Genomic DNA, 72,089 nt, shown 5'->3' with positions numbered 1-72,089 from the left:
AATGAAGGTTGTTCACTGATAATGTTCTGTACCAGATTTTTAAATTTAAGTATAAAAAAGAAATATGGACCCAAATTTTAATTATAGCCAAAGTCCGGAGCTCAGAATATAATGACAAAGAGAAAGAGTGATCCAGGCCCTACTCCTAAGAAAAGACAATTTTTCAAAAGGAAATTGCTGTAAGTCCATAAAAAGGCTGGACCCTTGACACTGAGGCTCATAGTATTGGCAAAGATTCCTCTGCTCAAGCTTAGCCTGAGGGCAGCAGAGCAGTGCAGGCCTGACAGTAAAGACAATTGCAATTAAGAGCAGAAGATAAATTACTTCCCCTATTTTTATGGGTACCACATGAACCTCAAGGATCTTCATGTGTTTCTAGAGACAGGAGACTGCTCCCTTCAACAATATAGGAGTTTGAATTTCCTAACTCCACAGGAAGAGTTGAGATCTCAGCAATAGATTTCACTCAGTAAAGGCAACTCTGATTGCTTGGTCCAAGAAGGAGCCATTTGTTTTGTTTCATTTTTAATTAAAATATATTTGACGTATAACATTATATAAACTTAAGATGTATAACATTAATTTCTTACACATATGTTTGTCATTATAGCAATAATTGGCACCTCTATCATGTTACTTGATTATCCCAAAAAATAAAGATAAAAAACAAAGAAGGGGCACCTGGGTGGCACAGCTGGTTAAGGGTTCAACTCTTGGTTTCAGCTCAGGTCATGATCTCAGAGTCATGAGATCAAGCCTTGCATCAGGTTCTGTGCATATCAGCTCCGAGTCTGCTTAAGATTCTCTCTCCCTCTCCCTCTGCCCCTCCAGTTCATGTTCTCTCTCTTATTCTCTCTCTCTCTCTCTCTCTCAAAAAAAAAAATCTTTTAAAAAATAAAATAAACAAGGAAGATGAGGCTCCTGCTCTCAAACTACCTTTGGCATTCTATCTCCAAAGTTGCTCTTCCCTGACTTAGAATACTAGACTGTTAGACTCTTATCTTCTTAAGGTTGTTTCTAGTATTATTTTCATTTTTAATGAGTATTTTCCTTTTATTAACTTTTCTTATATGTTATAGCTACTCACTAGATTAATCCATAAAACCCTAAATATAAGCATTTCAATAGATCAGAAAAAAAAAGAAATGTGGCATTTCTGACACACTTGATTCCATGGAATAAGATCTTATCTGCTTTTTTTGCCTACATATTCATTCATTTATTCATTTAAAACTACTTACTTGAGTACTTCTACGTATTAGGCCTGCTATTTGGTGCTGTAAAAAAAATCATCCAGGTCCCCCACTTTCATGGAACATAATGTTTATGGAAGGAAAAGAAGTATCGATTAAATGGTAAATATGTTGTTTCTTTGAAGGAAAAGAAGTTGAGATCAGGAGAGAGAATAAGAAAGATCTATTTTAGAACAAGAGATGGCTTCCATGGATATCTAAGTGAATAACAAGTGACATGAAGCAGGAAGGGGAAAGATGTGCAAGTAGAAGTAAGAACCATGAGGCAGGAAAGAGCTTGTCACATTACAGAACTTGGCAGAGGCTAGTGCGACTGGAAAATAGTGAATAATGAGCACAGTGACATGAGGTGTAGTTGGACAATAGGCAGAGCCTGAATTTTGCAGCGCTTTGCAGATCATGCTACGAATTTTGGTCTTTATTCTGAGTGAGAAGCTTTTGACGGATTTTAAGTAGAGAGAGGTGATGTGATTAGAGGCAGGATTCTAAGTGGTCATTTCCATTGTAGCGAGAGGACTGAAAATGAGGAGATAAGGAGGTAAGTATGTTGGCCTTCTTGCAGTGCAAATTGGAACACAGGTGGTGGTCTAATCAAGAAGTGATACTATAAAAAAAAAAAAGAAGTGATACTATAGGGTGGCAAACAGAACTTCAACAACAATTATAATTTATATATATATATATATATATATATATAAAATAAAAAAAGAAAAGAGAATTCCCTAATACTCAGATGCTTTTTAAAATACTTTTGCATTTTTTCTTTGAGTGCCATAAGATGCTTTTAAAATAAAATTTTTAACTAAAAAAAAAAAAAGGAAGAAGTGATAATGGTATGGACTACAGCGGTGGTCAGGGAGATAGAAACATATATTTTGGAGGTAAAAGGGTTGGTAAAGGTCTTAGTACCAGAGTTGGGCGAGGAGAGTGGGAAGAAGATTATACCCAGTTTTTCACATGGCTAATGACAAATAGTGCTATTCACTGGGAAAGTTGGATTTGGATAGAGATTGGAGTACTTGGGGGTGGAGAAAAGAAGATTTGGTTTGGACATGTTAAGTTTAAGAACCTTATGAAACTCAGTGTTCAAATATCAGGATGACGTTTAGACCTACTGTTTAGAACTCAAAATTTCTGACTAGAGGGGCACCTGAGCAGCTCAGTCACTGGAGCATAAGACTCTTGATCTCGGGGTTGTGGGTTTGAGCTCCACTTTGAGTGTAGAGATTCCTTAAAAATAAAATCTTTAAAAAAAGATTTCTGACTAGAGGGCATATTTACAGCAATGTGTGTTGATGAGATCATTTAGAGAATATAGAGAGGAGAAATGTGGAATGTCAACAGATGACACATCAGATCTGGAATCTGAATTCTCAGGGAAAGAGAATGCAATTTGAGGGTCTATTCTAATCCACTTTAATATAATTTTGATAAATTAAGCCAAAAAATTAAATAAAACAGTCATTTACTATTGACCTTGGCTCAAAGGCTTATTTAATCACAAACACTTCCTTTTCCATGGATGTCAGTATCATTAACACAATTCCAAAAGACTTTGTAGGAATCAGTTCATTGAAGAAGCAACTTGATAAACTGAACACAATGGGTAGTAAACGATAATTTACCTTGATAATTGATCCAAATTGATTTTTACTTTCTTGTGGCATTGTTAAATAAGGTGTTAAATTAAATTTTCCTTTGCAGATTAAGAGTTGTAGCTCTGTTTTCTGGCTCTGGAAGGTTATTAGCTACAGGAAAGATTTTCTCTTCAGATAAGGAGCAAACTAGAATTCCTTAGGCCAAAAAAGTTTTTTGAAGAAGTTAAAGTATTATGGTTGAGTATAAAAACATTATTATGTTCATTACTGTTCAAGTATTTGATGTCAATAAAAAACCTTTCCAAGTTTCTCAAGGGCACTTCCAGGCAGAGCTGTGTATTTTCAAGGAAATATTAGAAAATCTCCCAGCACATTTGTCATATTAAAATCCAATTATGCACAAAGACAAGACAAAGAAACTAAATTGGAGAACAACAGATGTTTAACATAGTACACATATTACAAATAGGCTTAAATATCACATAGTGGTTAAAGCTTTCACTATTTTTTTCTTAGAATGCAAAGAAAAGCATGCAGGAAAGTTTTAAAAAATCTTGAGTCTTAGAAATGGATGCTTATTTATGACCTATAAAATCAGCATCATCTTAACTAATAAATTTCCTATAACAGCATCTTCTCTCACATCATACATATTCTATCTAATTGTTACTTAACACAGGACTACTCTGCAGTGGGCATTTAGGTATTGTAAATAGTCTCAAGCTACATCTCTGTAAAAGTCCAAAACTGAAAAGAATCAATCAGAATATATGTGTTAGCAAAATTCTTTTTAAAGTAATAAATGTGGGTGGATTGCTCCAGTTGAATCTATTTATTGAACTGATTTTTTTTTTTTTTTTTAAGCAATGGAAGCTTTAACAACGTGACAAAATTAAGACAATTCAGTTTGTAAACTTTTAGGTTGTACACAGAATTAGGGAGAGAAATGGATTTTCATTTGACAAATGCCATTTAGCCTTGGACAGAGCAGAGTGTCAGTAAAAAGTGGTTGAATGTATGGGACCCTCTTTTGATCCTTTCGACTAACATGGTAAATGATCAAATATTCATCCAGAATGGACAATATAGTTAGAGATGAAAAGTATTTTGGTAGCACTTCATTTGTCCGTGGCTGGATATTTGAAATCCTTGGATGTATAACTTTTGGAAATAACTAATTATCAAGAATTACATGTGGGGGCCTGGGTGGCTCAGTAGTTGAGTGTCTGCCTTTGGCTCAAGTCATCATGATCCTGGGGTCCTGGGATCGAGTCCCACATCAGGTTCCTTGCACGGAGCCTGTTTCTCCTTCTGCCTGTGTTTCTGCCTCTCTCTGTGTGTCTCCCATGAATAAATAAATAGAATTTTCAAAATAAAAAAAGAATTTACATGTGGCTCTGTTAGTTGTTTACAGCTGCTTGAGTTCCTTTAGCTGATAGGAAGAATGTATAACAGGTGACTTTGCATTTCAGACTGTTCAATAAGTACCATTATAAATGCTAAAAGTTGGTTGGGGGGTGGGACTGGAAGTTCTAACCCTCTAATCACATATTTGGTTCTCCTGGCAACCAGTCCTCATCCTTAGGTGAGGTCCAAAGTCACCTCATTAACAAGACACCTTTATCATTCTCATCACTTAGGAAACTCCAATGGTTTTAGAAGCTCTATGCCAAAAACAGTATGAAGCCCAAATACATATTTCTTGTTATAAGCACAGGATCACATATGCTCAAACATACTTTGAACACAATCTGCATAGAGTATCAAAAAATAGATCCGTCTCTCCTCTGTTATGTAACATCCCAAACCAGTTAATCATGTGTTGTTGAATAAACAAAACAGACAGCAGTTTATTTGAAAACCAAAGAAACAAGGAGTGCATTCTGCATTAACTTTAATTTCCCACGCATTCCTCAGCTTCAAGGTTATTTATAGATCTTTCCCCAGAATAATTTATAAAATGAAAAAAAAAGAATAATTTATAAAATGAATAAAGTTAAAAGCTACGGGAAGTTGCTTTTAGTATTCTTTACTGTGAGTTTTTTTTCCCTCTTTTTTTCTCATCTATTCATGTTAAAAAAAAAAAAAGGATAGGACTAAAATAATGCAGATAGCATTTGAGTGGGAAGCTGTGATCCTCACTGGTTAAGGACCAGAGAAATAAATTTCATATGCACTTTATAACTTAAATAATGCATTTGCATGTATTACCACAATCAAGCTCAGAATGAATGCCAATATTTACTGATGACCAAGTAAAGAAAATATCTGCCTTCTTGAAAGAAAGAAAGAAAGAAAGAAAGAAAGAAAGAAAGAAAGAAAGCTCATTCCCCAATCCATCAAGATTTGTGCAAGTAGCTCAGATAGAAAAAAAATTTTTTTTTTTTGAAAAATCTTCTGATGAGAAAAGGATGACCAAAAAAATAATCTCTCCCATTCCCTTAAAAATATTGTTGTTGTTCTTGGTTCTCTAACTTGGACTACAATCTGGCTGTCAAGGCAGGAAGGAGAAAGATTACATGTAATTTCCAGAGTATTCTCTCCCACCCCCTCCCATGTTCATACGGCCTTGCTTGTTTTGACCAGACTAAATCAGAATTACCTTGTCAGAAAGAGTTTTGCAATTAAACTGTAAAGAAAAAAAACAGATATGGCATAAAAGCCACCACCATTCCAAATCAATAAGTGGTGCTAAAAGACCAAAGGCAAGTAATTTAACAACAACAAAATGATCTTTACAGAGCTCCTAACCCCCCAAAATTGCCCACCGGCTTCTAATGTGTCAATGAAACTTTGCAAGAGCCACTGCTTATGTGCTCTCCTCCTTAACCACTGGTCTCCTTGAGATTTTTTGTTTTGACCGGTACCTCTCTCTTCAGTCTCATCTTGAGGAATGCTTCATGTTCTCTTTTGGTGTCTGAAGCCATCCTGCTCCAGACCCTGAAAGGATTATCTAGTATCATCTTTCTTCTCTGCCCATCATACTCTGGCTTGGTTATTTGGCTATGAGGCCCAATCCCTTAAGGAGACCTTTCTCTCTCACCCCAGCCTAAACCTAATTCTTCCTGTGTGGCTTTCAGGACACATACACCTTTCCAAGTTAGCACAGGTTCTAATTATACATTAAGTAGTAGAATAGTTATGAATTTTTCCTTCACTAAACTATATGATGCATGAAGAGTAGCACCATGTCTACTTTCCCATCATTATATCTATAAAACCTAGCAAGTAATTGATAAGTAAATGGATGATTAGATAGATGGGTGGGTGGAGGGATGGATGAGTTCTCTCCCAGTAGATATGTTTTTGAACCCCAGCTATGTGAAGACATCATAATACTGCAGAACAAATTATCCAATGGAAATGTGAACCAGGGGCACCTGGGTGGCTCAGTGGTTGAGCATCTGCCTCAGGCTCAGGTCATGATTCTGGGATCCTGAGATCAAGTTCCACATCAGGCACCCTACAGGGAGCCTGCTTCTCCCTCTTTCTATGTCTCTACCTCTCTGTCTCTGTATCTCTCATGAATAAAAAAAAGAAAGAAAGAAAGAAAGAAAGAAAGAAAGAAAGAAAGAAAGAAAAATAAACCATATAAGTCATTTTAAAGTTTTTCATAGCCACATTTAAAAAAGGAACGAGTAAAATTTTAATGTTTGATTACAAATAACCAAAAGATTATAATTTTATCATGCAATCAATATAAAATATTTTAATGAGATTTTACTTTCTTTCCATACTAGGTCTTCAAAATCTTATATGTCTTTTACAGTTCCAGCACATCTCAATTTGGGCTAGAAGCATTTCAAGTTCTTAATAACCGTATTATGTTACAAAATCTAGAGAGCCAGTGAAGTAGATCGACAAGAAGTTCATGTGTGTGAAGAACTATCTTGAAGGGAAAGGCTGGAATTTATCTTAGACAAAAAAAAGTTGGAAAAACACTTTGTTCAAGATTATTGTTTTGGGTGAGAGAGAAGGAAAGATTTGAAAATAGATTGTCTATTCAGGCTGCTATAACAAAAATACCATAGACTGGTGGCTTATAAACAACCAAATTTATTTCTCACAGTTCTAGAGGCTGAGAAGTCTAAGATCGAGGTTCTGGCAGATTCAGTTGTCTAGTGAGAGACCACTTCCTGGCTTATAGATGTGCTTTCTCACTATAACCTCACATGGCAGAAGGGGCAAAGTAGAGCTGTGGGGTGTCATAAACTCCCTAATCTCATTCATGAAGGCTCCACCTCAGACCCAAGTACCTCCCAAAGGTCCTACCTCCTAACACCATCATATTAAGGTTTCTTTCAACATAAAAGTTTATAGGGAGGGACAGATATTTAGTCTATAGCAATATGAATACTTCTGCTTATTTTATTGTCTGGACCTGACCTTTCCGTCTTTTCCTAGAAGGTACTCAGAATGAGAAGCTTTCATACAAAATACAGTCATTTCCCAACAAAATCTCTGCGAGGTAGTGAGAACACATAGCATAGCAGTTGAGAGAGGACCACAGGAGTATAAGTTAAATAGAAATGGACCATGGTGGCTTAGGAAGGGGACCAAAAGGAAAACAGGCATCAGTGGCAGCTCAGACAAGGAACAGAAGGGGAAAAGGCAGATAGAGTAGCATCATTATGGTGGCCCAGACCATGTCCCTGAGTTGGTACAAAACTCTCCGTGAATATCCTACCTAAACTAGTTGAGAGAAATGTGAGGTGTGGATAGAAACCCAAATTTTTCTTGCCAGAGTCTGAATTAGATATAATATTTGTCAGTATTATTTTCCTACTAAGATAATATGCTGGGTGTAATTAGAAAATCTATTTCAAAACCAGTCAAATGGATTTCAATATTTGATTTAATAATTACTGTTTCACCAGATACACTGTGCCTGGATTCCCATCTTAGAAGAAAAATATTATATCTAATGAAATGGTTCAGTGAATGTTAGATGAGATAATGCCATGTTTCTTCAAATATATTATATACATGTAGGGTGACCAACCATCCTGATTCATCTGGGACTTTCCCAGTTTTAGCACTGAAAATCCCCCCAGTCCTGGGTAAATCGAGACGTTCAGTTAACCTCACGTATATCTGAGGAATGTATATCCTCATGTATATGGGAATCTTTTTGATTTTAATAATTATATACAGTCAGTAATTTTTTTTAGAATGTAGTTTTATACATGAAACATGCCAGTTATTATCTAAGTTGGAGTTCAATGGGTAGGCCTATGAGAATGCAATTTAGATAGCACAAATTACAGGTATAGTGTTTGAGCCCACCTGTGAATATTTCAAACCTTCAAAAACAACATTGAGAAAACTCTCCAGAAGTCTTAATAATAGATGTGATTTGTATCATCAGAGAAGATTTTTATATACTCAACTTCCATGCACATTGCTGAGAGTTGTTTCCGTTTTGCCTTTAAAAAATTAGACAGAATGTTAGTCCCTTGGGAAAAATTTTGATGGTAGATGAATGAGGTTTGGGCAGTATTGAGAAAAGGTGTATATAAGGCATTTTTCAAAAAACCTAGCATACAGTGATGCCCCCAAAATGTTTTGTTTTGTATTTTTCTTCCTTTCTATTTGCTGTAAGAGAATTCAGTACAAAAGACATTGGAATTAGACAAGTCAAGGTTTAAATTCTAGCACTGTCAGTGACTGACTGGTAGACTTTAAACAGTTATGTACTATTTTCAGGTCTCTATATAATAATGGATAATGGAATGCACTTCAAAATATCATAAGCACTTTCAACATTGTCAAGATGTTGCTAAATGTCAATTCTCCCCAAGCTGGTCACTGACTCTATAGACTCAATGCAGTCCCAATCAAAATTCCAGGAAAAGATCCCAGCTTGTAAGTAATTATAAGCAGATATGATGCTTTGCATTCAGAGATGATGATGTCCTGTAGTCAAAATAAAGATCTCAAGTACAGTGACTTCAGATGTTTATTACTCACTCATATAAAATAAATCCAGGTTTGTACTTTTCAGGGAAATATGAAAGCTTCACAGTGTTAGGGACCCAGGCTCCTTTTAGGAGAAAATATACTAGGAGAAAATATTTGCAAAAGATACATCTGATAAAAGGCTACTATCCAAAATACACAAAGAATTTTTGAAACTCAACAATAAGGAAACAGTTCAGTTTTAAAACAGGCTAAAAACATTGACACCTGGGGATCACTGGGTGGCTCAGTGGTTTGATGACTGCCTTCGGCCCAGGGCGTGATCCCCAGGGCGTGATCCTGAAGTCCCAGGAACAAGTCCCATATCGGGCTTTCTGGATAGAGCCTGCTTATTTTTTCTTTTTGTGGCTTGGATCTTAAAACTCATTTTATAGGCCAAGAGAGCTGCTAGAGTTCCAGACATCACATTTGCATTCCAAGAAGCTATAATAATCAACACATTGTGGTACTGGCAAAAGAATAGGCAAATAGACCAATGAAAAAAGAAGAGAGTGTCCAGAAATAAACCCACATGAGTATAGTCAACTGGTCCTTGACAGAGGAGCAAAAGCAGTACAAACGAGCAAAGATAGTTTCTTCCACAAATGGTGCTGGAACAATTGGACATCCACATGGAAAAAGAAAGGAAGCTAGACACAGACCTTTCGCCCTTCACAAAAATTAATTTGAAATGGATTACAGACCTAAGTATAAAATGTAAAACTATCAAACTCCTAGACAATAATGTAGGAGTGTTTGGTGACTTTTTAGATACAACAACAAAGGCATGATCCATTAAAAGATAACTGATAAGCTAGATTCATTAAAATTAAAAAACTTAGTTCTGAGAAAGACATTATCAGGAGAATGGGAAGACAAGCCACAGACTAGGAGAAAATATTTGTAAAAGACACATCTGATAAAAGGCTACTATCCAAAATATACAAAGAATTTTTGAAACTCAACAATAAGGAAACAGTTCAGTTTTAAAACAGGCTAAAAATGTTGACACCTGGGGATAATGGGTGGCTCAGTGGTTTGATGACTGCCTTCCGCCCAGGGCGTGATCCCCAGGGCGTGATCCTGAAGTCCCAGGATCAAGTCCCATATCGGGCTCTCTGGATAGAGCCTGCTTCTCCTTTGTCTGTGTCTGTGCCTCTCTCTCTCTCTCTCTCTCTCTCTCTCTCTCTCTCTGTCATGAATAAGTAAATAAGATCTTTAAAAAAAAACAAAAACAAAAACAAAAGCAAACAAACAAAAAAACGTTGACACCTCACCAAAGAAGATAAACAGATCGCAAATAAGCATTTGAAATGATGCTGCAAGTATGTATCATTAGGGAATGCAAATTAAAACAACAATAAGATACCACTACACAACTACTAGAATGGCCAAAATCCAGAACATGGAGGATGCTAAAAGCTGGTAAGAATGTGGAGCAGCAGAAACTCATACATTACTGGAGGGAATACAAAATGATACGACCACTTTGGAAAACAGTTTGGCAGTTTATTACAAAACGAAACATAATCTTACCATATGATCCAGCAATCATGCTCCTTAACATTTACCCAAAAGAACTGAAAATGTATATCCACACAAAAAAATCTGTGAAGGATGTTTATAGCAGCTTTATTCACATTTGCCAAAACTTGGAAGCAACCAAGATGTCCTTCAGTAAGCAAATGGATAATTTGTGGTACATCCAGGCAATGAAATATTATTCAGTGCTAAAGAGAAATGATCTATGTTCCAAGCCAGGAAATTGGAGAAGCTTTAAATGTATATTGCCAATCTGCAAAGACTATATACTGTATGGTTCTAACTATAGGACATTCTGAGGAAGGCAAAACTATGGAGATAGTAGAAAGATCGGTGGTATCTAAGGGTGGGGAGGAGAAGACATAATAAATAAGCAGAACACAGAAGAGTTTTAGGGTAGTGGAAATACTCTGTATGATACTATAATGAACATTATACATTTATCCACACTCATAGAATATACAACACCAACCATAAACCCTAATGTAAACTATGAACTTTGGATAACTTTGATGTGTCAGTGTAAGTTCACCTGTAACAAATGTACAACTCTGATGAGTTGGTGATGGATGAGGCTATGCATGTTCAGGGACAGGGAGTAAAGGAGAAATCTCCATACTTTCAATTTTGCTATGAACCTAAAACAACTTTAAAAATAGTATTTTCTTAAAAAATAATTGAGTATTCAATGAAACACTTGCTATAAAGTAAAATGTCTGTACAGAATAAGCACTTGGTAAATATCAGTCCCTTCCCACCTCTCTGTGGGAAGAATCCATGTGTTCTTAAGTTTTCTTCATATTCTCTAATCCAGGAAAAATGTTACATTTATTTTAATTTTCTTCTCTCTCCAAGCATTAATTGAGATATAGTGGCAAATATAACTGCTAGAACAAATCTAAAACAACTCAAACATGTGATGTAAAGCCAATACAATTATGACAGGTATAAGCTTGAAAAAAACCTAATATATTCTAGTTGCTAGGATAAAAACATATAGATTTAGATATTGTGGAGCTGTAATAGGATTTCCCAATAATTCTAACTATACTTTTTTGCTTTCCATACCTTTTAAAAGTCTTTTTATGCATAATAGTATAATTTCATAATTTCCTTCCTGAGAAAAGAATGAAAGGATAGAGGGAAGAAAAGAAAAAAAAAAGGACAAGGAGGAGGAAGAAGATGAAAAGAGAATATTTACTGAATACCTTCTGCATAATAGGCATGGTGTTAAGACTGGATATGAAGCATTTGAGCTGCAGTGATCTTGTAAAATCCAAATATACATAAAATCAAGGATATTAATGTGTATCGGTTCATGGAAGTTAAAAAAAAAAAAAGACAGGGATGGCCCCAAACTTTGACACTAAGCAAACTCTTCTCGTTGATAAATATTTTAAAAAGTATTTTTATCCTTATTCCCAGAGGTCTGTTATTTTTAACTTTCCAGTACTAGCAGTCTTTTAAAAATATTTCTCTTCATTGGAATTATACACTTCTGAAAGTAATGTTGAAACTATTGCCCATGATGCAGTTAAACAGAAAAGAGGAAATCTCATGCATTTGAAATCCCAAAATAAACCCTTTGGTCCACATCTGCCTACTTCTATCATTAAAAGTCAAAATAAAAATCTCATGGTTCTATTTCAGTAGGCTATGCTTTTCCCAAGAAAAATTTTTGAACTCCTTGGCCAGACTCCAGAACTCAGAAAAATCAAGCCCTAGTAACCTAAGATTTCTGTGACATGCAATGAATTAACTCCTCTTCTAGGCATTTATAATGGAACTATCTAGGTACTACCTCTAGGAGAACTGAAAATAGTTACTCTAATAATTTTTCTGTAGTGTTTAACCCTCTCAAAGAACACCAGTTGAGAAAGGCCGTTAGTTCTTTCCCTAATAAAATGTGTTCAAAACCATGTTGCCAGTAAATAGAGTAAGAGAGAAATGTAGTAAAAGTAGATGCCAATTAATACAGAGAGCTCATATAAACCAAGGAGCTAGAAATCTAAAATATTAACTATAAAATTGGACAGGTATGAGCTGGGCACTTGGGCACTGAACCATAGGAGAAAAAATACAAATGAAAAGATTGCTCATAGGCTATTTCAGTGGCTCTTAGAAAACAAAATGCAAGAATATATGGTTATACTGCTAGATATTTTTCCTTTCTTAAAGCAATCTTCAATAATAGTGAAACTAAATAATATATGAAAAGGCAATAATGAACAAAGAACAATATGGCAATCAAATACCAGTTTCAGTATATGGATGACCGAAAAGAGGGGAAAAATAAACTTTACAAATCCCTATATATCTAAGCTCTGATTCCCACCCACTGTCCATTTTATTGGAAAAAAATTGTCAGCCTCCTAAGCACAAAGTTCATAAAAGGGGTAGCCTAACTCTATATTGAGTATAATAATCTATTCATACTTCCCCTACCCAGAATCATCCCTCAGAAGCCTCATCCTGGTAATCTGCTATACTTGACTCAGCATACGAAGATCAATGTCCAACTCCTAACTACCTCCATCCATTACTGGAGAAAAAGACATTAGCAATTTACTGAAAAAAAAAATTGAGAAGAGAACATGCTAGTCGAAAATAGTTCTATGAACAAAGGGATGACATTTATAAAAGTGCATGAAAGTATTAGTTTCATGAAATTAAATTCAGAGATAGTTTGGCAGGGTGAGGACAAACAGCCAGATACTTGTTGAATTGATAAAGAGGTGATGTGACTATCTTGCCTTTAACCCAATTATGCATATATGGTAGGCAAACTGATAGTTTTCTCCCCAAATCTGTTCTTACCTCCTGCAGCCAAAAATACTCTATCCAGTTAGGCTATCATTCAGACTAATAGAAGAGATCAAGTTTCCCAAGCAAACAAAAGTTAAAAGAATTCATGATCACTAAACCAGCCCTAGAAGAAATGTCCAAGGGGGTTCTGAGTGGAAAGGAAAAACCATAAGCAGGAGGAAGAAAAGTAGGAAGCACAAAAGCAGTAAAATAAATGCATCTATAAAAATCAGTCAAGGGGCACCTGGGTGGCTCAGTGGTTGAGGTCTGCCTTTGGCTCGGATCATGATACTGGGGTCCTGGGATCGAGTCCTGCATCAGGCTCCCTGTGGGGAGTCTGCTTCTACCTCTACCTATGTCTCTGCCTCTATCTCTGTGTCTCTCATGAATGAATAAATATTTTTTTGAAAAATCAGTCAAGGGGGAAAATCAATCAAAAGATTTACAAAGTAAAAGAATGTAAAGTATGATACTATATACTTAAAATGTGGTGGGGAGAGGAGTAAAAATTTAGCACTTTTGGAATGGGTTCAAATTTAAGTGGCCATCAACTACTGTAGATTGCTATATGCATAAGATGTTATATATAAACCTAATGGTAACCACATGTCAAAAACCAGTAATAGATATGCAAAAAATAAATAGAAAGGAATCCTAGTACATCACTAAAGAAAGCTAGTAAACCATAAGAGAAGAGAGAAAGAGAAGGAAGGGAGAAGAGCTACAAAAACCACCTAACAAGTAACAAAATAGCAATAAGTACATTCTTATCAAGAATTACTTTGAATATAAAATGACTAAATTCTCCTATCAAAAGACATAGGATAAGAGAATGGATTGAAAAAGCAAGACCCATCTTTATGCTGCCTAATAGAGACTCATTTCAGACCTAAAGACACATGCAGGTTGAAAGTGAAGGGATGGAAAAGTATTTATCAGAAAATGGAATGAAAAGAAAGCCAGGGTAGCAATATTTATACCAGAAAAAATAGACTTTAAAGCAAACACTGTAGCAAGAGATAAAGAAGGATGCTATATAATCATAAAGGGAACAATCCAACAAAAAGATATAACAATGGTTGATACTTGTACATCCAACATAGGAGCACCCAAATACATGAAGCAGCTGATATTAATACAGACATATGTATATATTTGCCAACACTAATTTTATAGTAACTATAGATTGAGCTCATTATTGAAATTCATTCGTATAAATGAACTGTCAAAACTAATCCTAATGCCAAGGTAACCAACCAATTCAGATACACTTTTTTTCCTCTAGAAAACACCTCACTTATTTTCTGATACAGTTAATGATTTGCTATGATTTCTTACAACATCTACCTACCTACTAGTTCTAATATCTGAGTAGTTTTGTTTCTGTGTTGTCTAATTATTTTCCTCATTGTGAGACATAGCTTCTCGTTTCTTTGCAAGTTTGTTAATTTTTTATTGGATTCTAGATATTGTGAATATTATATTTGGTGTTGAGTTTTATTTTGTTTGGATAATGGTTTAGTTTTTCTTTTTGTTTTCTGCAACACAATTAAGTTACTTGGAAACAGTTTGATTGTTTCAAGACCTGCTTACAAACTTCGTTAAGCATTCCTGGTCTTTAGTCTAGGGATAATTTGGCCTCCCTACCTTTGTATGAGGCAATACTCTTCCGAGGACTCTATTCAATGTCCTGTGGCTAGAAGGCTTTGTTTGTGGACCCTCTACCAGTCCTATGTCCTGAAAACTCAATCTAGACAATAAGATAGGGCAATTCTATTGTTCATTTGTGTCCTCTTCTGAAGGAATCACTATCCCTGTCCTGTATTACCTTTTGTCCATTAAATGAAAACTATTGTTTCTTATCATCTTTGTTTTTGTGGTTGTGTTGTTTTTTTGTTTTGTTTTTACTGGTGGTGATGTTTAAGGAGTGGTGAGGAGATTTGCTTCCTGTTAATCTAGCATGACCAAACATGGAAATATCACTTCTTGACTCTTAAATATATCTTAATACAGAAAATCTCAATACAGACTAAAACACTCTGCTTCTAACTTCACATGACATTCCTAGCAGAATTTATATAGGGCAGGGAAAGGCATGAAAGAAAGAAATACTAACTATTTATAGGAAATTAGCTACGGAAAAATGAAAGAATTTTAAAGAATACTGTAGGACTGAGGTAGAGTACCAAGGAAGGAATAAACATGAAAAGAGGCCCCTTTCCTAAAGCTGGGATTCAGACGTCTTTTGAGAAAGTATAGTTTCAGCCTACTGGGTAGTGATAAAATTGGGAGGGTAGTCAAGGGTCAGAGTTGGTCCATGACCACTGAGAGACAGGAAAATACACTCTTGGGTTGGCACGCTTGGAGATGAGCACCACTGTGTGTCTTGCATGCTGCTGGCTGCAACACACTGCAGTAGCATGCTGAGAATAGGTGGGTGTACCTGAATCTAGAAGAGTGAAAATGTTAAGGCCTAATGCCATAGTTGTACACCATAATTCCCACCACATTTATAGCCAACATGAAACTCGAGGTCAGCCCAGATTCAAGAAATAGGAAAAATAGATTGTCTTCTGATGAGAGGAGATGAAATATATGGTGGTCATGAACTTCAATCTATCATAGGGAGGCACAGGATTTGGAGTTTAGGAGAAAGCTGAAATTAAAAACATATTTTGTACTTATCAGTATACATGTTATAACTGAAATTATGAGGATGAATGATGTCTCTTAAGAAAACTAAATATACATACATATTATTTATTACTGTAACATATATTATTCTTACATGTAAATATATATATTACTACAGATTTCACAATGAAAAAAAACACTCTTTAAATATCAACATGGATAGAGTATGACAATATAATATTGAATGAAAAAAAAGTTTCAACATTTTATGCAAAATTTTATGCAAATCTATATATTGCTTTTGGACAGTTAATAATAATGATGACTAAAAAACACTGCTATCATATGCCAGGCCCCCTTTGAAGCATAGTTTTTATGCTAAGTGTATAATTATTATAGGAAACTTTTGATATTGGTATACTAATACAATAATCCTGTGAAAGGTGAAATAAAATGGAGTCACTATGTCAAGGGATTTCTAAAGGGGCCAAGGAGGCCATTAAGCTGGGCCTCATGCATGCCCTTACTGAGTGGAACAATAAACCTCTGAACCCCGCCAAACCCCAAATATTCCAAGAACTCTACCAACATCTACAGCTTGCTACAATAATGGATTTTTGCTTAGTGATAGACTTAGTAACAAGTTATGTTTAGCCAAGATTAATTTTCTGCAACTGATACCAATCAAAACTTGTAAACAACAGATACAAGCATTCCCTTTTTGTCTTTAAGAACCTCTGACTCTTGTTTCCTAATAAGACCACAGTTTAGGTTGCTACCCAAATCTGTGCTCCCCAAATTGCAATTCTAAGACACCAAATAAATGCTTTTGTTTACTTTGGTTCTACCTCTGCTCAGTCAACAATTCAGAGAGGTCAAGTTACTCTCCCTAAGGCCAGTTAAGTGATGAAGCTAGGATTTAAACTCAGTTTTAAAACATGGACTGGATATAGATCAACTTCTGGATAGTTGTTGTTTTAAGGTAGGGAGTAATGAGAATAGAATTGGCCCCAGAGAAGGAATTCTATAATTTTATCAATATATAGTCTAGTTTTTCCAGTGAAAAGGCCCAGAAACCATTACTAAATAACCTGCTTATCTCAAAGTTGAGGGATGAATATCTCTGTACCTTGATCATGATCTTAAAATGCATTTCTCATGAAAATAAGCAAGGCTTAGCAAAATGGGTGATTCCCAAGAAATATGTAAGATGAACATGAAATAACCAGACAGCAAGGATATCATCAAAGGCTATTATGTAAAAAATAAAGTAAATAAATAAAAGCGCCCAAACTCTCTTGGCCAAAAATGGGAAAAATTGAATTTCACTGAGGATAACACACTAGATTGAATCACGTTGAGTGCACTTAATCCTTAAGTTCGTAAAGATAGGTAAAACTTTTACATCTTTGCAGAATGCTTGGGAACCAGCTCATTTGGTAAATAAAGGGAAACAAGCCTTTTTTTCTGCCTTTCCTATATCAACTGCATTTTATGGTCACAAATAGCTGATAAGGGGAGTTACATTTTAGAAAGTAAATAAAATAAACACAGAAGGCAACAGAATAATATCATTTTACCATCCCAAATGAAATAGTAAATCTATCCAGTTATCAATGGTGGCTAAAATTACAAAAATCAAGTTATCTAGATACTGTATACTTCTTTAGCAAAGTACTTATACCATCTGTAAGCAATTTTGTCAAAAATGTAGAGCTGAATCAGATCGAGCCTCCACCTCTAATTACCAATTTGCAGAGTACAGAGAAAGATATTCAATGATACTGCAAGAACAGAACCAGCAGAATCCAACAAAATTCCGATAGATAACACAGGACTCTCTACAACAAACTGATTAAGAAAAAGAGGCTTCTGGTTTATTTTCCAGTCTGGCATATGAGAAGCTAGAAGTCACCACACTGTCCTAACAAAAAGTAGAAAAGTAAACATCAACAATTCTTCTTAGCTTCATACAAGAAGTGAGGTCCCAGGGCAAGCCAATGTCCCCAAAATTTGGGAGACCAACAAACAAATACAGAGAATCACAACTTACCAGAGAAAATACCCAGGAGCACAAAATCTGAAGGAACCAGCGCCAAGGCAAGGAAATCTGAAATTAACTGATGAACTGCTGAAGGCTCAGCATAGACACATCTGGAAAATAAAAACAAAAGGGAGACCCAGTCATAGGGGGGACTGCACACTTTTGTGAATTTTACATCCAAAATATTTTCTCACTGTGAATACTGAAGAAAAATGGTCTCTGTCTCTGGCTGGGGAAGAGGAAAAGGAGCGACTTTGATATACGCTAGGGTACTCTTCCTAACAGGACGTCTGCCCACAGCAGGAGCCACTTAACTGGGGCCTTACCTGCTGGGGTGACTTTAGACCCGGGGGAAGAGAAATACACAACTTCAGCTGCTTCTAACCATTTTATCCTATTCAAGGGGAAGGTGTTGGAAAATGAGAAACCAGTATGGTGCATAGCCCAGAAGTACAAATCCACCAAAAGACTGAGACCTACTCATGGGACTATAGAATGCTTTCTCTCACCCTACTACATTACCAATGGCTTATTTAAAGTTCCTTTTACCCAATATATCATTTTTAATTCTCAGAAAAAATTATAAAACATTGTAAAAAGCAAAAAACAGTTTGAAAAGACAGAATCAGACTCAGTTGGCACACATGTTGGAATTTACAAATTGGAATCTAATTTAATGTAATGATTCAGATGCTAAGGACTCAAGTTTATAGAAACAGTAGATTTGCGGATACCAGGGGTGGGGGTGGGGGAAAGGAGGAGATGGTTGGTCAAGGAATACAAACTTAGAGTTCCCAATAACTTCTGGGAATCTAATGTACAGCCTGATGACTATAGTTAACAACACTGTATTGTGTTCTTGAAAGCTGCTAAAAAAGTAAACTTTTAAAAGTACAGCTGACATACAATGTTGCATTGGTTTCAAGTATATAAAAGAGTAGATCTTAAATGTTAACCCAACCATCAGAGTAAGAAAAAATGGTAATTACAGGAGGTAATGGATGGGTTAACTAACCTTATTGTGGTAATCATTTCACAATATATATGTGTATCAAATTATCACATTGTACACAGTAAACTTCTACAATGTTATACATGAAATATATCTCAATAAACTGGAGAAAGGATGTGAAGGGCTATAAGGATAAAGTAGACAGCATGTAAGAACAGGTAAACTATGTAAGCAGAGAGATGGAAATTCAAAGAAAGAGCCAAAAAGAAATAGTAGAGATCAAAAACATCGTAACAGAAATGAGGAATGCCTTTGATGAGTTCATTAGCAGATAGGACATAGCTGAGGAAAGGGTATCTCTCTCTCTTTTTTTTTTTTTTTTTTTTTTAGGAAAGGGTATCTCAATAAAGACCTCCAAAACCAAAAACAAAGAGAAAAAAGATAAAAACTAGAACCAGATAGCCAGGAATTGTGGGAAAACTACAAAAGGTATAACATATATGTAATAGGAATTCCAAATAAAGAGCAAAGAGAGAAATGAACAAAAGAAATTGAAACAATATTGAAACAATAATGACTATGTCCCCAAATTAATGTCAGACACAAAACCACAAATCTAGTAGGCTCAGAGAACACCAAGTAGTATAAATGGAAAAACAAAACAAAACACCTTAGCCTCGGCGTATCATTTTCAAACTACAGTAAATCAAAGATAAAGGAAAAATCCTGAAAGAAGCCAGTCTTTTTCTCTGGCTTCTTTCCCAGATCTATAAAAGATCTATAGGACAGAAACTTGATCTACATAAAGAAAGGAAGAGCATCAGAGAAGAAATAAGTGAAACTAAAACAAAAACTTATTTTTTCTTATTTTCCATTGGTCTTTTAAGCTAATGGTTTGTTCAAAATGATAATAGCAACAATGTATTCAACTATAGGCATAAGCTTATTCTTATTTAAGTGAAATGAATGACAGCAATAATATGAGGGACAGGAGGAAGGAATTAATATTATCTCATTATTATAAGGTATTCTATCTATGAACATATCAATTATACTTCTTTTTAAACTTTTTTTTTACTGGTGTAGATGGGTTTGCAACATATAATTAATCTATTTTCAAATAGCACTATGCCAGCACTATTTATAGGTGATCCAGCAGTCACACTCCTTGATATTTGCCCAAAGGATTGAAAACTTATGTCCATACAAAAAACTGTGCATAGTTGTTTACAGCACTTTTGTGTCTAATGGCCAAAATTTGGAAGCAACCAAGATGTCCTTCATTAGGTGTATGAATAAATAGACTGTGGTACATCCAGACAATGGAATATTATTCAGCACTAAAGAGAAATGATCTATCAAGCCAGAAAAAGGCATGGGAGAAATTAAATGCATATTACCAAGTGGAATAAGCCAATATAAAAAGGCTACGTATTGTATTATTCCAACTATATGACATTCTAGAAAAAGCAAAACCACAGAGATGGTGAAAACAAAAAAAAAACCCAGTGATTTCCAGGAGTAATGGGGGAGGGAGTCATAAATAAGTAGAGCACAGAATTTTAGGGCACTGAAAGTATTCTGTATGGTACTGTCATTATAGATACGTATAATTATATATATCCGAACCTATAGAATGTACAGCATCAAGTGTGAGCAGCCCTAATATAAACTATGGATCGGGTGATTATGATGGGTACCTTCGTACATTCACCAGTTGTAACAAATGTACTACTCCAGTGAGGGATATTGGTAATGGGAGATTATATGGGATAATGTATGTGTGGGAGCAGGGAATATATGGGAAATCTATGAACCTTTTGCTCAATATTGCTATGAATCCCAAATGACTTTAAAAATAAAGTATATTTAAAAAGTTAAAATAAAAAATATAAAAGAGAGCCTACAGATTAAAATGTGGTTGTTCCTAATTATATGCTTTCATTCATGCGGGGGAATATAAAAAATAGTGAAAGGGACTATAGGGGAAGGGAGAGAAAATGAGTGGGAAATATCAGTGAGGGAGACAGAACATGAGAGACTCCTAACTCTGGGAAACCAACAAGAGGTAGTGGGAGGGGAGGTGGGCAGGGGGATGGGGTGACTGGGTGATGGGCACTGAGGGGGGCACTTGACAGGATGAGCACTGGGCATTACACTATATGTTGGCAAATCGAACTCCAATTAAAAAAATATACAAAAAAATATATGGTTGTTCCTTATTTGGATCCTGAGTTAAATATATATATATATATTTTTAATTTAATTTATAATTAAACATATATATTTAATTATAAATATATAATTTATTTATATATTTATATATATAAACTTAAGAATAATGAGATAACAAGGGAAATTTAAACATTGGATTTTCTATAATTCTGAGGAATTAGGTTTAATATTTTTAAGTATTATAATGGAATTGTGGTTACTTTTTTTAAATAATAATTTTCTTTTAGAAATAGCTACCAAAATATTAAACAGATGAAATTATATGGTGTCTGAGACTTGCTTCAAAATAATCAAGGGGGGACGCCTGGGTGGCTCAGTGATTGAGCCCCTGCCTTGGCCCAGGGCGTGATCCTGGAGTACCGAGATCGAGTCCCACATTGGGCTCCCTGCATGGAGCCTGCTTCTCTCTCTGCCTGTGTCTCCACCTCTCTCTGTGTGTCTCTCATGAATAAATAAATAAAATCTTAAAAAAAAATCATCAAGGGGATAATGTGGGTGGGGCATAGATTAAATAGAATTGTTCATAGGTTGATTCTCACTGATACTAAGTGATAGGAGCATGAAGTATACTGTACTAGTCTCTACTTTTGTACATGATAGAAATTTTCCTTGTTAAAAGTAAAAAAATTCAACCGTATCATACGTATATAAAAAACATATTCATGCTATGAATTATAAAAATGAAATAAACACACTTGACTCCACCACCCAATTTAACTTATAATACCAATACCGTTTTATCTAGCTGGTGTTCCTCCCTGATTTCTTCCCTTTTAGCCATTGTCTTGACTTTTTATTATTTCCTAAAGTTTTCACCATCCTCATCACCATCATTGTCTTTATTATTTAGTTGTGTTTCAGAGGTATCTCTAAATATTTGGTTTTGCTTTGAGGTTTTTTTTTTTTTAATTTTACAAAAATATTATCATAGTTTAAGTAGTCTGATTTACTTTTTTCACTCAATATTATGATTTTTAGCTTCATTCACATAGTTCTTTTCATTTTGTTCATAAAATATGTCCTTATAAGTACATTTACTACATAATTGTAATTAGCAGTTTAAATATTTAGCCCCTAAATAAACAAAACAGTTGTGGAACACAGAGGCCATGACTTTTCATCTGTTTTCTCATCTTCTGCAAAAGGTGAGCTACATGATAAGTATTTTTTAAATGCACATTTGTAAATAAGTGTTAACAAATAAGTAAATGAATAGTATAGCTATAAATGTGCTTCAACAACAAAAAAGAAATGTAAATTTCTTGTAAAAATAATATTATTTCTAAATTTTTAAGACACTTTATGAGAATGGCTGTGAAACGGCAGAGCTTAGGGATGCTTGTCCTAGATGAAATTGAGCATAGGGACGCCTGGGTGGCTCAGTGGTTGAGCATCTACCTTCGGCTCAGGGCATGATCCCCGGTCCAGGGATCGAGTCCTGCATCGGGCTTCCTACGGGGAGCCTGTTTCTCCCTCTGCCTGTGTCTCTGCCTCTCTCTCTGTGTCTCTCATGAATAAATAAATAAAATCTTAAAAAAAAAGAAGAAGAAATTTAGCATAGGTCCTTCAATTCTTGGACTCGAGTTCCCCCATTTACAAATTATAAAATAAAGAATTAAAATATATATTTGTTCAAAGAATAATCTGCCCATTTTTTTTAGGATACAATTAGATAAAATTTAAATGCTGATTTTGGTATTTAGTGCAAAAACAGAATCAAAGAACCCAAGCATCAGTACAACAAACAAATATACAATAACTATTTCATTCATTGAAAACTTACATATGGCTGGCACTAAAATTGATTGGTGCCATGAAGTCAAAGCTGATGTAGGAAAGATTAGTCTTCAGAAGAATGTGAAATGTAATATGGTATGTCAATTATACCTCAATAAATGAAAAAAAAAGAATGCAACTCAAGCTCATTTCTCTTTTCATTTAGGAAGGATTTTACAGTTGGGATAGAGGTCAGTGATTTATGAGGTTAAGTTTTCTCTCAGCAGCACTCTGGTAACTCTCAGTATTCAAACACAACAGCTTCATTGTACAAACCCAAGCATTGTACTTTATTTTTATTACTTCTAGGAGACTGTGATAATATTGAATTTAGAAAGAGAAGACAAATATCCTTGTTGACATTATTGTTGACCAAAGCACTTCTTTGCAAAGAGCATGAATCTTTGCCAACAAGGGCTATTGTTTCTTTAGATAAAGCCTTATAAAAAGTTCAGAAGGGAAATAATGGGCTACAATTTTAATCCAGCAGCTGGAGCCATTCATTGTTCAGTATTACTAAGAGCTATAGTTTCAGTAAAAGTTGATCAACCTGAATATAAAGGTAGGCAAATTTATCTGTTAAGTATTTCTAGTCTCCTTCCAGATGCTGTTATTTGGTGTTGTCCCATCATTTAGTTCTCCTTCTACTTCTTTTAGAAAGAAAAACTTTCTACTTTCAAAGAATTGAGAAAAGAAAGAAAGACAATATGATTCTCTAGGCCTAGGATTTTTTATTTCTTCCATTTAGTTATAAATCTGTTTTTTGTCAGATCAGAAAGATATGAATGATTCCTAGAAATTATCAGGTATTGACCCTATGACAAACTATATTTTGCTTTTGGTCATTATTCCCACTTGGCTACCATTTTTTTGTGGTACTTATGGTTGGAGTATCAAGACTGTCAAAGTCTGATAAAAATGATGTTACAGGTTAGGTTTGTTGCTGTTCCCTACCATCTAATATGAAAAAAAATTATGAAATGTTAAGAAAAGCTAGAACAAGCCTGGATGATCAGTGAAATAATGATCCTGATGTACTGTAGCTTAATGTGGAGTTTCTCAGCAGGTCAGAATTATACTGTTATTTATAATTATACCTCTTGGAGCACTTTGCGGAGCCAAGGATAGTCAGAGCTCATGGGGCCGTGAAACAGCCTCATCAGTATACTTCAGTATGTCACAGTGATAGGATCATATTCTTTTTCTGCCATAATATGAAAATGATTGTAAAGCACTGGCTCAATGTTTTAAAAAAATTAATCAAAGAAATTCTTACTCAATAATTACATTGTCAAAATTTTTATATGTTGCCACTGGTATTAATTAAATATTATGATTATAATTTTTTGAAATAAGTATACTCCCAGTATAATATGAATTTCAAAAATATTTTGTAACTCAATTATTATTGATCTTAAAACATAAAAATCCTCAACATGAGCTCAAGAGACAGAGGTTATGTTTTATCATTTTTAGTTACCTTTCAGTGATTAAAGATATTTATCTAATTAATTTCTTATATTATAAATAAAATCTGCATCCACAAAAAAGAATAAAGAGTACTAGAAATGGTGAATACATGGGCAAATATAAAACACTGTTCTTGTTACATAAATTCTCTTTAAAAATAATCAACTGTTTAAAAAATAAATAAATAAATAAATAAAAATAAAAATAAAAATAATCAACTGTTTAAAACAAGAATAATAATAAAGTAGCATGGGCTTTCTAACAATTGTAAATTAAAATATATGATAACAGTAACACGAAGTCCTAGAAAAGAGAAATGGAAATATATCATAATATTTTTATGGTATTTGAAAGTAGAATATAGTTAAAGATTATATTCTAAGCCATAAAACACCCATTAAGTAATACAACAGAGTCATAGATAACAAAGCAACAAGGAAGATAAAGTAAAATCAATATGAAATTAATCCAGAAGAAGGCAGAAAAATGGGAAAAGAAAGGAAAATAACATGAAACAAATAAAAAAAAATAACAAGATTATAGATTTAAATTCAACCATCTCAATAATCACATTGTATATAGTCAAATCATCTCAATTAAAAGGCATTCATTATCAGATTGGATATCTAAAAAAGCAAGACTCATGATATGAGTTGCATTATGTCTCCTCAAAAAAGACATATTGAAGTTCTAACCCTTAATACCTCAGATGTGACTCTATTTTGAAAAATGATCTTTACAGTGATAATTAAGTTAAAATGAGGTAATTTAATGGTTGTCCTTCATAGCATACATTTGGAGGGACAACAGGGGGTAGATATTCACAGAGGGAAGACAATGTAGACAGAATGCCATGTGAAGACAGAAGATTTGAAATGATGATTCATCTGAAACCCAAGGAATGCTTGACGCTGCCAGAAGCTGGGAGAGAGGGAAGAAATCGTTTCTTCTCTAGCATCATAAAAGTAACATGGCCCTTCTGACACCTTGATTTAGCACTCTGGCCTGCAGAATTGTGAGACAATAAATTCCTGCAAATTTAATACTTTTTCTTTATAATAAATTAAGCAAGTAGAGAGAAAATTACAAGTATTTAGAAGACCTGAAAATAATACTGTCGAGCAACTTGACACAATTGACTTTTGTAGAGCACTACAGTCAGTAAGAGCATATGTATTATTTTTAAGTATACTTGGAAGAAGAACCCTATTCTATGCCGGAAAGTAATTCTCAACAAATTTAAAATTACTCATGTCATACAAAGTATGTGCTTGACCACAGTGAAATTAAATATGGAAAGATAAAAGACTCTACCAAAAAACTGCTAGGACTCATAAACTAATTCAGTAAAGTTGCAGAATACAAAAATCAATGTATAGAAATCTGTTACATTTCTATACATCAAAAAGAAGCAGCACAAGGAGAAATCAAGGAATCAATTCCATTTACAATTGCACCCAAAACAATAAGATACCTACAAATAAACCTAGCCAAAGAGGTGAAAGCCCTGTACTCTGAAAACTATAAAACACTGATGAAAGAAATTGAAAGAGTGCCGCCTGGGTGGCTCAGTTAGTTAGGAGTCTGATTTTTATCTCTGCTCAGATCATGATCTCAAAGTTTGGGAGTGAGCCCTGTTTTTGGCCCTGTTTTGTGCATGGAGCCTGCTTTGGATTCTCTCTTTCTCTCTCCCTCAGCCCCTACCCATCCCCCACTCCCCAAAAGAAAGAAAGAGACAAATTGAAGATGATACAAAGAAAGGGAAAGACATTCCATGCTCATGGATTGGAAGAATAAATATTATTAAAATATCTACACTTCCTAGAGCAATCTATACATTCAATGCAATCCCTAAAAAAAATACTAGCAATATTTTTCACAAGACTAGAACAAACAATCCTAAAATTTATGTGGAACCACAAAAGACCCCAAATAGACAAAGTAATCTTGAAAAAGAAAACTAAAGCTAGAAGCATTACAATTCTGGACTTTAAGTTATATTACAAAGCTGTAGTAATCAAAACAGTATGGTACTGGCCCAAAAGACATATAGATAACGGAACAGAATAGAAAACCCACAAATGAACCCATAACTATATGGTCAATTAATACAAAGCAAAAAAAGAATATGCAATGGAAAAACAAACAAACAAACATTCTCTTCAACAAATGGTGTTGGGAAATCGATACACCTGAATGTAACATTACACTGTGTGTTAACTAACTGGAATTTAAATAAAAAATGTTTTTAAAATCCCCAAATATTTGGAAATTAAACAACACAATTCTAAATATCCCATGTGTTAAAGGGGAAAAATCAAATAAACTAGTTTGAACTGAGTGAAAATAAAAAACAATATGTCAGTTTTTTAGCATATAGCTAAAGCAGTACTTAGACTCAAATTTTTAACAGTAAATGCCTAGATTAGAAATGGAAAGATCTTAAATGAAAGGCTTCAACTTCTACTTTATGAAACACCTATTAAAAATAACATAGTTCAATGTATTAAAAATTAATTAATTAAAATTACAAGAGTTGTCTCAATAGGTGCTGAATAAGAACAAATAAAACCTTATGTGAGAAGAAGAAAGAAAAATAAATATCAATGTACATATCAATGACTCAATGAAACAGAAACAGAGAGGCAATATAGAAAATAAATGAAACCAAAAATTGCTTCTTTGAAAAGATCGTAGAATCAATCAACCTATATGACCAGACTTTTAGCAGGGAGGAAAAAAATAAAAAACAAATGACCAATATCAAGAATGAGGGAGATCACTAGAAATTTTATGATATGAAAAGGATAATAATATGAGCAACTTTTTTGTTAGTAAATCTGATAAGTTAGATAAAATGGACAAATTCCTTGAAAGACACAATCTATCAAAGTTCATTGGAGAATAGATACTCTGAATAACAAAATATCTCCCAAAGGAATCCAATTTGTAGTTTATATAATTCCCACATAAAACACTCTAGGCCCAGATAGTTTTACTAGTGAATTCCACCAATCATTTACGAAAAGATCATTGTGATTCTACACAAACTCATCCAGAAAATTGAAGATAAGAAAATCTGATATTACAACCAAAAACATTAGGAGAAAGGAAAAAAACAAAGAACAAACCACTATCCTCATGTTCTTAATAAAATCTTATCAAATCCAATCAGATAATAAATAAAAAGAGAACATATCATAATCAAATGGAGTTAATTCTACAAATCCATAGTTGGTTTAATATTAGAACTTAATATACTTTACCATATCAACAAAAATAAAAAAATTAAAGCCATATTATCATCTCAGATGTAGACAAAACATTTGACAAAAATCTCATGCTGATTCTTATAAAAGCTCTCAGCAAACTAGAAATAAAACGAAACTTCTTCAACCTGATAAAAAGCATTGTAGTAGTTACCTAATGCTACTATAATAAATGATGCAAAGTTGGCTTAAAGCAGCATAAATATATTATCTTCTGGTTCTGGAGGTCAGAAATTTAAAATAGGTTGGCAGAGCTGTGTTACTTCTGGAAGTCTTAGGAAACAGGAAACAATCCATTTTCTTTCCTTTTCCAGCTTTGAAAGTCTCCTCACATTCTTTGGTTCATGACAAATGAATAAATATATTATGATATATCCGTATAAGGAAATATGATATGATAATTTTTAAAAAATGAATTACTGATCACATTAAAAACATGAGTAAGTCCTAAAGTAATCTTGCTGAATGCCAAAAACCAAACCAAAAAGAATACATATACTATGATTTAATTTAAAAATTCTAGAAATTACCAACTAATCTTTAATGATAGAAATGAAATTAATGATTGCCTGAAGATGATAGGGGTGGGGAGATAAGAGATGAAGTGTCTAGAAGGCAATCTTACAAAGGGGCATGAGAACACTTTTTGGGGAAATAGATATATTTATTATTTTGATTATGGTTGTGGTTTAGAGGGTATATACACATGAGAAAACTTCAAATTGTGCACTTATATATATGTAATAATTGTGTGTCTGTTATACCTTAATAAAGCTGTTTCAAATCAGATTAACAAAGTCCTTGAACAGTTTTTGGCCTTTCATGTTCCCAAAACTAAAATTCATATCACAATTAATAGCAAGTATGCTAGTTTAGCTTGACCTGAGAATTTGGATACATATCTAAGATTCTTCACTATGTCAAGTATACCACCAGATATTAACTGTGGATCAGATTCCATAGAATTTAAACACCCATAGAATTTAAACACGCATGGCACTTTCAAAACATGAATCTGCAACAAATAAAAAACAAATTCAACTTAGTGACACGCAAGGAAGAACTCATATCTTTGTGAATATTGAGAATTCTTAGATACTACAATCTCTCAGATGTCTGAACACATTTATGTTGTGCTTTAAAATTCAATAAACAACAACAACAAAAATCTCTGTTGCTGGGAAAGGAAGAGGAGTTAGTGAGGATGAGAAGGGAGAATTAATAGTGAAATTTAGTGATCTAATGATCACCAAAAAGTAATATTTCAGTTATTACTCCACCGTAAATATTCTTAACTGTCATCCAAGAAAACTCCCGAAGTCCAAGAATGGACTCAAAACATATGAAAATGTTTCTTTGTTTCTTGAACACATGTGCATTTTTCCTGAGCAGAGGGCACATAGTTAGGATCAAAGTATGAAGAGGACTCATAATTCAAAATATTAATGATTACTCAATGATCTATCTCAAGAAAATATTTATGGCAAATTCTGATGAAAACATTCTAGTCTGTTTGATCTTTTCTCTACTGAGCTGGCTCTAGTCTGTTTGATCTCCTTTTCCCTATTGAGATGACTCTATGACCAGCTGGCTTATTTTTATGAGCTTGTCATGCATAGTGTGGCTGTCAGACTCTTTAGAAATGAGAAAAAGGCCCTTGCCAAATGCGTTATTCAGGATTTTCCAAATTAAATGCTAGTTTGCTGAATAAGAGAAAACTGAGCCTGCCAAATCTTTCCAAGTTCTCTCATCACATGTATAGAGTTATCAGATTAAGTGGAGAGAATCAGAAGTTTAAACTATTATGTCAGTATTTTTTTTATGTCGGTATTTTTATTGTCAGTATTTTTATTACAAATATCCAGTTGGGACAACATTTGATAAATTAATGGATGCCAGCCAATTTAAAGGTAGTCAAATAATTTATCCTACAGAACTACCTGTATATGTTTTCTTAAGTACTTACAACATTTTAACATCAACTTTTTGAAGCATTTTTGATGGTGATGATAAAAGGCAAATATACTCATTCTCTGTGTTAGGAGGTATACGCATATCTGAGTAAGCCTTCAGCAGGGTCTGTCCCTTCAGTTGTCCTCTTTCACATTTTCTTTCTCACCTATTACAGTAATCTATAGCTATTATGATCTTATCTTTTCTGGCAAAGCATCGTAATAGATTGGTCAGTTAAATAACAGTTAAATAATGTTGAACAATGAACTGTTCTAGAAACTCCAGGTTATTTCAAACCATTTTGCTTCAGTCAATTATATTTGAAGTGCTTAGATGCTGAGGACATACTTCTCTATGCAGTGCTATTATTTACTGTGTATTTCCATCTATCTCTTCTTTTCCATGTCTTAGAAATGAACAGAAAAACTGATTAGAACCCAGTAGTAATGGCCCTGCTTTTAAATATCTGTGCTCAGTACAGTCCTTTCATATTCTTTGGGTTATCCTCCACTTTTTCATTATCAGTTTTCTCCAACTTTCATTCCTACCCAATGCCAGTGTCATTTTTTTTAAATTTTTTTTTTTTTTGTGAGTCAAATTCTTGGTAATAAGAGCCCTCTTCCATTCTCTCAGGCCATAATTCTTTCTCAGCTATACTTTACATTTATTTATTTATTTATTTATTTATTTATTTATTTATTTATTTATTTATTTATTTATATTTAAGTACTTATTTTAGAGAGAGAGCCACAAAGCAAGTGAAGGGAGGAAGGGCAAAGGGAGAGGGAAAAAGAGACTTAAGCAGAGTCCATGCTGAGCATGGAGCCAAACATGGGGCTTAATCTCACAACCCTGAGATCATGACCTGAGCCCAAACAGAGCTGTTCGCTTAACCGACTGCAAGACTCAGGCACCCCTACCTTTTTTTAAATATAAAGAAGCATGTTTGTCACAGTTGTTGTTTTCACCTACCCTATCTCTTCCACTTTGAGGTGGAAAGGAGGTTCTGCTCAGTTACGGTCTCATCTTGGGTGACCTTAACATCTGTTTCTTTTTTATTCGTTGTCAACTTCAAAAACATATTAATACTGGGGAAATAATCGAATGATAAATTATCTCAGAGCAGGGAAATTATAGCAACTCTCTTCACTGAAGTGAATCTGTGAAAATAATGCTTACTAAAAATGAACAAACAGGTAATTTCTGAATCCAAACAAACACCTCTTTAAAGATGTTTTTCTGTCATTTTAAAAAATATCTCAGAGTATTCTCAATTTTTCATTCAATGTCACACAACATATATTCATTCTGTTGCATTTTATTCAATAACACAAATTTGCTCATCATATATTCCACTGGTCTATCACTGGACTCTTTTTTCCTGGGTTATCTAAATAAGTGGATGGTGCCCTGCTGACATTGGAATAGTTCACATGATGTAATATCGGTGTCTTGGATCTATTATATGAAACTGTATGTACATTCAAGGGGAAATAACATGATTCTATTTCAGAAGCAGAAATAGTGTGGAAACCACACTTTACTGGTTGCAGGTTGGCTTGTGGGGAAATAAGCAAGAGGTAAAAGGGTGTAGCCTGACTCTATTCCTAGTCTATCACAAAAATGACATGATAGATCAAGAGGTTTTTCCCATCTAAAAAGCAGTCCTGAATTTAGAAATACAAAGGCCATAATGAGATTTTTTTTTTTAAAGATCTACCCAGCTTAGATTCCTTTCTATGAAGCTAAACAGATCCCTTTTTCTCACAAGTACTTCTGCTAAAAACAACTTAACTGGGTACTAAATTTTAGATCAAAGTTATCTTCCTATATGTATTATAGAGATTGCATATTACTATAAAAAAGCACATGTTTAGAGTCAAATAAAAGTAGGTTAGATTTCAGTTCCACAATTTTCTGACTATAGAATCTTGGTCATGATAATTGTCTGAATCTCAGTTTCCTCAAACGGGAATATATTACCCATCTCTCAGGGAGGTTATTTTAATTAAAGAGATAAAATGTGCATGCATGTTATATGCAGCAGGTGCTCAATTAATGATAATATGATTATTATTAGATGTTGCTTATTATTCTGGTACTCAGTGTTATATAAACTGTCTGATGTATCTTAATTTTAACTTCTGTCCTGAGGTCAAGTTTCAGTTGCTTGTTTGTTTATTTTCTGTATTCCGGACAGAAAGAGGACTTTTAATTTGTGATTACAACTCAAACATTACACCAGCATATATCTAAATCTTTCTTTCTTTTTGTTGTTTTTTCCTGGAATGTGCTGAACTATTTGGACACATAAGCAAGTGCTTTTTCACTTCAGAAAATTGTTTTTTTATTTATATTTTCACTGTTATTTATTCTGATTTGCCTAGGATTTCTTTTTATTTTTTTGGTCAAATCTATATTGATTCTCTATTTTTATTCTGTGTTTTCATCTTCTCTATCATAATTTTCTCATCTTTGTTCTTTCCCACTATGTCTGGAAAAGCTTTGGAAGGTTCTTTATATCACTGATTTAATTTTATGTAATATTATTTCTGCTTCTTTGCTTCTGCAATGAATTTTAATCATGCTATTTTTTTCTTACTGTCTTGAAATCCTAATTTAGTCACCTCTCTTTTTATCTCTTTATGCTCTCCTTTTAGCTAATCATGTTTTCCCCTTACTGTTTTCTGCTCCCGTTTCGAAGAGGCCAAGACTTCTTGCATTCTATGAAGGATGTCTATTCATTTTCTTTTTTTTTTTTTTTTTAATTAACTTTTATTGGTGTTCAATTTACCAACATACAGAAAAACACCCAGTGCTCATCCCGTCAAGTGTCCACCTCAGTGCCCGTCACCCATTCCCCTCCAACACCCGCCCTCCTCCCCTTCCACCACCCCTAGTTCGTTTCCCCGAGTTAGGAGTCTTTATGTTCTGTCTCCCTTCCTGATATTTCCCAACATTTCTTCTCCCTTCCTTTATATTCCCTTTCACTATTATTCATATTCCCCAAATGAATGAGAACATACACTGTTTGTCCTTCTCCGATTGACTTATTTCACTCAGCATAATACCCTCCAGTTCCATCCACGTTGAAGCAAATGGTGGGTATTTGTCGTTTCTAATTGCTGAGTAATATTCCATTGTATACATAGACCACATCTTCTTTATCCATTCATTTTCTAAACCTTAGAATGGAAGTTGTAGAATACACTAATTCTACTCTCTCTCTGTGTATCTCTGATGAATAAATAAATAAAATCTTTAAAAAAAATATGCCTAGTTCAGCTATATTCCACTATAGGTGCTATTTATCTTACAGAAAATTTCCTGTTCTTTTCTTTTTTTTTTTTTTAAATTCATTTAATTAGTGTGTGTGGGAATACTAAGGTTTTTTTTTTTTTAAATATTTTTTTCTTTATTTATTTATGATAGTCACACACACAGAGAGAAAGAGAGAGAGGCAGAGACACAGGCAGAGGGAGAAGCAGGCTCCATGCACCGGGAGCCTGATGTGGGACTCGATCCCGGGTCTCCAGGATCGCGCCCCGGGCCAAAGGCAGGCGCCAAACCACTGCGCCACCCAGGGATCCCCTCCTGTTCTTTTCTATTCTGAATGATAAGCTGTATGGATTGCTGCAGTTCTCAGGACATATTTTTTCTAGGAATTTCTGATAGAGTTCAATTTTTGCTGTAGTGTTTTATTTGTGGAAACTACATATCTTTGACAATAATGCTTCATTACTTAGACCCCCCCCCCCCCCCCACTGTCCCAGTGACTTTCTGGGATTTTCTTTGATTAAATAAACAAAGAATAGTAGTCAGGAAGCAAAAAAAATGAAGTGTAACCACATTATTCTGGTTGTCCCAAAACACAATAGATGCATGATAGAAGGACAATAACTTAATATTTTGCTTGCTATTGATGTCGAGGATCCACTGAAACTTCAGTGGGACAGGTGTAAAGTATTATCTTAATGAGGTGAAATCTAGATCATCTATGAGGTGAACTTTAGAAAGTTTTTGGCTTTTCTAATCATACTAACTCTCACATACTTATCAAAGACTCCTTGCAAAATCTGAATTTAGGTAGATTATCAACCTTAGTGGTTAGCATTGTTTTTGTAACATTTGCTATCATTGTCTTCATAGATCTTTCAATGGGACTTAAGGGAGAAGATACTGGGAACAACCAGCCAAATGCTATTTAAATGAAAGGTCTAGGTGGGGATATTTTTGCTTCATTGATTGATTAACTTTGATTTTTTGTTAAAATATATTAAGAATCAGTTCTAGGGGATCCCAGGGTGGCGCAGCGGTTTAGCGCCTGCCTTTGGCCCAGGGCGTGATATTGGAGACCCGGGATCGAGTCCCACGTCGGGTTCCCGGTACATGGAGCCTGCTTCTCCCTCTGCCTGTGTCTCTGCCTCTCTCTCTCTCTCTGTGACTATCATAAATAAATAAAAATTTTAAAAAAAGAATCAGTTCTATTACTGGTGGGTTAGACATTTATTCCATTGTTTTATTTATAAGCATCTTCTATACTTTGCTGGTCTTGAAATTCCCGGATTTCTCTGGTGTCACTCTTGTGTCCTCATCACGTTACTGCCAAGAGTTGTATTGCAGAAATAAAAAAGTAGAGAAGTTCAAAAGCATCTATAGACTTGTTTATGTATATTTTTTTATTTGAGTGAAGAATTGTTCATTTTTTTTTACTTTTTAGAGAATTATATTGAGGGAGGGAGAGTACAAGCTGGGGGTAGGGGCAGAGGGAGAGGGAAAAGGAGACTCCCCAGTGAGCACAGAGCCCCACATGAGGTTTGATTCCCAGGACCCCGAGATCATGACCTGAGCTGAAGGCAGACACTTAACCAACTGAACCACCTACACCTAGGCCCCACGAATTATTTTTGAAAAAAGATTGGAAAAATAACTAATGAATTCTGAACATCTACACTGACCAGCATTGTGCTAAGTGCCTTGATGTATTTTTTTCCCATTTTAACTTTTGAAAGAGAGGACATTTAACTATCGTTAACACAGAAGAGGTAAAAAATGAGCCACAGAGGGGTCAAGTAAGCGGTTTAATGTCACAGCTAAATTTTTATCCCAGCCTAAATCTGTATGGATCAGAGTCCCTGGCTTTTCCAGCACACCATGATGAATCTCTAACATATGAAAGCAATGGGCATGCCCATTTTGAGTACTGTCTTTATGCAAATTTTTAACCAAAATATAAAGAATTGGGACGCTTGGGTGGCTCAGTGGTTGAGCGTCTGCCTTTGGCTCAAGGCAATATCCCAGGACTCTGGGATCGAGTTCCACATCAGGCTTCCTACATGAAGCCTGCTTCTCCCTCTGCTTATGTCTCTGTCTCTGTCTCTCTCTCTCTGTCTCTCATGAATAAATAAATAAAATCTTTTTTAAAAAAATATAAAGAATTAATAAATTGTGATGAAGACAACATTTCCAGATCTTTATTATTCTATCTTTTGCTGCAAGACAAAGTTTAGCAAAGTAAAAGTTATAATGTTTTAAAAATCTTTCTACTTTATCATAATGCACCATGAACTGTTTCCAAAATTAGAAAATTTGAATCATCATTCCTGCATTTTATATAATAATGTACTACTTGAAAATACTTGTTTTGATAGCTGGAATCCATTGTTAATAATTCTTAGAAAACAAAGGCTTCCAGATAGAAAGACATTGAAAGTGAATTTTTGGGTTTATTCTCTACCCTACCACCTGGGAAATGCTAGGGATCCTACGTCTTTTTGTATAAATCAACTCTAGCTCCTGGCAAGATGCTACACTACTGTGCTCCAATGGCCATAAAGCCTGCTACGAAAGGTTCAAATTTGCTGTAGTAGAATTAGTGTAAGTTTGTGAGCAAAACACGGATTAAAGCAGTAGCTGTGGAGAGGAAGCAACAGTGAGACAGTCTCCAAGGAAACGCAAGTAGATACAGGCTATTTATGGGCCAGATGGAAAGAACTTAGGGGATATAAGGTGAGCTGCAGAGCTAGGAATTCTGCTTGAAAATAAAACATGAGAGAACAGGATGGGGTCTAGCTCTGGAGAAATAAACATAGGACAGGCGCAAATGGATGCAAGTCAAGCTAGCTTTAGGCTTTTTTGCTGTTACTTTTCTAGCTCCCTTAGTTGTAAGATAGGTCATGTATTTGAGGTTTTTCTTGCTTCTTGAGGTCGGCTATATTGCTATATACTTCCCTCATATGACTACCTTTGCTTCATCTTAAAGGACTGTCATGTTTTCATTTTCATTTTGCTTCCATGCATTTTTTTCATTTCTTCTTTAATTTCCTGGTTGGCCCATTGATTTTTAGGAGGATGTTCTTTCACTGCTATGTATTTGTGGTCTTTCTAAGCTTTTTCTTTTGGTTGACTTCGAATTTCACAATGTTGTGGTCAGAAAATATGCATGCTATGACTTCAATCTTTCTGTATTTATTGAGGCCTGATTTGTGACCAAGTATGTGATCTATTCTGGAGAATATTCCATGTGCACTCCAAAAGAATGTGCATTCTGCTTTAGGAGGAAATGTTCTGAATATATCTTTTAAGTCCATCTGGTCCAGTGTGTCATTCAAAGTCATAGTTTCCTTGTTGATTCACCTAGATGATCTGTCTACTGCTATAAGTGGGGTGTTAAAATCACCTATTATTGTATTATTATCAATGAATTTCATTATGTTTGTTATAAATTGATTTCTATATTTTGGTGCTCCCAGGTTGGGGGCACAAATATCTATAATTGTTAGATCTTCTTGTTGAATACACACCTTTATTATAATATAGTGCCCTTCTTCATCTCTTGTTACAGTCTTTGATTTAAAAATCTAGTTTGTTTGATATAAATATGGTTACTTCAGCTTTCTTTTGACATCCATTAGCATGATAGATGGTTCTCTATCCCCTCATTTTCAATCTGGAAGTGTCTTTTGGTCTAAAATGAGTCTCTTAAAAGCATCATATAGATGGGTCTTATTTTTTTAATCCATTCTAATACCCTTTTGCCTGGAACATTTAGTCCATTTACTTTTGGGGTAATTATTGATAGATATGAATTTAGTTGCATTGTATTACCTGTAAAGTCATTGTTTCTGGATAATTTCTATTCCATTCTACTCTTTGTTGCTTTTGGTCTTTCCCACTCAGAGAGTCCCCTTTACTCTTTCTTATAGGGCTGGTTTAGTTGTCACAAACTTCTTTAGTTTTTATCTGTCTGGGAAACTCTTTTTTTTTTTTTTTTTCTAGTTCTATTCTGCATGACAGCCTTGCTGGATAAAGTAATCTTGGCTGCATATTTTCCCAGTTAGTATATTGAATATATCATGCCACTTTCTTCTGGCCTGTCAAGTTTCTGTGGATAGAGCCACTGCTAAGCTGATTTGTCTTTGCTTGTAGGTTAGGAATTTCTCTTCCTTGATGTTTTCAGGATTCTTTCCTTATTTCCATATTTTGCAAATTTTACTACAATACATCTTGTTATTGGCTGGTTTGTTGTTTTTGATGATGTTCTCGGTGCCTCTTGAATTTGGCCATCTGTTTCTTTCCCCAAATTAGGGAAATTTTCAGCTATAATTTCCTCAAATAAATCTTTATCCCCTTTCCCCCTCTCTTCTTCTTCTGGGACTCCTATGATATGAATGTTATTGTGCTTCATGGAATTACTGAGTTCCCTAAGTCTAAATTCATGAGCCAATATTTTTCTTTCCCTCTTCTTTCTACCTTCTTATTTTCCATAAGCTTATCTTCTATATCACTTATTCATTCCTATATTTCTTCCATTCTTATGGTTATTACATCCGGTTGGTTTTGCATCTTGGTTACAGGATTTTTTATTGTGGCCTGATTAGTTTTTAGGTCTTTTATCTCTGTGATAAGAGTGTCTCTTGTTTCTTTTATGCTTTTCTCAAACTCAGCTAGTATCCTTATGATTGTTGTTTTAAATTCTGTTTCAAGCATATTGCTTCTATCTATTTTGATTAACTCCCTGACAGTTACCTCTTCTTGTTCTTTCTTTTGGTATGAATTCCTCTGTCTTGGCATTTTGTGTAGGTCTCTATTTTTTGTGTGTTAGAAAAACCTGTGCTGGTCCTATTTCCACTAGAGCTGAAGCTTTTCAGCAATCCATGATCATCAGGCTTGTGTTTGTTGGGTTTGTGATGGTCTTACGGGGGAGGGTCCTGCTGTGCTCAGGTTCTCAATCACACTTGCCCTATTTAAAAAGGCACCTGTAAGGTGCAGGGGTTTGGGGCTTGGCGTAAGCAACTCAAGCCTCCACTCTGTGGACTGTGCCCCTCGCTGAAGTCCACCTGAGGTGATGGGAGGGGTGAAAAATGGCACAGGCCTACTCTTCCCTGGAGAGGGGAGTTTGTGCCTACCACTGTTTGGGAAGCCCTAACAAAAGAGCGAATAATTCCCCTCTTGGGTCCTAGGCTTCCATCAGATCCCTGCCTTCACCTTGTCTGTGTCTGAGCCATCTGCCCATCTGGCAGCACAGTACTCCTGTGTTTTATCTCACGAATGTGGCTGGGTTCCAAAACTCCAAATTTTAGGGACTCAGCACAGCCCAGACCCATGCCAATCCTTTGGGGGAGGGACTCACTTGCCATGCTGTGGCTGGTGCCAGTTTGTCCCAGAAGGGCAGTCACATGGATATGCAGGAGCGTGGAATTTATGGTAAAGCTAACAAAAAGCCAGCATCTAGATTAGCCGCACTCAGCAGGCATCTTGGCTTCTATGCCAATGAATGGGGCAGTTCAATGGCACCTGCCACCTCTTTTGTCCCCAGAGAAGCAATGCTACCTCTCTTAAATGCAGAAAGAGAAGGAGAACTGTCTCTCCTGGTGCAACCCAGGCAATCCTCAGAGCACACTGTCTGCTCCCAGGTTTCTGCCCTCCTTCTCCAGAGGAGCACCACTATGCCCACCAGGCTCCACTCAGAGATGGCACAGACTTCTAAAGCTTCATACCTTCAGCTTTACTGCTTTTAAAACTTGCAATAATCAGGCCCTTTCATTATCCCAGTCAATGGTTTTGGGGAAGTGTTTTTCTTGTGCAATCCCCTACATGCTGCTTTCTCACTCCCCCAAATCTCATCACTGCACTTCCTGCCTTCCACGATGTGACCTCTTTCTCCCCTCTGGTTTGCAATTTGTTCTTTCAGTCCTCAGATGGATTTCCTGGGTGTTTAAAATGATCTGATAATTATCTAGTTGTGTTCGAGGGAGAAGCAAGCATAAGGCCCTCCTACTACTCCACCATCTTAAGTCCTCCCTTCTGGCTGTAGGTTTAGTAAAGATGCAGTTTTATGAGTGAAAAGTGAAACCCATATTACAGAATTAATTTAAGAATAATAAGCAAGACAGTGATATATATTAATGGTATATAAAATGTAGGGTGACCATACAATTACATATAGAGAATATATATTATTTAATAGATGCCTAAAAGTTGGGCATAAGTTTATATCAAAATACTAATAACTAAGAGCTCACAACATTATGATTCTGGAGTCCACAATCAACTGTTCCTAAGGATAATTGGTGACACCCTTAGTTATCCAGTTCTCTTTTACTTCACACATTAGTCACAGAAATAATCCATCTTAGACTGGCCAACTCATACGGGTGATACAAATCATAACTATTTCTTTGTCTCCAAGTTAACCTAAGTGTTCAAATTTATTTATTTATTTATTTATTTATTTATTTATTGCTCAAATTTAAGGGTAAAATTTATTTCATTAATGATGGTTCTCTTGCTTTAGGTTAGTTGTGTTTTTATTTCTTTGCTACAACATAGGTACATGCAAATAGAAATATTTCACTAGGTTTACTTTCTTCTAAGTCATTTTCTAGAAAATGTCTGTAACAAAATGACTTCTCAATGCTTCCCTGGAAAGTTGCTTAAAGACATTTTTGACTATTGATGGAAAGAGAACATTAAGGCCAACAGTGTAGAAAAGACTTGCCTCCTCCATCCCTAAAACACCTTATGATTACTTAATTTGATTTCAAATTGAATATATCCTTAGTAAAAGTTATCCAAATCAATCTTGTGATTTTATTATTTAATAGTTTCATATACTCTAAATTAGCTGAGGGAATTAGACAATATGGAAATGCATCAACATTTCTCATTAAAAGTTATTTGATAGTAGATATCAAATTTTAAATTGTACATACCTTGGCATTTTTGTTTCTTTGAATTTGTTCTTAGATATATATGTACATATCCTTAAGGATATACATGCAAGCACATGTATTGCAGTATAATTAATACACTGGAAACAGTTTAAGTGCTCATAAATAGATATTTGATATATTAGTTATAGCACCCTTACAATAGAATACTATGCAATTTTTAAAGAATGAGGTCGATTCTGTAAGAGTCATGATTTTAAAAAATACTCAAAATACAGTAGAGAAAATAAGGCATTGATTATTGTGTAGATTACTGTTTATAGTGCTTATCTCTGAAGAGTATGACAGAGATAGGAGGAAAGAGTATTTTTCAAAATAAAGATCTTCAATGTTTGAAATTTTTTAAAATATATTTTATTTATTTATTCATGAGAGACACAGAAAGATAGAGGCAGAGACACAGGCAGAGAGAAGCAGGCTCCATGCAGAGAGCCCGACGTGAGATTCGATCCTAGGTCTCCAGGATCACACCCTGGGCTGAAGATGGCGCTAAACTGCTGAGCCACCCGGGCTGCCCAATGTTTGCCATTGTTAACCATTGCTATCTTATAATAAGTTTAGCATATATTTTCCATCAAATGACTGAAGAGTTTGATTAAAAATAAGCACTCCTAAGCACCAAGCCCCTAAAAATGGAAAAGAGGTCTTTTTAATAGACGTAGTAATGCATGAAAGATTAGTGGCACAGATTATAAGCACCTGAGCAGCCCAAAGAAATATTTGACCTTACAGCCCAAAGAAATCTTTGAACAACTAGGGGCTACGGTTTGTTTTATTATTTTATACTTTATTTTTGAATGTATGATGCATCTATGTGGTTCAAAAATAAAAACTATGTAATAAGTTTTACTTTTACCCCATCTCCATCCATCAATTCCCCTCCTTCCTAGAAGTGATATCTTTTATTAGTTTGTTATGATTCTTCCACTGTTTCCTAGGCAATATAAGTAGTTTTTCTTCCTTTATACCCAGAATGTAGCTCTCTTTTGTATATAATCTTATGAGATCTGATGTTGTTGTTTTTAGTTAACAATGTATCTTGGAGATATTTCCATATCGGTACATGGAGATTTTCTCTGCCTTTTAGAACACCAAAGAGTATTTATTTGTGCAGAAAACAATTGTTTACTGACAGACACAGGTTCTGTAGTATATAGACATATAATTACATCATAATGTATATTTGTAAATATATCTGTAGGATTAATTCCTAAAAGTGGTTTCCTTGGATCATAGGAAAAAAATGTGTTTTATTTTGAGAGATATTGCTAGATTGTCCTCCATAGAGGTTGTACCATTTGACAGTCTGACCAGCATTGTAAAGGATGTCTCTTCTGCAGGCTGATGCACAAAGCACATGTCAAAATTTTGGAATTTTTCCCATCTTCCAGATGTGAAATGACATCTCACACTTTATTTTATTATGCATAGTGATGAGTATATTTTCAGACATTTAAGAATCTTTTTTATTTCTTTTTCTCTGAACTCTTTTTTCTTGTCCTTTGCCCCTTTACTATTATTCTTTTGAAGTTTTTGTTGCTGATTTCTTCGAACATCTTATACATAAAAAATTTTATCTAAAAACAAAATTTTATCTAGGTATTTCACACATCACAACAGAAAAAATATTACATAAAGCCTTTACTCAGCAAAAGATGACTCAAAAAAAAAAAAAAAAAGGATTTGAAAAAGAGATAATTCATGAAGATCTCCCCAGTAGGCCAGGGAAGAGACAAGGATTTCCGTTTGTTTCTGGTAAGCTTATTTCTGGTTGGACTCTGGGGAAGAATAAAAAGTTTTCTGTGAGAAATTTTTGTGAGTCCATATTTCTAGTGCCTACTTAGTATGGAGATTCTCAAAACTTGGAGAGTAACATAAAAACTGACTTAGAATCAGTGAAACTCTAGAATACATAGAGGATATGTTGCATGGTCCATAATTTACTGGTCTAGAAATTTCCTAATAGCAGGGTCTTTCCATCATGATTCCTGGAATGATAGATGAGAATGAACTAGCGAATTGATAGATTACTACTATATGAAATGTGGTTTCAAAGCAATGATGCCTAAACAGTTCCCGATTGTTTTATTGCAGGGATTACAGCAAGGTGACAGTGTCTCTCCCTGAATATGGCCGAGGGCAAGGAACCTGAGAACAGAAACCAAACACACTAATTAGTAACCCTCTATATTAAAGCACATAGAAAAATTGAACTCAAGTAAAGAAAATAAAAGTATTTTAATGTGCTATTATCATGGAAATTTGTGGGAATTAAATATGTGGGAATATTTTGATCTAGGAACAAGTTGTTCAATTCCCTATTCCTTAAAATATATATGAACATGAAAACAATATTCTTTCTCCATTATTTTTAATTTAAATTTTAAATATTATGAAATATTCCAAACATACAGAAAAACATATAATATAATATAATAGAAACCCAGTTTGGGTTCATGAGTTATAATAAATGTTAATATGTATGTTGTTTTAAGAGTCAAGATAGGCTTGTTAGGCTTGTTATGCTATGAAACAAATATCAAGATAGCATTATTAAAAGTACATAACATTATTTCTAACTCATACTTCATATTACCAGGAGTCAACAGGCAGGTTCTTACTCAATTGGAGCCACTCAGGGTCTCAGGCTGACAGAGACCCTACTCTCTCCTTTCAACAAGAGTCTTCTGCATGTGCCACAGCAGTGAGAGATAGCATAAAGATTTGCACATCTGGTGGTGACATGAGTCACATTTCCTCATGTTTCACTGGGCAGTGCAAGTCAGTTGGCCACACTTTAACTTCAAAGTGTGATTAAGTGTAACCCTTCCTCATACCTGCAAAACAAGAACCAAAAATACGGGCATTTTTTTTTTCCAACAGAAGACCCAATAAAGAGATTGAAAAGAATAAAATAAATAATAAACAATGCATTAAAAACATAAAAACAATACAAGTAAATGATAACACATATGAAAAGTAAGTATTAAGTTTGGAGGAAATTTAAAAGAATGTAGCAGGAACAATATAAATACTAACCAGAAGAAGCCCATAGTAATATGCATCAAAAAACTTTGAGGCCATGCCACAAACGGATAGGAAAAGCAGCTACAAACATGAAAGGAAATGAATCATTTATTTAATAAATAAACTCCATTCAAAGAAAATGCTATAACATCTAACTTCAATTTTACACAAACTCTTCAGAAAACAGAGAAAATATCACAATAAATTTTATTTATTTTCACCATAAATTTTTAAAAAAATATTTTATTTATTTATGAGAGACACACAGAGAAGGAGAGAGAGGCAGAGACACAGGCAGAGGGAGAAGCAGGCTCCATGCAGGGAGCCTGATGTGAGACTCGATCCTGGGTCTCCAGGATCACACCTTGGGTGGAAGGCGGCGCTAAACCACTGAGCCACCGGGCTGGGGCTGCCCATTCACCATAAATTTTATTTTATTTCTTTGTTTTTTCATCATAAATTTTAAATGGCTAGTGGAACTTTGACAGCATAACAAAACAAGGACAGTGAAAAAGAAAGGAACAATGCAAACCTATGTAATTAATGAAGTATCTTAAGAAAAACATAATGAACCAAATCTAGAAATGTACATAAAAAATAATGTATGTTTATAAGTCTTGTATGAGACCAAGTTTGCTTAACCTTAGAAAATCCATTAATATAATTTAGGATAAGGTAATCTCTTTTAACAGATTAAAAGGAGAAAAATCATACAATCATTTTAGCCAATTATTTTAACCAAATTAGCATTAGCTATACATCAATGTAAATTCATGTGAATAATTCAGCAAAGTAGGAATAGAAGAAATTTTTAATTAATAAAAAGTATATGTAAAAAAACTACAGCAAACATTATGCACAATAATGAAATGTTAAGGTATTTGCTAAAAAATTAGGAACAAGGCTAAGATGCTATTACCTATTCAATAGTAGAGTTCCTAGTCTACAGTATTAGAGAAGAAAAAAAATGAAAATAATAAAAGTTACAAAGAAAAAGAAAATATCATTATCAACAAATCATCTGATTCTCTAAATATAAAGCTCCAAAGAATACAGAATTATTACCAAATTAGTAAGAGTTTAATCAAAATTGATATACAGGGATCCCTGGGTGGCGCAGTGGTTTGGTGCCTGCCTTTGGCCCAGGACGCAATCCTGGAGACCTGGATCGAATCCCACGTCGGGCTCCCTGCATGGAGCCTGCTTCTCCCTCTGCCTGTGTCTCTGCCTCTCTCTCTCTCTCTCTCTCTCTCTGTGTGACTATCATGAATAAATAAATAAAATCTTTAAAAAAAAAAAACAAAAAAACAAAATTGATATACAAACAAAACTCAATTTTTATATCCCAGTAACATGCATTAGAAAAAACAATTTTTATACATTAAAAATATATGAATTAGGAAAATGGTAGTGCAATAGAGATAAAAATTTAATCAATGTAAAACAAATGAAAGCCCCAAAACTAGAATCATGGAAATCTAGAAACTTGATTCATGACAGAGTTGTATATGCAAATCAGTGGAAAAGAAGATACTATTTAGTAAATGCTATAGAGACATTCTGTTATCCGTATGGGGGGGGGCGGGGAGTATATAAATATCCCACTTCACAAAATCAATTTCAGATGGATTAAGGACTTAAATAAGGTAGAAAACTCTAAAATATTTAATGATAAAAAGACTATTTCAAGGTCGGGAAAGATATATTAAAGAAGATTTTTTTAAATGCCAATCATAAAGATTGATAAATGTGGCTACACTAAAACTAACAACCGATTTCAACAAAAGACCCATAGAGAGTGAAAAGACAAGTAACAGCAATATCTTGATCTTGAAAATATTCCCAAGGATGAATAATTTCATTCTTAAAAATGCAATTAAGATATTGCATATACATCCTGCATATGACTTTCACCTGTGGTAAAATACACATAACATATAATTTACCATTTTGACTATTTTGGTGTGTATAGTGTAGCAACTAATTGCATACATATGGTTTTGCAATCAATCTCCAGAACTCTTTTCATCTCGCAAAACTAGTACTCTATACCTTTTAAATAACAACTCCCCATCCTCCCTCCCTAAGGCCCTGACAACCATTCTACTGCCTGTCTGTATAAATTTGACTATATTAGGTACTGTGTGTAAGTTGAATCCTACAGTATTTGCCTTCTTATGACTGACTTATTTCACTAAGCATAATATCCCCAAGGTTCATCCATGTTGCAACATATGTCAGAATTTCCCTTCCTTTTTAAGGCCAAATAATACCCCATTATATGTACATACCGCATTTTGTTTATCCATTCATCCATCTATTGACACTTGAATTGCTGCTACCTTTGACTATTGTGAATAAATTTGCTATGAACATGTGTGTACAAATATCTCCTGGAGATTTTGCTTTCAATTCTTTTAAGTATAGACCTAGAAGTGGAATTGCTGAAATATATGGTAACTCTATTTTTAATTTTTAAGATTTTATTTATTTATTCATGAGAGACACTGAGAGGGAAAGAGGCAGAGACACAGGCAGAGGGAGAAGCAGGCCCCATGCAGGGAGCCTGATGCAGGACTTGATCCTGGGACTCCAGGATCGCGCCCTGAGTGGCAGGCAGGCGCTAAACCACTGAGCCACCCTGGGATCCCCTCTATTTTTAATTTTTAAAAAACTGCCATACTGTTCTCTATAGTGTTCCCATCAACAGTGCACAAGTATTCCAATTTTTCCATGCTTTTACTAACATTTGTTATTTTCTGGTTTTGTTTTTGTCTTTGTTTTTTTTTTTAGTGGCCATTTTGACAAGTATGAGTTGATATCTTATTGTGGCCTTGGTTTTCATTTCCCTAATGAATAGTGATGTTGATCATCTTTTCATATGCTTATTGGCCATCTGTATGTTTTTTCTGGAGAAATGTCTATTCATGTCTTTAGCCAATTTTTAAATTGGGTTGCTTGTTTTTTTTATTGTTGTCACATGGTTGACTTCTAAAATCCATAGAAATGAGCAAATTAAAATATCAAAGAATCTTTATGTATTATAGATTTACTATATAAAGCTTAAAATAGGCCAATTTAAATGATGTAATGTTTTCTGATTACATATACATTTGTTAAAGTTATAAAGAAAAATAAAGTAACAAAATTCAGGCTGTTAATTACCTCTGGAAAGGGAGAGAGAATTGTATGAGAGGAGCACACTGGAGCTTCAATAATATGGAGTGTTCTACTCCATAATATTCACATTATTCACATAGATTCACATGGACATTAACATTATTGTAATTTTAAATAGTTTTATGTGTTCTGTACAATTCATTTCATTATTTCATTTCATTCATTAAAAAAAAGTTTTTTAATAGGGAAAAATATGGAGGAAAAAAGAGCATTGGTGGATAGAAAGCATCAGGTTGGTGAATCCTTTATTTAAGGGAAAAAAATATTAAATGAAAAATTTTATGAACAATGACATTAAGGTTCTATCATATGTTTATGTGTGTATAACATATGGGAACAGAAAATGTACAATCTAAATATCATTTATGTTTGGACACAATGGGTGAAATCAAATTAATGTAGAAACCACTGCTTGATATAACTGAACATTGAAAGCAATGAAACACAAATATATGTATAAATATTTTAAATAGATTTACAAAACTGAATATAGAGTTTGAGGTCATTTTTAAAAAAATGTTTATAACCCAATTGCTAAGAACAAAAAGAAAAATGGATAACGAATGTTCCCCACATCTTCATCTTCAATGAAGAGAATTTAAAAATCATTTACCAAGATATAGAAACAACCATACTCTATGTATATGGTATGCATATATAATATATATGTATACTGTGTTCACACACACACAAACACAACAGAATATTTCTTAGCCATGAGAAAGAAAGATATCCTGTCATTTGTAACAACATGGATGGGCACTGAGTACATTAAACTAAGTGTGATTAAATCAGACAGAGAGAGACAAGTTCTGTATGGTATCACTTATATATGGAATCTAAAAACTCAAACCCATAAAAAAATCATAAAGTAAAATGGTGGTCACTGGTGATGGGGAGTCAGGGGATGACTGATATTGTTTAAGGGTACAAACATGCAAAGAGTAGTAAGTAGGCCATAAAAATCTAATGCACAATATAATGAATATAGGCAATAGTACTTTAATTACAATCAATAAACTTGCTAAAGAGACTAAAACTTAGTAAAACCACTAAAAAAGCAAAAGGTAATTATGTAATGTGATAGAGATGTTAAATATTGCTACAGTGGCAACAGCATTACAATATATAAATGTACCAAATTAACAAACCGTACACCTTAAACGCACACAATGTTATATGCCAAATATATTCAAAACAACAAAAAAACACTCATCATTGGGGGTTACTGGGGCACCAACTATTTCTTTGTAAATTGATTATTAAAGAAAATGTTAAGCCATTATCCTTTCTATATGAACTGTATAATACAGAAAGCAAATAGCTCCAATTGATGAAGAAAATATTTTTTCACCAAAAAATTCCACCTAATATGAGCAGGCAAATGATATAATTAGAAAATTACCATTTTTGCAATCCTTTAAGAAGGACATGACTCAGGCAAGGGTCATTAATGGTTGGTTAAAAGAAAAAATAAATGGAAAGTTCATGGGAAAATCTGCAGTGAAGAAATCAGTCTTTCACCATTTGAGCAGAGTGAACAATCTCAGCTTCATGAAAAGCCAGAAAATAAATGCTTCCTGATATGAAGGAGTATAATCATCACAAGATGACCTTTGAAGAGTTCCTACTTATGAAACAGAGCAACAAAAAAAGAATTTAAGTCTAATCAAACTTTATATCTAAATTCTCTAGAAATACTGGGGTATTAAAGGAAAGCTAGGAAATAACATGGGGAAAGATTCCAATCACCTAGGATGTGGAAAATTCTACAGAACAGCTAGAATGATTTTTATATCAAATCAGTGTGTATTGCTTTCTCCCTAGGATATTGTAGTTGCTTCTAAAGTAATTTCTCTGCCTCTAAAATTCATATTCTCCTTTACCACATAGTCATACAGATCATATCATAAAATTTTCTGGCAAGCTATAAAAGCAGAATTACTCAAAAACCAATTATTAAGCATTTACTTAGCTGAACAGTGCAGGTGTACAAATAAAGACATTTAATACACATAATCCCTTTCCCACCCACATCAACCTCCACCTCTATTAATATCATTTCCTTAGTAATAGGATAAAAGAAAAAAAAGTAATCATCTTCACAGAGGTCAAAAAGGCATTTGATACGTCCTCCAACCATTATTATTTTTTAAACTTTATTATATTAGGTTTAGTAGATATATCATTGACTTCATATGTAAATATATATCAAAACAAAAAAAACTATAAGCTGATTGCCATTCTAACAGGTGTGGGATGACATTTCATTGTGGTTTTGAGTTGCACTTGCTTTTGACTAGATTTGCATTATCCTAAGTGAAATAACTCAGAGAAAGACATATACTGTATGATTACAGTTATACACAGAATCTAAAAAAAAAAACAAACTTATGGAAACAGAGATCATATTTGTGGTTGCCAGAGGCAGGAGTTGGGAGCTGGGCAAAATGGGTGAAGGTGGCCAAACAGTACAAATTTCTAGTGATAAGATAAATTAGTCTTGGAGACATAATGTACAGCATGGTGATAATAGGTAATAATCCTATACTGTATATTTCAAAGTTGCTAAGAGGGTAGATCTTAAAAGTTCTCATCACAAGGGGGAAAAATTGTAACTATGTGAGGTGATGAATGTTCACTACTTCTTGTGGTAATCATTGCATAATATATGCATATGTCAAGTCATGAGTTTGTATACCTTGAACTTATACAATCAATTGTATCTCAGTAAAATTGGAGAAAAAAGTCATTATGACACTAAAATTCCAATAAACATTGTCATGAAATTCAGAAAAAGAAAAGGATCCAGAATTTTTTCTTCTTCCTTATCTGGTTATGAGGAAACTCAGAGGGGTCACTAATCTGAAAGAGACACACTGCTGCTGTGTGGGTGACAAACTGGCTACCTGATTGCTCAGGCCAAACCCCAAAGAGACCATTTCTATGGTTTAATGGATTGCTGCTGTGCCTGCTTAATCTTATGATTTGGTGGGTCAGATGAAAAGAAGTTGCATCATGACTTGCTATTCTATGATCCCCAGTAGCATACCAAGAGTTATCTATTGAATGTTGAATAAGGCTCTGCTTTTTATGCTATAAAATGTATGGACTTGATCTAGAAACCTAGAGATCTGGTCTACAACTCTCCCGTCAGGACACACAATAGATTCATTAGCCATTATGGTCTATCCTTCCACAAATGGTACTTGCATGTTGAAATCTAGAGAAAAATTTTTGGAAAAAAAGATAAATGATCAAAATTGGCCCAGCTAAAAATAGGAAACATTATAGATCAACAGTCATTAAAAAAATGGGAGCAGTGGTCAAAAGTCATGTTCAAAAAGTGCAAATTTTAGTATTTCAAACAGACTTGGAAATTTTACACAGATTGATTAGGCTATAAGGTAAATCTTAACACATTTCACAGTAAAGGTATTCTATAGTGCACTCTTTGGCCACAATTTAATTATGTTAGAGGTTAAAAATACAAATTAAGGAAATATAAATATTTAAACATTTTATAATATACCTCCAGATAACTCATGGTTAAAAAAAGAAATCACTATGAAAATTAGGTTTTGAACTGAATGATAATAAAAATATTCCATATTTAAAAATGTGGAATGTGAGGAAAATGGTGTTTTGAGAAGAATTTGTTGCTTTGGGTATTTCTATTAGAGTAGAAGAGAGCCTGGAATGAGCTACATAGGCAATTGAGTATATTTTAAAAAATAACACAATAAACCCAAAGAAAGACATAAGAAGGCAATAAAGGGCAGAAACAAGCGAAATTGAAAACAATACAAACCAACCAAGTAGATAAGCCTCTGTTGAGGTTAATCAAGAGAAAAACTAGAAGATGCAAATAAACATAGAAATCAAAAACCATCAAAAAAAGTAAAAATAAATAAGAATAAGTTTATTTTATGAACAACTCTAAACCAATAAATTTGAAAACTTGGATGAAATGCACAATTTCCTATAGTAATATATCTCAGAAAAATGGAATGATAGAGAGCCTTATGATGATTAACAGATTGAAGCATTTGATAACAAAAAATACTCCATATAATACAGTAAAAATGGGGCAGCCAGGTGGCTCAGCAGTTTAGCGCCGCATTCAGCCCAGGGCCTGATCCTGGAGACCTGGGGTTAAGTCCCATATCAGCTCCCTGCATGGAGCCTGCTTCTCCCTCTGCCTGTGTGTGTCTCTGCCTCTCTTTTTGTGTCTCTCATAATAAATAAATAAATAAATAAATAAATAAATAAATAAATCTTTTAAAAAGATACAGTAAAAATGGTGAGAAGCCTTTAATGAGGGAAGTGCTTTATTGGGCAGTACTTGGCCTCCTCCAGATCTGTCCCATCTCCCTTCTGGGAGTAAAACTTAACACAACCAAAAGGGAAGTATTGGGCCTCCTAAATGAAGGAAATTGGACTATTTCACAGTCTATTTTCTGTTGAAATTTTTCTAAGGAATTAAAATGCATTTTGAAGGACATCTATTAATTTAATGGTTTAAATGAATTAAAGTAAATAACATGCAAGATATAGTTTATCATATTTTCTTTACTCAACTGTTCTATGTGCAGCAAGATTCCCTTTAAGTCAAATCTCATGTCTAAAGTATTGGTGAAGCTACCCAGCTGACGTTAAACGAGGTTTAACTTTAAACCATTTTAACTCCAATGAGTTAAAATGAGGATTCAGTGGTAATCCCAGATTTGAAGCCAGTTATTTATATTAGGACTTTTATCACAATGCCTCAACCATATAATGCTTATTAGCAAAATTTGCACTTTAACTATTGAAGCATATGTTTTCGGCTAAATAAGGATAAAAGGAAAGTGAAAGGTAAATTAAATTTATTTCTGCATGGTTGGGTAGGAAATATGGGATGTAAGAAGTATGAGAAGAAGAAAATGGAATTTCAGGGAATTTAAAGACTATATTCACAGAAGGAAGATAATGGGTTGAGGTAACTAACCAAATAGTTCTATAAAATGAAACAAAAAGCTATTCTACAAAGCAGTTGTATTGTGAGAATTAATCAATTATCTTAACTTTTCCTGAACATTCAAGTTAAGTTTTAATTAAAATTATCGAATAGATGAAGTTTGCTTTCAAAGTCCTCCCATTCCTTTTTTTGCTACTTCTCTCTTTTGCTTTCTTTTTCAGACATCAATCTTAATAGCCCCAACTTGCCTCACTCAGGCACCATCCCATGTCCCAAAATAACTTTCATACTTTTTTTTTCAAAGTTTAAGGATTTCTGCTTGTGACTTATAGCATTTTCAGCTCTGACACATCTAGCAGTTGAAGTTCACATCTGCAACATGTTCCCATGGGCATTCTGAGCATGAGAGCTTCAATTCTTCCGTCTCTCAAGAAACAATTACAGGATGCAGAATTTCAAAAAGGGTGTTGGTCTAAGGAAAGAAAAAAAGGAATACTCTCTAGTTTTTAAAGTATATTATTAGCATCAGTATTAGTAGTAGTATTACTAGTATTAAAGGTGTGATATTCTCAACTGATCACTTCATCACTGTGTGAAGATATTATAGTTAAGAATAGTGTGGGGGATAGCGTAGGGAATATAGTTAATAATTTGTAATAACATTGTATGGTGACAGATAATAACTCTAGTTACAGTGGTAAGCATTTCATAATGTCTGTAATTGTCGAATCACTGTTATACATCTGAAACAAATATGTCAATTATTCTTCAATTAAAAATAAAAATTAAAAAAAGAGTAGTAAATTAGAGGAAGTAATTCTCATTAGGCTGATTCGCCTTAAGGCAAGCATTATTGACACTCTCTCAGGAAATCTATAATTTTTTCAACCATTTTTATTTCAAAAGATCAGCTGGCAAATTAAGAAATTCCACACAAAATGAACATACATTTTTGTCTTTTTAAATCTATTTGCCTTACTTTCATCTCCCAGTTAGATCATATTTAATCATAAATAAAGGATAGTTAATATTTTTATTGGGATAGGATATTCAAACTTGCCTATATGACCCATAAGAAAGAAATAGATTTACCTAAATGGAAATTCATTTCATTCAATTCCAAATTCATTCATTTCCATGGAACTGGAAAAAAGTAAAGGTTTAGATAGAGACTGAAGGAGTTAAATTATTAGCATCAGTATTAGCAATATTACTAGTAATAAAGTTGTGATATTCTCAGCCGATCACTACATCATTATGTGAAGATAACATAGTTAAGAATGGTGTGGGACATCATACTCTGATGTCTTGAGGATAAACATATGCTAATAAACAAATAGTTTTCTATTTAGGGAAGAGAAGGAAGAGGGAAAAAAGAAAAAGAAAAGGAAGGAAGGAAGGAAGGAAGGAAGGAAGGAAGAAAGTAGGGAGGGAGGGAAGGGATGGAGGAAGGAAGGGGGAGGTGAGGGTGGGAAGGAAGGATGGGGGAAAGGAGGAAGTGGGGAGGGAGGGAAGTTAGGAAGGAAGAGAGAAATGTAAAAGAAGAGAGGGAAGGAGGGAGTAAGGGAAAAAGAAAAGTTTATGGCAAGACATTGTGTCTTCAACAAAACTTCCAGCTCCTTGGAAGAGGTCAGGGACTAAATTTTATATGGCATTGCTCTTGAATCTTCTACAGTAGTGGGCACACGGTAAGCATCCAACAATATGTATTAATTGTTAGAAATAATTAGCCTGCAAATATACAAGACATATGGGAGACTTTTTGTTGTTGTTTTCTTTTAAAGAAATCAAGCCACACAAAAAAGAAAGGGGGAAAAAAACTTTCCAAACTATTTAAAAGGGAAAAAAAATTATTTCTCATAACGTTGCACAAGCTACAGGATAAGGGGGTCATATTTTTCCAATGAGCTGGTTCCATTTGATACCATATGGCAGTATCATCCCATGTTATTCTGACTCAAAGGTCAGGCTAGGGAGGGAAGACGTCCAGGAGCTGGAGTAATTAATAAAATGTGTGTTAATGACTTAGTTTCCTCTTCTTTTCCTCTTATTGTTTAACCTCTCCTAGGTATAACTTCCTTTGCCATGCATTACTTTGAAAATTAAGTACTCATAGAATTGTTTTGTCTAAAATAACTCAAAAATGGAGTAAGAACATATAATTCTAATCTAGTCAGGTTCTGGTTAAGTATATTGATAATATCTCAATGACTCTAAAGTCAAGAGTCCTTGGGAAAAGACTCAGAAAAATTCAGATGCATAAATATTGTGGAGTTGACGAAGTCTAATCAATGAGAACATTTTTTTCTTATGTCTTCAGTTCCTAAGTTAACTGTCACTCTTTCTCTGAAACCCAGCTCAAAGAAATGGATTTAGAATATAACCACAGGTAATAAATTAGTTCAATAAGTATGTATGAATGCATCTTATGTAGCAGGCATAATATTAGGTGCTAGGGAAAAAAAAGAAACGATTCCCCTTTTTCTCTAGTGAAGGATGAAAAGAAATGAATCAATGCTTTTATTACACTAACATATTCAAACATTTACTATGTGCTAAACAGGTGATAGTTTCTGGAAATAAAGAAATACAAAGGACAGAAACAGACCCTGTTTAAAGAAGTCTGACATCTAGTGGAGACATAAAGTATAAAGAAGAGATTACTAATAGACAAGGAGATATAAACAGGATGCTATGTAAAATAACCGATTACTGAAACAAATTATTTGTAATTCAAAGTTATGTATAATAGATGTATGACTATGTGGGACCATAAAGGGCTCCAAAACACTAAGAAGGCTGGGAAGGCTTCCCAGAAAAGGTGATATTTGAGCTGAGGTAAAAAGTTAAGAAGGGTATACCAGGTAAACAATTCAGGTGGGGTGACAGAGGGAACAACATATCAGAAGCCATAAATGTATCAACAAGTCTGGCTTGGGCAGGAAACACTAAGAATTTTCCTAAGAAGAGGAGAGTATGTATCCGGGAGTGATGTAAATAACACCCCAGAATGAGAGATTAGCTATAGAACATAAAAGGTTTTTTGAGAGAAGCCAAGAAAATTGCATTTTTTCCTGCAGGCAGGAAGCCAAAATAACTTTTTACAAAGAGGAAAAACATGAATCAAATTCTCTTCACACCCCTTTTCTTTCCTTCCCTCCTTCCACTACTATGTAGAAAGCGAACTGGAATAAAAGGAAACTCTGATGGGAGAAAACCCAGTTAGGAGCTAGTTGCTAAAGTTTAAGTGATCAATATAATACTCATCTGGAAAAAGGCAGCGACAGTGGAAACAAAGAGGTGAAGGCAAAATTGGAAAGCATTTTGGAGGTAGAATTCATAGGGTTTGGTTACTGCACGAGTGAGTTTGTGTGGAGGATAGCAGAGACACAGATGTAAGAACCAGGAAAACTGAGAAGATTTTCAGCTTGAAGCCTAAGTGACGTCATTGCCTTAGATAGACCATTCAGGAGACAAATAGTTTGAGGAGCAAGAAAACACTTTAGAAAAGAAAGAATGACCTACTCCACAAATTTCATCTGAGTATCTTTAGAGATACTAAAGAAATGAAAGAGGACATTTGAAATGGTTGATTTTTCAATGTAAGCTCCAGTACACAGGGAGAAGTTTCCCTGCTCTAAGGATAGAAGTGATATGCAGTTAACCTTTGAACAACACTGAGGTTAGGGCTGCCCCCATTCTGTGCAGTTGAAAATGCATGCTTATCTTTTGATTCTCCAAAAATTTAACTACTATTAATAGCCTACTGTTGACTAGAAGCCTTACCAATAACATGAACACTCAGGTAACACATCTTTTGTAGGTTATGTCTATTACACAGTGCGTTCTTACAATAAAGTAGCTAGAGAAAGAAAATGCTATTAAGAAAATCACAAGAGAAAATGCATGTACAGCATCATACTGTACTTACTGAAAAAAATCCGTGTGGAGTCATTTACTTCCAACCCACGTTGTTCAAGGGTCAAGTAGAAGCTCAGAAATATTGAAGAAGTGGAAGGGGTTTTCCAATCAACTCTCCTTTTTCTAAGAAGAGACATTGTTACCTGCTGAGTTCAGGGTGAGGTCAGGCTGAGGCTAAGAAGAGTGACTGGATATTGGGGAAACCAGAACAAATTGGGAACGAGAAGGAAAATTTGCCAAATACAAGGAAAGTCAAGGCAAGATTAAAAGCTCTAAACTTATAGTTGTATAATGCTCTACAGTAAGAGAGGAAAAAGTAAATGATTGGGTTATTCTAAAAAGGTGGAATTCAATTCCTCCTTGGAAAGCCACAATCAGAAAGTTTGTAAAGTTTTGGCACAAGCGAATAATACATGTACTAACATCTCTGGAACTCAGAAATATGTTAGATTTAGTTAAATACCTATGTGTGAGACACTGAAGTGCATTCTTGGCTGGAAGAAAGCAGACAGACTAAAATGAGCTCTGTGGTCATTAAAATATCATTACTAACAGTAAACTGCTATACTAGATCATCTTGTGTGACTTTATACATTTTAGAAAGGTGAAATTCATCTCAGAAAAATCTTAAAGATACAAAGTAGCTAATTATTCTTGACTTTTCAATGCAGTGATAGCCTTAAAGAGTGTTCTGTTTTCACCCATTTCCCAAATAAAAACACATTCACATTATGATTTCTGTTGAACATAGCCAAAACTATGGTATAGTCCTCTTGGTGCTTGACCAGTTTCCTGAGTATTAGATGATATGATGCATACTAACTGGTTATTGACCTTTTGCAGACCTTGCTCCAATGAACATTAAATTCAGATAAGAATCTGTAATGAGTAGCAAAACACACAGGCAACTATTTTATTCCTTTGTCTCTTGACTCTTTAATTAAGCCAAGAGAAGTGTGAACAGAAATGTAGCAGAGCCCAAATATTCACTGCTTGATATGCATGGGCTTATCTTGTTGGCTATGCTTGACCTTTTTCTGAATGGCACACAAAAATTTGCATGGGATACTAAGGGTAAATATTCATATTCAAGTTTGTCTAAGCACATCAAACTCCTTATATCACAAACAATTATATTTAGTTTTCTTTTGAAAGAGGACTAGTTTCTTTAAAGGGTAAAAGGATGTTCTATTAAGAAAATTCCAGGTAGTCATGCTCAAACCTAGAGGACTGAAGTGGAGAGGCATGATACAGATGTCATCTTGAAACCGACTTAAGTGGCTTGATAGGTTTGAGGTTATCTAAATTCCAGCGCTTCTCTGTGGCTTGTAAACTCAGAATTGCCTCAGACTTTATATATATAAGCCACGTACAGAACTCATAGCTTTTTAGAGGGTACTTGTTTTGACTTTTAAGGCCATCTGCATGCTTCTACCATTCATTCTTGGTTATAGTTTGTATGTTTGGACTTATATGAAATTTTCACTTTTATACCTCTCTGACAACTCTAGAATGTTAGGATACTACAATTCCATTTCCTTTAGCGGTAAATTAAACTATTTCCTCCAATCCTTCACTTCTTTCCTGTAACAGAAATATACGTCTATAACCTTTGATTTAATGTTAGAGTGCCCCCACTAGAGCAAACAGAGTATATATTTCCTTGAATTATTGATATTCAGTAACCTGCTTCAGCCAGTGGCATGCTAATGGAAATAACATCAGCAGAAGTTTTAAATGTGACTGCACAGTTTGCCTTGCATACTTGGCATTGCCATTGTAATGAGAAAGGAATGCCCTCAAGAAACTCATGGTCTTCAGAATAAGACATATGGAGTATATCTGAAATCAAACTGCAACCTGCAGCCAAGCCCAGCTGACCCACAGAGACCCATATATACATATATATGTTACTGGGATTTGGGGATTATCTGTTATGTAGCATTATCACAGCAATAGTTGGTCAGTAAAACTCCTATTTAGCACCTTCATATTAGAGAATAACTGGAGAAAAGTAGAAATAGTGTAGACTGGCTTCTGCTTAGCGGTGTTTCTACAAACTAAAATTTTCCTAGGACTACAGCTATTTTTTTTGTTCCTAATTGCTATTTATATAATGTTAATTAATTTTTTCATTAATTTATTTGAGAAAGAGATAGCAAGAGAGAGAGCATGAGCAGGGGGTAGTGGGAGAAGCAGCAGGCTCCCCGCTGAGCTGGGAGTTTGATGTTGGGCTCTATCCCAGGAAGATTTGATCCCAGGATCTTAGAACCATGACCTGAGCTGAAGGCAGACGCTTATCCAACTGAGCCACCCAGGTCCCCCTATATAATGTTAATTATCCCATTTTAAAATACCTCTATTACATAAACGTTTCTTTAAATAATTATTTGATTTTCAAACATTTAAAAATTTTAATGCAAATTTTCTACTACTCCAGTAAGCACACTGTTCACATAAGTTTCTAGGTATCTTTAATGCTATACTCCAAAAATTCCTCTCTTATTTTTCCTCTCAACCTTGAAAATGGAAATCATGATTTGCTTGCTACTGATGAATGGTATGAGAATCACTTAAAATATATTTTGTAGAAAATATTTTTTATAGACATACTTCTCTCAAATCAGACAACAAAAGTAATTATTGAATACAGATTTCACAATTACTTAATGATACCTCTCCCCAAAGAGAGGGAATGATTAAACCACATTTATTCAACTTAAAAAAATGTTTTTACTTTTATTCAACTTAATGTAAAGCAGCATTATAAAAATCATAACTGGAGATAGTTAAGAGACATTATAAAGCAAAGTTTATAAGTTAAATATGTTAAATAAATGTTTGGAAGCCTAGCACACAAGTTTGGAAAGGATCTATCAATATAGCTTAGGTATGTGTGGATATGAAACTAATAAAATTCTCCCCTTCTTCCTTAAAACAATTGGGAAACAAGATAACAAAGTAGGAGATGAAAGGCTAATGGTGGGGTTTGAGACTGGGATGAGGTTAACTCAGGAACTAAGATTGAGAAATGAAGATGGAGCTTCTCAGTGGCTAAAGGTGAAATGCTCTCCAAGGGAAGGGAGTGTCATGAGCATTCAAGGGGAAATTGGAGAAGTGGCCCCAACATGGAACCCCAGCTCCAAAGGCAGAGAAATTTTGCTGCAAGAAATGTGCAAGGGACATTCTGATCTCATTGGGCCCACTCAGTGGCCTGTCGCCCGGAATCTGTGGAAGGTGTGGCGGTGGTAGTGACAACATGTACATCAAAGGATAAAATGGCAGCTAAAGAGGATCTACAACAGTGTGCAGTGGAATTGGCAGTTACAAGACAGCTAAGAGTTTTGAAGATAAGGAGCATCAGGGTCTAGAAGGATGTACTTGGTCCCCACAATCAGCACTGACAACATAATTTGAGGTCACCATAAAGCTAGAACAGTGTCTATGGGGACTAACAATAATTTCTTTTATGTTGTCTGATTCTAATGACTAGTCTTATTTCTAAGTTTAGTAGATAAATCCTGTCAGAAATTTAGATGCCTGGGCTGCCAAGCATTTATTTCATTTAATTAGTTTGATAAAGCAATAGTTACAGACATAGCACATGGTTGGGAAGGCAGGTTCTAAAATAAGACTAACCTGGGTTTAAACTCCATTCTGCCCTTCACCAGCTGCTTGATTTTAGTTGGTAAATCTCTCTGTGCCATTTCCTCATCTATAAACTGCAAATAATAAAGGTAACTTCTTCATGGAATTGGCATAATAATAGTTAGCACATATACAAAACTTACACCAATTCCTGGGCCTAAGTAAATACTGAAAAAATGCTACTTATTATTATTACCTGCTTTATATCAAGGAGAGTTTATGAGGCTTCCCCTTTTTCCTCCTGTCCTCCAAACCAGGAATACCATAATAAAAGTACCAAGAACTGGGAAGTAATAACAGGTTCACAATACTTTTGCTTTCGTTTGTGCTTGTTTGAATGTTTGGGGGGTAAGGGAGATACCTTTCTTCTTTCCTTCTCCTGGCTGCAGCCTGGGAAACCAGTAGACAAGAATGCAAAATCTCACATTGTGAAAGAAAGAGACAGATGATAGAATTATCTTGGTAATGCCCTGGCTCCTGGATGGATGGTATGTTTGTCTTTCTCTTTATTCTTACTTTAGGGGTTGGCTGCTTTCATGAAACAGTTCAGATTTAATACATTCATTCTGGAATAAACATTACTAAATTTGGAAGGAGAACAGTTTGAAACTAATGGAAAGTGGCCAGAGAAAAATGCTAAACCCAAATTACCAATGTTTGTTGCATAGAGAAATGAAAAAGTATGAAATCAATGTTATTTCATAATACAGTACTGGTATGTAATTATTTCTAATTTTAGGAATAATAATGGTGTAGATGAGTCTTCGTGAAGTATCAAATGGATACAAATAAATAAAAAAACTTATAATAAGGAACTAAACAGTATGTGAATGAAATTTCCTAAAAACAAAAAACTAAATGTGAAGGTTGAGTAAATAAATTATGGCATGAAATGGACTATAGTGCAGCCATTTTATATAGCTATATAGCTATAGATCTATATTTTTGAAATCTAAATATGTCCATGATATATTTTCTGTGATAAAAGCTGATTATGAAGTGGACTTTTGGAATTAAATAATTTTAGTTATTTAAATTAAAAGGAGTGGGTCAGGTCACGAAATCATGGGTCATGAGATTGAGCCCCTTATTGGATTCCATGCTTAGTGGGTAGTCTGCTTGAGATTCTCTCCCTCTCTCTCTGCCCCTCCTCCCACTCATGCACTTTCTCTTTCTCTAAAATAAATAAAATCTTTTTAAAAATTAAAAAGTTCAATTGAAAAAGTTAAGCTTATTCATAAAATTTTAAATCTGAGTTTACATTTATATAAATCATTTTTGAAAAGCAGTTGAAATAGTGACCAAGATAGATGGCAAAGATTAGAGGAATGCTTGTCAGTACTTTTCAATGTGCAACCTTGAATCAAGTTAGACTTCCAGAAAAGATGATGGTATATGATTCCGCGTCTGCATTTCACACTAACCAAAATAATAAGCACGGCAGGCAAGAATAAAGGTATTTCTGTTTATAAATACATTAGTAAAACACCCAAATCCCTTACTGCAGAATCTAAAATATACTTGCCATTTTTAATAATGTTTGATCTAAATAAGAGGAAGATGCTCACCTTTGACACATATCTCCCATAATTAAGAATATGATGCTGTTTAGGGGAAGAAAGTAAGCAATATCCTTAAAAATCCTATACTTGGAGATTGGACCTTTGCAGTTCGGATGCATTGCTGGAGAAATCTGGGTCACCATTTTGGATACTCTGGACCATGAGCTTTGTGAAGTCAGGAACTATAATGGTTTTTGTTGTTATTGTCAACAATCTTATCCTCAGTTTCTGGCATCTAGTAAGGGCTGAATAAATATTTGTTGAATAAATGCCTGAAATTGTTTCCCTTCCCACATAATGGCAGCAATGGAAGGAGAAACAAAATGGCAATGTCATTTTAACTTAACCCAACCAAGTTTCATAACCAGGAGGAAACAGCTGCTCAGCCACAGAGGAGAGTTAACCAAACAGGCATAAATATTCATCCATCAAGTAAAAATCCTTAGTGTATTATCCTGATATGGAAATCTGCCAGGATGATCTGAAACAGACTCTTTAAAATGGAGGACAGCTGAAATCCAAGAGACTTAGGACTTGAAATAACTTGAAATCTCACGTTTTTAATCACTTTATTGTACTGTGTCTTTTTCTAAGGAGGTTGCAAGTAATCTTCCCAATGACTAAATTGTAATAATATACTTGTAAGATAACATTAGACAAAAATACTATCTTGCTCTTCTAGATGGCTCTAAACTAATTAGAGTAATAAGAGAACTTCTCTAATGTCGTTTTAATCAAAGACTTAGTGATTCAGAACACTTCCTGAGAGACTGCACAAAATTTACATGAGACTCAAAGAAAGTCAGTGTGCAACCTTACCAAGATCTGGTCTCAAGCCATGTCTTATGCACAAGATGTCACAGGATTCCACTGGGTTTTAGAATAGACTCGAGATTTTATGACCTTGCCTGCTAAGAATATTTTGCACACTTAAATTCAATATTTATTGTTAAGCTGCAAGCTAATCAAGGTAATAAATGCATCTTATTTAGGCTAGACATTTGTTAGTATCAATTTGAAAGTGGCTTTTAAAAAATTGTAGTAAAAAACACACAAAATCTACTCTCTTAATTAATGTTTAAGTGTACAATACAGTATTGTTAACTATAGGCACTATGGTGCACAGCAGATTTCTAGGACTTTTTCATTTTGCATGACTGAAACTTTATACCTACTGAACAGCAACTCTTCAATTTACTTTCCCTGAGCCTCTGGCAAATACCATTCTATTTTCTGCTTCTATGAGTTTGACTACTTCAGATACTTCATAGAAGTAAAATCATGAGTTGGGTATGTATCACTCCATATCTATGATTATGTATAAGCAAAATTATGTTAGAAGTGAAATCAAAATAAATAAGAAAAATAAGTGGGAAAAAGGTGTTAATTGGGACTGTAGAAAAACTAACCAAAAAGACACCAAGTAGAAATGCATTAATTATTTATCTGCATATCCCACATATTCTTGTTTTCATCAATCTATGACTATAATAAATTTATACTTATTTATTCAAAAAAATCATAACCAATTTAGTTATAAAGCAGTTCATTTGTCTTTCTCTTAACTCACCTATGTGGAAAGACTAAATTGTATGCTTGTGACAGACCAGGAACTTAAAAAAATACTTTATTTAAATTCAATTTGCCAACATATAGTATAATACCCAGTGCTCATCACATCAAGTGCCCTCCTTAAATGCCAATCACCCAGTCACCCCATCTTGCCACCCTCCTCCCCTTTTGCAACCGTTTGTTCCCCAGAGTTAGGAGTCTCTCATAGTTTGTCTTCCTCTCTAATTTTTCCCCACTCAGTTTTCCTCCTTTCTTTTAGAGTCCCTTTCACTATTTCTTATATTCCACATATGAATAAAACCATATGATTGTCTTCCTCTGATTGACTTATTTCACTCAGTATAATACCCTCCAATTCCATCCACATGAAAGCAAATGGTATTTAGCCTTTCTTGTGGCTGAGTAATATTCCATAGTATATATGTACCACATCTTCTTTATCCAATCATCTGTGGAAAGACATCATGGCTCCTTCCATAGTCTGGCTATTGTGGACATTGCTGCTATGAACATTGTGGTGCAGATGTCCCATCATTTCACTACATCAGTATCTTTGGGGTAAATACCCAGTAGTGCAATTGCTGGGTCATAGGGTAGCTCTATTTTTAACTTCTTGAGGAACCTCCACACTGTTTTCTAGAGTGGCTGCGCCAGCTTGCATTCCCACCAACAATGCAAGAGAGTTCCCTTTTATCCACATCCTCACCAACATTTGTTGTTTCTTCAGACCAAGATTTTTTTTTTTTTTGATAGTCACACACACACACACACAGAGAGAGAGGCAGAGACATAGGCAGAGGGAGAAGCAGGCTCCATGCACCGGGAGCCCGACGTGGGATTCGATCCCGGGTCTCCAGGATCACGCCCTGGGCCAAAGGCAGGCGCCAAACCGCTGCGCCACCCAGGGATCCCCAGACCAAGATCTTAAAGCTAAAGTTTATTTAATAGGGATGTAGCATATAAATAAGGTAAGTCAAAGCCACCTGTTAAATAACTGAAAATTACTCTGGCTTACTCAAGAAAGAAAGTTAAATTTATTAGATTCCTAAGATAGCATACAGAAGTGAAAAACATATTGAACCTCCATCTTGCCTTGACAAAGTCTCAGGACAAAGGCTGTTCTGAGTCTTCAACATCAGAAACTATTGAACTTTCTCTTGAGTCTTAGTTATCCCTGTCCTAGTAACCTTCATACTCTATAGGGCTCTGTTCAAGTTTCATGTTTCCAAGAAAAAGAACTGGATTTGCACAACTTAGATTAGGCATCTCTCTCCTTGATAAATCATTCAGGAAAATGTTTTGGGGGCAGAGGTGACATCAACACAGCCAGAGGGTAAACTCTGAAAACAAAGACATTGCTCCAATTTGTATCACTGTAATGGGTTATCCTTATGGTCAGAGCAATGTTCTCTTGAGGTAGAAGTGGATGGTGATGCATGAAGAATCCTCTCAGAATGTGGCTTGACCACAGTTGGGTTTGTTCTGGGACTAAAACAAGAAGTAGAGCTATAGATCTTAAATTGAGTTGAATAAGCAGAATGTAGTATGCCAAATCCTATAGCCCTGGCCTATGACTAGAATTTAATATCAGAGTTCTTCTCTGTTTCCTCTTCTCCAGCTTTTGTTGATAGAAACAGCCACATTTTATTTGCTTCATCTTTCTCAAGGTTGCTTCATAAGAAGTGAGAGCTGATTTCTCACAGACTTGGGCAATTCTGTATTTAGCTCATTAGACATGGAGATACTGCATCTTCTTGGATCGTTGCTCTCACTAAGGATTAGACAATATTGCAGTAATGATATGCTAGAAAATGCAAGATCATATCCACCTCTTTTAACCAAAATTTTATATTCTGAACTTAAAAACATAGTCCAACATCTTGCAATTCTCAGATTTCCATCCTTTTTAAAGTAAAATAATTATAAAATTATATAATTTTATATAAAATACTTCCCTTACAAAGAATATCAGAAAAGTATATGGATAAGTATTTTAGTTATCTATTGCTTTATAACGTATTCTTACAAAATTTAGCAGCTTGAAGCATGAACATTTATTTGACTGTCTCTGTGGGTCAGGAATTTAAGTGTGGCTTACCTTGGTGGCTCTGGCTCAAGATCTTCCGTGGAATTGTAGTTTGGGTGTTGGCTAAGACTGTGATCTCACTTGAAGGTTCAACTGGGAGAAAATATGCTTCCAAGCTCCCTCAATATGATTGTTGATAGGATTTAGTTCCTCTTGAGCTGTTGAACTGATGGCTTTAGTTCTTTGCTGGCTGATGTCTAGAGAAAGACTGCCAATACGAAAGCCACAGCCTTTTTGCAACCTAATCTTATAAGTGGCATCCGATCATCTCTGCTCCATTCTACTCACTAGAAAGGAATCACTAGGTCTAACCCACATTTAAGTAGAAAGAATTACTCAGGTTCAACTCCCAGAATGCAAGAATCATTGGAAGCTCTCTAAGAGTCTGCATTTGACATCAAGAAAATCCAGATCTGTAATACCTTTAGTACTGGAAATACAGGTATGTTTTGACATTCAGGAATTAGAAGAAAGACAATAAAGAAACATTAAAACTGAAAAGAGACTTTGGATAAAAGTGAAAGGCATTTATGATTATGAACCAAGTGGAAAAGTGGTTCAATTGCTAATACAGATTTTTATTGGCAAACATGAAGAATTTGACACCAAACATTTACATCAAACTTTCAATAGGCCACAGATTTCTGGGCAAATTTTAAGTATATGCCTAGTTACCCTCTATAATAAGTAGCTGCCCATTATTACTCATGGTTATCGGTACAAAGATTGGCAATGTAGAAAGCCTTATAAAAGAAACTCTTATCAGTACAAGAAAAATGTAAAAATGTATTAAATAATTCTAACAAAGTATGCTTACAAGAAAGGTACATAGAGGGAAAAATGCAATAATTTAAATAACTTACATTAACACAAAAGCAAAATATTCTGAGGCAAAAGAGCTCAAGACCTTGGGCCTCTTTTAGCTCTCTGGAAACTGGCCATTTATACCTCTTCATATGAAAAACAAGGATAATAAGCAAATCCTTAACAACAAAAATTATTATATTTAGATATTTTAATCTTATTAATGAACTATGAATACAGACAACAGATACCTGGAATGAATGCCATATGGGATGGGTAAAGCAGCTAAGACATAAACATAGAAAAAGAAAATTATCAGACACTGGAAGAATAACTTAAAACATCCAATTTGGGCATGTTAAAATCAACATGGCATGTTTTACTTAGGAATTGGCAGATGGTCTACGCTACCAGTCACCCTGAAGATTCATTTCTCAGATAACAGGAAGCTCTCTTCTTTGTGTTTTTTTATCCAAGGCAAAGAATGGATAGGTGAAGCCAATAATGATACATTGATGCCTTATTTGAAAAGATGGGGAAATAATTTTAAATACACATTTTCAGATTAACTTACTAGCGAATTTACAGAAACATAATGGTTGAAAGCTTTAAAAAAAAGAAAGAAAGAAAGAAAGCTTTAAAAAGATGTCAACAAATCAGTGGCCCCGATATTCCTAGCAATTCACCAAGATATATTGAATGTCAACAATGTGAAGAACACTGTGCATCAGAGATAGGAAGGCAGTGAACCATAGTTCATATAGTTTCTTTGTTTTACAATATTTTTCCTAATATTTTTCTAATTTATTATTTGGAAAAAGTCAAAAAACATAAAGAAAATATAAAATCATCCATATTAAACATGGTTAATATTTTGGTATGTTTCCTATTAAAAATTATGTGTTTTTATATATGGTTATATGTAGGTAAATTTTAAATACTGATATACAATTTTTTATAAACTATTTTGCAACTTTCATTTTAACCACCTATGATGACAGGGTTTTTAAAATTATTATTACTCAGTATACTTTTAAAAACATGACTTTTAGAATATGTGCAGTATTCTATTGTGGTTATAACACAATTCATCAAAGCTGCTCATATAATGGATATTAGGTTATTTCCAACCTAAATATTTGTATTGTGTATTTTTGATATTTGTGTAGTGATAAACATTCTGAAACAAAAATGTTGATCACTTATCATGAAACATACAATCTGTGCTCTTAGAGTTCCTATTCCTATGGGGGGGGAAGAGGTATAAACAATTACATTTAGGTATAAACAATTATGGCATCTGGTAAGTTCTAAAAGACAAACAATGTAAGTCATTGATCTACATTTCATGTCAATCATTTGCTATCTCTGAGGATTGAAATGTCTTTTCTCCTCACTCTCCCAGACTGGTGGGGACAGAAAGCTTAAGTTTGTTTTTTAACACTGAATTTACCCACGGAACTTTCTAAAGACACAAATGGGAGGTATGAGAGAAGCTAGGAGCTACCATGACATTCTAGTCATTTAACTCTCCTCAGACTGACTTCAAGTATTTAGCAGCAATTAACACAACATTATAATCTCTGCTTTCTGACACCCTGTTTTTCTCTTTCTTTCTTTCTTTCTTTTTTTCTTTCTTTCGTTCTTTCTTTCTTTCTTCTTTCAAGATTTTCTTTATTTATTCACGAGAGACACAGAGAGAGAGAGAGGCAGACACACAGGCAGAGGGAGAAGCAGGCTCCATGCAGGGAGCCTGATGTGGGACTTGATCCCGGGACTCCAGGATCACGCCCTGGGTCAAAGGCAGGCACTAAACTGCTGGGCCATCCAGGGATCCCCCTGACACCCTGTTTTTCAATTGGCTCTGCACTGGGCAAAGAATAAGGGGTATTATTTATTCGCCATCTAAAATCCCGGTAATTTATATCCTATTTATAATTATTTTTGTTTGCTCTAGGAGAACTGGTGTTTGGTTAGATCTGGGAGGTAAGGACCAGATTGACCCTGGATGCTGAAGAAAATCTCTACAAAAGAAGGGACAGAATGGGTGAACACAATGATTTTGGTTTTGAGCTTAAACATATGTGGGGGTCCCTAATGGAGAAATCAAGTAAGAAGATATAAGAAGAGTTACAGCCTCATTATGTGAATGTGAGTTCATTTCAGAGTATGTCATAAATTGATCATAAATCAATAAGAAAGTCAATTTGCAGATTAATAGAGGCAACACAACATAACTACAAATAGCAATAGTCTATTATATAAAAGGATTATCACATCCTAGAAGAAGAAGTTTAGGAGTCAGAAGTATTGAAGTAATTTCATTAATTTGAAAATCTGTATAATGGGAGAAATAGCAGCAATGATAATAATTTTTTCGTATCTTTCTTTCTTCAAAATGAAAGTATGACAGTCTGTCCCATTTCCTTCTTTCCTTCTTCTGTCTTAATCTCTACAGCGTTAATGTAACATGATTAACTAGAAAATGTCACTGGCTTGGAGGCCTAACTTAAATCTTACCTAGCCTGCTAGGTAAAAGAAATATTCTCAATTAAAATTTAATATGTAAACTCTCACAGTGGGAACTATATCAGCTTTTAAAGAATAATTTACAACTCAAAAGCAAGCAGGAAAGTACCTAGATGATAAGTGAAAATATTATCTATTAAGATAAAACATAGGTTCCAGGAGGAGTATATTTATACTGGGAGACAACCTTTCTTATCATTTTTCTCTTGATAAATATGTGTACATTTATAGCACTTTATCATTTAGCTAGTCTTCTGAAAGTTACACACAGCGTGTCACATAAAGGGGCATAATATATGTCAACCCAGGCTTCTGCAAGTTTTCCAATCTGAAAACCTTTTTTTTTTTTTTCAGCAGAAAAGTTTTATTTCTTTTAAGGACAAACCACATCCAAGGCCTTAACTTACAGACACAAACCAAAGGAGCCATTTAAGGCATTAGCTATTGAGGTACAATACATACGTTGGGGGGCGGTGAAAAATGCTTCGCCATCTGAAGCTTATACCAAACTTTGCTCAATCGATAGCTAAGCACTGCTAGTGCTTGGGTGTGGCTGAGGGTAAGAGCATATCTGCAGAACCAAAGGAGAATAGCTGTGTTCCACAAGTACTGAAGCATTTTAGACTGCATTAATGGAGGGTAGGTTTCACGTAGAAGGGAAGAGGAAAGACCAGTTTGCTATTTAACTGCCAACAAACTCATCTTATTTACCAATAGTATAAATAAAAGGACTTTATTTACAGGACTTTAAAGGAAAGAGAAATCACATCCAATTGCAGGACTGAAGGTTTCAGAAAGTTGAACTTGAGCTCGTCTATCATGAATTTTGACAGACGAGGATGTGGCAAAAAGAAAAAGACTAGAAATGTGGGCATTTCTCAACGCATATTAAACATTCTAAAATTTTGAATGGGATATTTTGAAATATTTTTTTTCTCTCCTTGCTACTTTAACACTATGCAGTTAAGTCAGCCTGAAAACCAGAAACCCAAATGGAAATAAGCCCCAGATCCTTTTTGGGAATTCCTCAATTCCTTAAATTGCTTATATTCTCGCCTTTTTTCTCTCTGGCTCTGACTCGGCCCGGGCTCTAAATTGAAACTATATATATTGCTTTTTGGATTTGGGTGTCTATATTCGGTCTTCCTGACTTTGAGATATTCTCTTTAGTAATTTTTTTACATATATTCAACCTTGTGACACTTTCCACTCTAGATTGTCTCTGATAGGATAGTTCTCCTTTGTTTTGGTCTTTTGGGATCCACTCCCTGCACAAGGATTGGTTGACACCAGAGCAGCCTAAGGTGGATCCACATGAACAAGGCTTTGGATGTCAATCATGGAAGTGGTTGACAAACAAACATATATTGTTATTTTTTTTTCCTGGAAATACAAATGTTTGTTGGAGTAAAGTATAAAAAAGAAGAGAAAAATCACCTGGAACTCTACTGCTCAAGATAAACAGTATTAATCTGTTGATAGATTTCTTCCTAGTCTTTTTTCTATTTATTTGTGTATGTATGTATGTGTGTGTGTGTGTGTGTGTGTGTGTATATATATATATATATATATATATATATATATATATATATATAATCATTTCCCAGTATCATTAGTTTGGCAAAAGGTGTTTTTTTTTTTTTTTGTATGGCTTATACACCTATATATAAACAAAACATAGTGAAACACTATTATTAGACATTTATGTTGCTTTTGACTTCTCACTATTATAGAAGAAACCCTAATACCTAGTAGTCTATGCAGTGCAAGTCGCTTCAAGAAATTATTGGTATAAAACTAAATGTCAATACAAATAACACTAATTCTATATTTGCATCTTGGAAAATATTCTTCAGAAACCATTCACAGACCACAAAATTTCTGCAACATTCCCTAATCATTTGAGGGTAGGCAAATAAGCTGCTTCTCCTTAAAGTTTGCCCAAGTATAACATCCTGTCTACAACAAATATTACTGTGATGTTCTAATGGTGATTTTCTATTTCCCTCATTTCTTCTACATCTATTTTTTGAAATTCTTCTGTAAGGAATATGCATCTCTACCCTCTCATCCATCTATTATTTATTCAGTCATTCATTTATATCAATATAGATTCATATACGGGGGGGGTGTATAATCCAATAATATTGTTATTTACTTTGTTCAAATTGTTTTAGCACTGGTCATTGGGATCTCTTTTTGGGTAGGTTCCTTTGTTATTTTGATATGACTCCATCTCTGCATCTCTCTGAACCTTCCTTTACTTTCTAGTATGACAAAATGCTTTACACTGATTTTATGTATTCTCTGGCCAGCCCTAGTATCAACTATTTCTTCAAGGAGCCCAGATTTCTTTTATCGGAGAACTGTATTGAGAAACCACGACCTAGGCACTAAGGGTTTCACTGCAAATAGATGTCACTGCTTATAGGTCTTCTCAGCAGACAGAACTAGGAAATATGTGTTTGTATACTAATGATCTATGCACACATATCAATGTTTACCTATCTACCTGTATGTATAATGAAGTAGTTAGGAGTTTTTGCTGATCTCTCCAACTCTAACCCAGCACCACAAGGTTCGTTCTAGTGTTCCCCCTACTGGCTAATTTGTAAATTCCTTTTTTGACAATGAGAAAACGTATCCACTACAGAGTACCATGCAGAACAGTTATATCACCCTAAAAATCCCACTATGTGACTCCTATATAGCCACTTCCTCCCTTTTTCCTAATCCCCAACAACTAATGATCCTACAGCTATCTTTTTCCAGAATGCCATCTAAAGGAATCATACAGTAGACTTTTTAGGGTCTAGCTTCTTACACTTAGCAAAGTGAAGACAGTATTTTAAATGTACTTCTGCTAAGGCTCGGAGGGTACAGAGGTATCACAGAAGTCCCAACAGGAGGTAAGACAGATATAAAACGAGTAACACTGTGAACCTTTCACTTCTGCTTGACCGAAATAAATATGCATTTATCTGTTATATATAGGCTTCCATATGCCATCTTGTTTACAAATTTTTTCTACTGGTTTAAGAGAGCATCTTATATAAACTCTGATCATTCTGAATTAAGGCAATATTAGTAATAATGGAAAGTTTGGAACAATTAAAGAAGGTGAATAGAAAAGGGGTGCCAGGGTGGCTCAGTTGGTTAAGCACTTGCCTTTGGCTCAGTCATGATCTCCAGGTCCTGGAACCCTGCATCCAGCTTCCTGATCAGCAGGGAGTCTGCTTCTCCTTCCTCTGCCTCTTCCCAAGGCTTGTGCATGCTCTTGCTCTCGCTCTCTTGCTTACTTTCTCTCAAATAAATAAATAAAAATCTTTAAAAAAAAAAGAAAAGAAAAGAAAAAAACACAGAATCTTGTTTTAATGTGTTGAATAAGTGCACTAAGAAAAATCTCAGGTATTTGGGTTAAAAAGTAGATATATGTAGATATCTCATCAAAACAGAATGAGAATAAGAGAAGATGTGGAATAAAAGTTGAATTCTGTTTTGAAAATTGAGTGAGAGGTCTATGCTAATCCTTTGAAACTCAGCAATTAAATTTGAGTTAAAAATACAGATTTGGAAGTTACTGGGTCAAACATTAATAAAATGTATAGATATGGATGAGTTATCAGAAGGGAAGTATTAAAAAAGGGGAAAAAGAAGCACAGGGTGCTGCTATTTGAAACACTGCTATCTATTAGGTAAAATATAAAAAGACCAAAGGGAGACAAGAGATCTATGTAGAAGAAAATCCAGGAAAGACTGATATCACAGACTTCAAGAATACGGGGTCTTGCAAGGATTTCAGTGCTCAACAATGTCAAAGATCAAAAAAGAAGTAAAAGACACACAGAAAAAAAATGCTCCTTCTAAATTTGACTCTTAAATGTTGGTGATGACAAAAGTTTCAGTGTGTTGAAGCTGAAGTAGAAAGCAATTGTTCTCTAACGAAAAATAAAATAAAATAAAGGCATATTAAAAAGAGTGGATATAGCCTATTCCCTCTAAAAGTTTGAGTTAGAAGAGAAAAAGAATTAGGGGAGAAAAAATATGATCTGGGGTATTTATAGGGTTGGTAGGCTGCATTAAAGTTCTACTTTAAGACATTTAGAACAACTTGGTTTTTTAAGTGTTTTAAAAATAATTGCTATCATTTATTTCTTAAAATTACTCTGTTTGGTAAATGTTCCTAAATGTGCTTTAGTTAAATGTTAAAAGTTATATAAGAGATAAATAAAATTACACTAAAATTAGTAGCAGATCTCTAGAATTTCTGGAGTCAGATAAGCTAAAAGAAAAAGCATTTAAGAAATGTCAAGTTAGAACTGTTTCACTAGTCCTCCTCAGCATCCTGAATATTAAAGATAAAAAATTAGAAGTGTGTTGGATGAGTCAGTTGTCATCTCAAAATAAAAATCAACTAAAAAAAATACACAGAACAATTAAGTGCTGAGTTCTGAAACTTTTGGAGTCAGAAAGGAAAAAAAAAAACAGTCAAACCAATGCTAAAACTAAGTATGACTGACATGTTAAATTCAATCATGTTGGATTTAAGGAGAAAAAATATAATTCAATGACAACACACTAAACAATAGGATTAGGGAGAGAAAAAAAAAAACATTGGTTTTAAATTTTCTAATTAGAGCTCTGACATCAAATACATGTAGGCAATAGAGGCATTTAGCTCTGCCCTTTAGGAACTAGAAATATAATCTCCTGGAGTCTCCATGAGATTGGAATAATGACAGCTACCTACCTTATAAAATGCTTGAGGGGATTAAATGACAGAGTAAAATGATGCTGTGACATCAAGTTCTGGAACAAAGTAAGTCCTCAACAAAAGGTTGTTGATGATGATTACCTTTCCTCAGTCCAAGTCCTAATTCATCTGATATAAGACAATGGGAAATAGAAAACCTAGGAATCTAGAGCCCCTTTCCAAGTTTATATCATTTTCTATCTGAAAAAGTTGCATCAGTAAAGTCACTTGCACTGAATTTTCTCACATTTTTAGTATATCTTTAGCTCTCAAATGCTATTATTCAAGTATACCACATGAGTTTTATAAAATATAAAATCAATGGT

At 34.5% G+C, this 72,089-nt stretch overlaps 1 long non-coding RNA gene across 1 annotated transcript; it reads right to left on the bottom strand.

Annotated features, from left to right (window-relative positions):
• Positions 1 to 40,475: 40,475 nt before the first annotated feature.
• Positions 40,476 to 52,267, bottom strand: LOC140594223 (uncharacterized). Its single transcript, XR_011994901.1, has 5 exons — positions 51,981 to 52,267; positions 51,179 to 51,360; positions 42,761 to 42,829; positions 42,343 to 42,558; positions 40,476 to 41,869 (listed from the first exon to the last, which is right to left on the bottom strand). It is a non-coding gene; the product is annotated as an uncharacterized lncRNA (long non-coding RNA).
• Positions 52,268 to 72,089: the final 19,822 nt, after the last annotated feature.

Source organism: Vulpes vulpes, chromosome 10 (assembly GCF_048418805.1).
Source record: "Vulpes vulpes isolate BD-2025 chromosome 10, VulVul3, whole genome shotgun sequence".
In the NCBI taxonomy this organism is placed as follows: domain Eukaryota; kingdom Metazoa; phylum Chordata; class Mammalia; order Carnivora; family Canidae; genus Vulpes; species Vulpes vulpes.
This window is presented reverse-complemented; position numbering and strand designations above follow the sequence as displayed.